The sequence below is a fragment of the Neovison vison genome, chromosome 2, assembly GCF_020171115.1.
Source record: "Neovison vison isolate M4711 chromosome 2, ASM_NN_V1, whole genome shotgun sequence".
In the NCBI taxonomy this organism is placed as follows: domain Eukaryota; kingdom Metazoa; phylum Chordata; class Mammalia; order Carnivora; family Mustelidae; genus Neogale; species Neogale vison.
Window position 1 is genome coordinate 93078364 of NC_058092.1, and position 72089 is coordinate 93150452.

The window sequence follows — 72089 nt, forward strand, 5'->3', positions numbered from 1 at the left end:
AATTGATAAAACTTCAGCTAGACTTATCCAAAGGAAAAGAGAAAATACTTATTAATACTATTTTAGTTGGGGACTTCAACACTGCACTCATATCAAGGGACAGACAAATAGAAAAATCAGCAAGGAAACAATGACTTTGAATGACACATTGGACCAGATGGATTTGAAAGATAAATTCAGAACATTCCATCCTAAAACAGAATACACATTCTTTTCAGGTGCACATGGAAAATTCTCCAGAATAAATCACATATTGGGCCATAAAACATTCTTGACAATTTAAAAAAAAAATCAAATCATGCATCTTTTCTGACCACAACACTATAAAACTAGATACCAACTACAAAAAAAAAAAAAAAAAATCTGGGAAGACTACAAATACATGTAGGTTAAATAACATGCTACTAAACAAAGAATGGTTCAACCAAAAAGTCAAGGAAGACATTTAAAAATTACATGAAGGGGAGACAAGATGGCGGGGAAGTAGGAGGAGGCGCCATTTCAATCTGCACCCTAAAGTGAGCTGATTACCTAACAAAGAACTCTGATCACCCATGAAATCAGCCCGAGATTAGAATTATACACTTCTGGATCTCTACAGGGGCAGAAGACGCCAGTGGGGAGGTGAAGCAGAGTGGGAACATTGGACTAATATTGGAAGATAAATGGGGAAGGGAGTCACCAGAATCAACCCATTGGAAAGTAATACCCCAATACGAGAGTGCCCTGCAACTGGGGACCAGCATTAACTTCGAGTCTCGTGGAAAGCACTCAAAAAGAGCAAAGGATTGTGGCAGGAAATTGTGGGAATCGGGGCAGTTAGGGACAGGGGCTTAAGTCCCCAGACCCAGGACAGCTGCTCCTGGCAATGAGCCAGAGAGTGCAGCGAAGAAACCAGGTCTTGGTCCCAAAGCCGCCAGGCCGCCTGAGAGCAACTGGGTGGCAGCTTCCGTGAGGGGCAGGGAGCCTCATCATCTGGCAGAACCGCAGCCTTTTGCACTCTCTGCACGTGTGCCATGCTACCAGAGTCTGAGTTGTGCTCCTCACCCCTTTCTGAGAGAGGTGCAGGCAGGGTCCAGCTGGTGATCTCTCAGACCTGGAGAGTCTGAGCACTCCTAGCCCGGGCCAGTGGGAAAATCTCAGTGCGCTATAGCGGCTTGGAACCTCTCTGGTGGTCCGGAGCTGCCCAGACAGTGGCGGCTATCATGGTTTTGGGTACAAGCAGGAGTTCCTGTGTCCCCAGAGACCATGACTGGGAACGTGTTCTGCCAGTTGGCCGAGGGGAATTTATGTGCTCTGGAGCGCCCAGAGGAGAACAGACTGAGGGGTTTCTCTGAGAGGGAGGTCTGGGGGCAGTTTGCTTTCCTCTAAACCTCCAAAAACCATCAAAAGCTGCCAAGGCAAGAGAAAACAAATGAACAAACAAAAAAACTTCCAGAGAACAAAAGCCTGAAAAACCAATTTCCTCAGAGCCCACACCCTTGATGGGGGCAGGAAGACTTAACTCAGGAAACACTGCCTGAAAAACCATGAGGCAGGCCCCTCCCCAAGAAAGCCAACCAAAAAAAGAAAAAAAAAAAAAAAAAGAGAACAACCACCACTACTTCATAGATACAACTTCTATTTTTAATTCGTTCCCACTATTCTGGTTCATTTTTTAAAATAGATAATTCTTTAACCTACTTACCATCACAGTGAGATGTCCAGTATATCAAATTCCATAATAACTATTTAACCTGAACTTTTTGATAAATACACCTATGTTTCTCTTTTGCTTTCCTATTTTTTAATTTTTAAAATTTTATTTTAGTTTAGTTTAGTTTAGTTTTTTATTTTTAAATATTCATATAGAGTTAAACTTCAAGGTAATCCCCTTTCCCCAATCAATGCTACCCCTATAGGTAAACCAGTTTTTAAACCCCATTTCTCTTAGGAAAGTTGAATCTTTTAACAAAGATATCAAGATACATTCAGGAAGAATCAAAATAAACTTCCTCACCCACACTGAGAATTTATAACCACTCTCCCATCTTTTTCTCCCAACAGTGTTTCTGTGTATTTGTTTTTGTCCTGGAAGTATATAAATCTTATACTTGGGGTTCTTTTTGATGAGGTTCTTTTTTGTTTTGTTTTATTTTTATATACTTATGTTTTTTCTCCTGTCATCTACTTTTATCAGTGTTTTTGTTTGTATACTTCATAAATCTTACCTTGGGGTAAGATTTGGGCGGGCCTTCTCTTATTTTATCTTTCTTTTTTTCCCCCTCTCTCTCTTTCATTCTTTTTTCTTTCATTTGGGTGGGGACTCTTGATTGCTCAGAAGAGTTCCAGGGTGCACCTTGCCTGCACCATTGTAGATACATTCAGCTACATCCATTCAGCCATCTCTTACCAAAATGACTTGGAGGAGGAATTCCTGACAGAAGAAAAATTCAGAGACTGGGCCTCCTTTTGCATCAGAGCTAATGGCTATGGACATAGATAATATGTCAGAAAGGGAATTCAGGCTAACAATTATCCAGGCAATAGTTAGGTTGGAGAAAGCCAAGGATGACAAAATGGAATTGATTAGGACAAAACTGAAAGCCACCAGGGATGATGTTCACAATGTTCTAAATGAGTTCCAATCTAATCTAAATTCTCTCAAAGGTAGGGTAACTGAGACAGAAGATAGAATTAGTGATCTGGAGGACAAACAGATAGAAAGGATCAGAAGGAAGCCCAGAACAAACAGCTTAGAAGTCACGAAAACAGAATTAGGGAAATAAACAATGCCATAAAACATTCCAACATCAGAATTATTCGAATCCCTGGAGGGGAGGAGAAAGAAAGAAGACTAGAAAATATAGTTGAACACATTCTCCATGAAAATATTCCCAATCTCGTGAATGGAACCAGCATTCATGTACTAGAGGCTGAACGGTCTCCCCACAAGTTTATAAAATCTAGAAAGACCTCAAGACACCTGTTAGTGAGAATGATCAATCATAATTGTAGACAGGACCTCTTGAAAGCAGCTATGTACAGAGGAAAGCCCATCAGAATAACCTGTCCACAGAAACCTGGCAAGCCAGAAAGGGATAACAAGATGGATTCAGGACACTAAATGAGAAGAACATGCAGCCAAGAATACTTTATCCAGCAAGACTGATATTCAAAATGGATAGAGAGATAAAGAGTTTCCAAAACTGGCAAGCTTTAAAAGAATATGTGACCACCAAGCCAACACTGCAGGAAATATTAAGTATGGTTCTATAAAAGAGGAAAAATCCTTAAAATATCATTGAACAAAAATATATGGAGACAATCTACAGAAAGGAACACAATGTCAATAAAAACGTCTCTCTCAATAATCACTCTCAATGTGAATGGTCTAAATGCACCCATAAAATGACACAGGGTTGCAGATTGGATAAAACAACAGGATCCATCCATATGTTGTCTACAAGAGACCCATTTCCAACGTAAAACTACACCCAGACTAAAAGTGAAGGGATGGAGAAGCATCGTTCATGACAATGGGCCTCAAAAGAAGACCCGGGTAGCGATTCTCATATCAGATAAACTAGATTTTAAACTAAAGATTATAGTCAGAGATACAGAAGGACACTACATAATTCTTAACGGGACTATCCACCAAGAAGATTTAACAATTGTAAATATTTATGCCCCCAGTATGGGAGCAGCCAATTACATAAGAAAACTGTTAATCAAGATAAAGAGTCATATTGATATGAATACATTAATAGTAGGAGATCTTAACACGCCACTCTCAGGAATAGACAGATCTTCCAAGCAGAAAATCAATAAAGAAACAAGAGTATTGAATGACATTACACATTGGACCAGATGGACCTCATAGATACATACAGATCGTTCCACCTTAAAACAACAGAATACTCATTTCTTCTCAAGTGTACATGGAACCTTCTCCAGAACAGACCGTATACTGGGTCACAAATCAAGGCTCAACCGATACCAAAAGATTGAGATTATTCCCGGCATATTCTCAGATCACAATGCTTTGGAGGTCAATCACAAGGAAAGGTTTGGAAGGAACCCAAACACCTGGAAGCTAAAGACCACCTTGCTTAAGAATTCTTGGATCAACCAATAAATCAAAGAAGAACTTAAACAATTCATGGAAATCAATGAGAATGAAGACACTTCGGCCCAAAACCTATGCGATATGGCAAAGGCGGTCCAGAGGGGGAAGTACATAGCCATCTAAACCTCCCTGAAAAAAACTGAAAAATCTAGAATACACCAGCTGTATCTACATCTTAAGGAACTGGAGAATCAACAACAAATTAAGCCAACTCCACACACAATAAGGGAAATAATCAAGATTAGAGCTGAGATCAATGAGATAGAAACGAAAGATACAGTAGAATGCATCAATGAGACTAGAAACTGGTTTTTTTTAAAGAATCAATAAGATCATTCTAACTGGTGTAAGGTGATATCTCAATGTGGTTTTAATTTGAATCTCCCTGAGGGCTAATGATGATGAGCATTTTTTCATGTGTCTGATAGCCATTTGTATGTCTTGATTGGAGAAGTGTCTGTTCATATCTTCTGCCCATTTTTTGATGTGTTTGTCTGTTTCGTGTGGGTTGAGTTTGAGGAGTTCATTATAGATCCTGGATATCAACCTTTTGTCTGTACTGTCATTTGCAAATATCTTCTCCCATTCCGTGGGTTGCCTCATCATCATTAGCCCTCAGGGAGATTCAAATTAAAACCACATTGAGATATCACCTTACACCAGTTAGAATGGCCAAAATTAACAAAACAGGAAACAACATGTGTTGGAGAGGATGTGGAGAAAGGGGAACCCTCTTCCACTGTTGGTGGGAATGCAAGTTGGTGCAGCCTCTTTGGAGAACAGTGTGGAGATTCCTCAAGAAATTAAAAATAGAGCTTCCCTATGACCCTGCAATTGCACTCCTGGGTATTTACCCCAAAGATACAGATGTCATGAAAAGAAGGGCCATCTGCACCCCAATGTTTATAGCAGCAATGGCCACGGTCGCCAAACTATGGAAAGAACCAAGATGCCCTTCAACGGATGACTGGATAAGGAAGATGTGGTCCATATACACTATGGAGTATTATGCCTCCATCAGAAAGGATGAATATCCAACTTTTGTAGCAACATGGACGGGACTGGAAGAGATGATGCTGAGTGAAATAAGTCAAGCAGAGAGAGTCAATTATCATATGGTTTCACTTATTTGTGGAGCATAACCAATAGCATGGAGGACAAGGGGCGTTAGAGAGGAGTAGGGAATTTGGGTAAATTGGAAGGGGAGGTGAACCATGAGAGACTATGGACTCTGAAAAACAGTCTGAGGGGTTTGAAGTGGCGGGGGGGTGGGAGGTTGGGGTACCAGGTGGTGGGTATTATAGAGGGCACAGCTTGCATGGAGCACTGGGTGTGGTGAAAAAATAATGAATACTGTTTTTCTGAAAATAAATAAATTGGAAAAAAAAAAGAATCAATAAGATCAATTGGCCTCACTAATCCAAAAGAAATGAGAAGGTCCAAATTAATAAAATTATGAATGAAAGAGGAGAGGTCACAACTAACACCAAGGAAATAGAAACAATCATCAGAAGTTATTATCAACAGTTATATGCCAATAAGTTAAGCACTCTAGATGAAATAGATGCATTCCTAGAAAACTATAAATTTCTAAAATTGAACCAGGAAGGAATTGACAACCTGAATAGACTGATACCTAGTAGCACGATTGAAGCAGTGATCAAAAACCTCCCAAAAAACAAGAGCCCAGGACCTGACAGATTTCCCGGGGAATTCTACCAAAGATTCAAAAAAGAAATAACACCTATTTTCCTGTTTCAAAAAATTGAAGCAGAAGGAAAACTTCCAGACTCTTTCTATGAAGCCAGCATTACCCTGATCCCCAACCAGGCAAAGACTCCACCAAAAAGGAGAATTTCAGACCAATATCCCAGATGAATATGAATGCTAAGATTCTCAACAAGATCCTAGCAAACAGGATCCAACAGCACATTAAAAAGATTATCCACCATGACCAGGCGGGATTCATCCCTGGGTTGCAAGGATGGGTCAACATTCACAAATCAATCAATGTGATAGAACAAATAAATATGAGAAGAGAGAAGAACCACATGGTGCTCTTAATTGATGTAGAAAAAGCATTTGACAAAATCCAGCATCCGTTCTGATTAAAACGCTTCAAAGTATAGGGATAGAGGGAACATTCCTGAACTTCATCAAATCTATCTATGAAAAACCCACAGCAAATATCATCCTCAATGGGAAAACGCTTACAGCCATTCTGCTGAGATCAGGAACACAACAAGGGTGCCCACTCTCACCACTCTTGTTCAACATAGTATTAGAAGTCCCAGCAAAAGCAATCAGACAACAAAGAGAAATAAAAGGTATCCAAATTGGCAATGAAGAAGTCAAACTCTCTCTATTCGCAGATGACATGTTTCTTTATATGGAAAACCCAAAAGACTCCACCCCCAAACTACTAGAACTCATTCAGCAATTCAGTAATGTGGCAGGATACAAAGTCAATGTACAGAAACCAGTGGCTTTCTTATACACTAACAATGAAAATAGAGAACGGGAAATTAGAGAATTGATTCCACACTCATGAAAGAAATTGAAGAAGACACAAAAAGATGGAAGACCATTCCATGCTCTTGGATCGGAAGAATAAACATAGTTGAAATGTCTATACTGCCTAGAGCAATCTATACTTTTAATGCCATTCCAATCAAAATTCCACCAGTATTTTTGAAAGAGCTGGAGCAAATAATCCTAAAATTTGTATGGAATCAGAAGAGACCCCGAATTGCTAAGGAAATGTTGAAAAAGAAAAACAAAACTGGCGGCATCACATTACCTGATTTCAAGCTTTACTACAAAGCTGTGATCACCCAGACATCATGGTACTAGCATAAAAACAGACACACAGACAAGTGGAACAGAGTAGAGTGCCCAGATATGGACCCTCAACTCTATGGTCAATTAATCTTCGACAAAGCAGGAAAAAATATACAGTGGAAAAAAGACAGTCTCTTCAATAAATGGTGCTAGGAAAACTGGACAGCTATATGTAGAAGAATGAAACTCGACCATTCTCTTACACCATACACAAAGATAAACTCAAAATGGATAAAAGACCTCAATGTGAGACAGGAATCCATCAGAATCCTAGAGGAGAACATAGGCAGTAACCTCTTTGACATCAGCCACAGCAACTTTTTTCAAGATATCTCCAAAGGCAAAGGAAGCAAAAGCAAAAATGAACTTTTGGGACTTCATCAAGATCAAAAGCTTCTGCACAGCAAAGGAAACAGTCAATGAAACAAAGAGGCAACTCACGGAATGGGAGAAGATATTTGCAAATGACAGTACAGACAAAAGGTTGATATCCAGGATCTATAAAGAACTCCTCAAACTCAACACACACAAAACAGATAATCTTGTCAAAAAATGGGCAGAAGAACATGAACAGACACTTCTCCAATGAAGACATACAAATGGCTATCAGACACATGAAAAAATGTTAATCATCTCTAGCTGTCAGGGAGATTCAAATGAAAACTATATTGAGATATCACCTTACACCAGTTAGAATGGCCAAAATGAGCAAGACAGGAAACAACGTGTGTTGGAGAGGATGTGGAGAAAGGGGAACCCTCTTACACTGTTGGTGGGAATGCAAGTTGGTGCAGCCTCTTTGGAGAACAGTGTGGAGATTCCTCAAGAAATTAAAAATTAAATATAGAGCTTCCCTACGACCCTGCAATTGCACTCCTGGGTATTTACCCCAAAGATACAGATGTCGTGAAAAGAAGGGCCATCTGTACCCCAATGTTTATAGCAGCAATGGCCACAGTCGCCAAACTATGGAAAGAACCATGATGCCCTTCAACGGATGAATGGATAAGGAAGATGTGGTCCATATACACTATGGAGTATTATGCCTCCATCAGAAAGGATGAATACCCAACTTTTGTAGCAACATGGACGGGACTGGAAGAGATTATGCTGAGTGAAATAAGTCAAGCAGAGATGGGTTGATCCAGATGACAGGAACAAGATAAGGATGTTCACTCCTCCATTTTTATTCAAAATAGCACTGCAAGTCCTAGCCACAGTAATGAGACAACAAAAAGAAATAAAAACCATCCAAATTGGTAAGGAAGAAATAAAATTTTCATTATTTGCAGATGACATGATACTATATATAATAAACCCAAAAGGCTCCATCAACAAAACCTACTAGAACTGATAAAATGAATTCAGTAAAGTCACAGGGTACAAAATCAATGTACAGGAATTCATTGCATTTGTCTACACTAATAATGAAGAAGCAGCAGGAGAAATTTAGACAACAATCCCATTTATAATTGCATCAAAAGTAATAAAATACCTAGGGAAAAAAAACTTAACAAAAGAGATGAAAGAACTATAATCTGAAAACTATAAAATACTCATGAAAGAAATTAAACATGAAACAAAGAAATGGAAAGACATATCATGTTCATGGATTGGAAGAACAAATATTGTTTTAAATGTCTATACAAACCCAAAGCAATCTAAAGGTGTAATGGAATCCCCATTAAAATACCAACAGCATTTTGCACATGATAATAATCCTAAAATTTGGAACTACGAAAGATGTTGAATAGTCAAAGCAATCTTGAAAATAACAAAAACAAAAACAAAAACAAAGCTGGAGGTATCACAATTCCAAACTTCAAGTTTTATCACAAGGCTGTAGTAATCAAAACAATGTGGTAGTACTGGCATGAAAACTAGGTATTTACCAAAGGATACAAAAACAATGATTTGAAGGGATACATGCAACCTGATATTTACAGAAGCATTATCAACAAATTATGGAAAGAGCCCAAATGTCCATTGACTAATGAATGATGAAGATGTGGTATAGTCACACATACATACATACAATACAATGGAATATTACTCAGCCTTCAAAAGACTGAAGTCTTGTCATCTCCAGCAACATGGATGGAGCTAGAGAGTATTATACCAAATGAAGTAAGTCAGAGAAAGACGAACACCATATGATCATTTGTATGTGGAATTTAATAAACAAAACTGATGAATATAGGGAAGGGGTGGGTGTAGAGAGGGAAAAAAACCATAAGACACTCTTCACTGAGAGAACAAACTGAGGGTTGATGGATGGGAGATGGGTGGGGGATGGGATAAATGGGTGATGGTTATTAAAGAAGGCACTTGTGATAAGCACTGGGTGATGTCTATAGGTGATGGATCAATTAATTCTATTTCTAAAGCCAGTATTAGACTATATGTTAACTAATTCGAATTTAAATAAAATTTTGAAAGAAAATTAAAAAAATATGGAAGCAACCCAAGTGTTTATCAATTGATGAATGGATAAAGAAGATGGGTGTGGAATATTATTAAGCCATAAAAAAGAATGACATCTTGCCATTTGCAATGACATGGATTGAGCTGGAAAGTATAATGCTAAGAGAAGTTAATCCATGAAAGACAAACACCATATGATTTCACTCATATGTGGAACTTAAGAAACAAAGCAAACAAGCAAAGGGAAGAAATAAGAGACACAGAGAGTGAGAGAGAGAAAAAGTAAGACATTGATTCTTCGTCATAGTGAACAATCTGATGGTTACCAGGGGGGAAGGGGGTTTGGAATTTTGTTAAAGAGATGATGGGGATTAAGGAGTACCCTTGCCCTAATGAGCACAGGGTAGTATTTTGAACTGTTTGAACTGTTTTATACCTGAAGTTAATATAATACTGTATATTAACCAACTGGAATTAAAATAAAATCTTTAAAAAAAAGAACTTACACCACTCAACACCAAAAGACAAATAATCCAATTAAAAAATCAACAGAAGACATGAACAGATGTTTCTCCAAAGACATACAGATGATCAACAGACACATTAGAAGATGCTCAACATCACTCATCATCAGGGAAATGCAAATAGAAACTACAGTGATATATCAATTCATACTTACCGGAATGGCTAAGATCAAAAACTCAAGAACAGGTGCTGGAAAGGATACAGGTAAAAAACAAACCCTCCTACACTGTTGGAGGGAATGAAAAGTAGTGCAGCCACTGTGAAAAACAATATGGAGGTTCCTCAAAAAGTTAAAAGTAAAACTATCCTATGATCCAGTAAGCATGCTGCTAGCTGTTTACCCAAAGAATATGAAAAAACACAAATTTGAAAGGATATATACACCCCAAAGTTTACTGCATTACAATAGCCAAACAAGGGAAGCAGCCCAAATGCCCACTGATAGAGGAGTGGATAAAGAAGGTGTGATACCCATACACAATGAAGTATTAGCTATAAAAAGAATGAAATCCTCCCATTTGTAACAGCATGGATGGATCTAGAGAGTCTAATGCTAAGAAAAATAAGCCAGTCAGACAAATATCATATAATTTCATTCACATGTGGAATTTAAGAAACAAAACAAATGAGCAAAGGGGAAAAAAGAGAGAGAGATAAGAGAGGGAAACAAACCAAGAAACAGACTCTTCACTGTAGAGAACAAACCGAGGGCAGGAGGGTGGAAGGACAGGTGAAATCGGTGACGGGGATTAAGAGTAGATTATTGTGATGAGCGCCAAGTAATGCACAGACATGGTGAGTCACTATATTGCACACCTGAAATTAATATAACACTGTGTGTTAACTACACTGGAATTTTTAAAAATGAGGCAAAAACAGTGAAAGAGATTAAGAAATCTCAGACAAGCAAAATGTGAGGAAATACTTTTCAAGCAGTCCTTCCCTGCAGAAAAAAAAGCTTAAAGCACTTCTTTTTTTTTGGGGGGGGGTTGGCTAAAGGAAAATTATATAGTTCAGAAACTTGGCTCTCTCTAAAGAAGGCTACAAATAACAGGCTAACACTAATCAAAAGAAAATGGAGTAGCTATTTTAACTTCAGATGAAGCCAACTTCAGGGCAAGGAAAAGAAATATCAAGAATAAAGTTAAAAGAGTAAGGTGGGGGACTATATAATGATGTGTACATCTCACAAAATTGTGGATTTTTTTTTCTTTAGCAAAATCTCATTATCAGATCTAAAAATGTGTCAATTCTTTTGTATCTAATACCATTTCATGTGATAGGTTATAATTTGTCTCAAAATATGTATTTTAAAGTAGTCTGTTCAAATTACATACATTGAATTTGTTGATGTTTCTGAGGTTTTTGTTAACCTAGAATTTCTTCTATTCAAGTCCTTTTTCTTGTTTCACAATGCTGTCACATTGCAAAAGCCATGTAAATTGTCCAATGGTACGAACTACATTCTTGATTGATCCGTCTCCTTTCTTTGATGTTATTTAAATTGTTGGAGGAGTTATTTTTCCTTAAAAATTGGAACTATTATCTAAAAGTCTGCATAAATTCAGGTTCAACTTTAAGAATAATGCTTCTAAGAGGTATAAAATATCTGGCTGTCTCACTTTCAATAATTGTAAGATTGATCATTGATGTTCTGGTGGTAACAGCTCAATTCCTCCTCTATAAAGTTCCCCATCAATTTTTTTATATTTTGTTGTTTACTCCTTTGCCTAAAACAATTATTTTATTAAAAAGTGTAAAATGGGAATGGTCTAGTTCTGATTTCTTCTTCCTCACTTACTAAAGTCTTCTCTAAAAAAAAAAAAATACCAGAGAGGAGTCAAGATGGCAGAGAAGTAGCAGGCTAAGACTACTTCAGCTAGCAGGAGATCAGCTAGATAGCTTATCTAAAGATTGCAAACACCTGCAAGTCCATCGGCAGATCGAAGAGAAGAACAGCAATTCTAGAAACAGAAAAACAGCCACTTTCTGAAAGGTAGGACTGGCGGAGAAGTGAATCCAAAGCGACGGGAAGATAGACCCCGGGGGGAGGGGCTGGCTCCCGGCAAGTGGCGGAGCAACGGAGCACAAAATCAGGACTTTTAAAAGTCTGTTCCGCTGAGGGACATCGCTCCAGAGGCTAAACCGGGGCGAAGCCTACGCGGGGTCGGCGTGGCCTCAGATCTCACAGGGTCACAGAAGGATCGGGGGTGTCTGAGTGTTGCAGAGCTTGCAGATATTGGAACGGGAAAGCCAGCTACAGAGACAGAGCCGACAGTAAGCTTACAGCTCAGTGTTGCCTTGAACTGGTCGCAGGCTCGGTGAGCTCGGAGCGCGGCCGGAGGTTAGGCAGACGGGAGTTACTAGGAGCTGTTCGCTGAGGGCGCACTGGGGAACGGGGCCCCGGGCTCTCGGCTCCTCTGGGCCAGAGACCAGGAGGCTGCCATTTGTATTCCCGTCCTCTGGAACTCTACGGAAAGCGCTCAGGGAACAAAAGCTCCTGAAAGCAAAGCCGAGCGGATCGCTCAGCTGGGCCACTGGTAAGGGCGGTGCAATTCCGCCTGGGGCAAAGACACTTGAGAATCACTACAACAGGCCCCTCCCCCAGAAGATCAACAAGAAATCCAGGCAAGACCAAGTTCACCTACCAAGGAGTGCAGTTTCAATACCAAGGAGAGCAACAGAATTCCAGAGGAGGAGAAAAAAACCACGGAACTCATGGCTTTCTCCCTGTGATTTTTTAGTCTTGCAGTTAATTTAACTGTTTTCTTTTTCATTTTTTTCTCTTCTTCTGCTAAAATTTTTTTTAACTTTTACCCTTTTCTTTTTTAACTAGCTTATCTAATATATATATTTTTTGTTTTTTATACTTTTCTTTATTCGTTTTCTTTTTTTTAATTCTTTTTTTTCTGTCTTTATTTTTGAACCTCTTTTTATCCCCAAATCAGAAGAGATCCCAATCTCTTCAGTCTCTTTTTTAAATTATTTTTTAAATTCTTGATTGAATTTTTAATTGAAACTCTTTTTTTAATTCTTTTTTTTTCTTTCTTTCTTTTTGAACCTCTTTTTATCCCTAAATCAGATGAGATCCCAATCAGAAGAGATTGGGAGATCCCAATCAGAAGAGATCCCAATCAGAGGAGATCCCTCACCCAATCGTGAGATGGGAGAAATCCCTCCTCACGATTTCGGATCTCTTCTGATTAGGTTAAAGCATATTTTCCTGGGATTATTGCCACCCTTTTAGTATTTTACTTGCTCCTTCATATACTCTTAGCTGGACAAAATGACAAGGCGGAAAAATTCACAACAAAAAAAAAGAACAAGAGGCAGTACCGAATGCTAGGGACCTAATCAATACAGACATTGGTAATATGTCAGCTCTAGAGTTCAAAATGACAATTCTCAAGGTTCTAGCCGGGCTTGAAAAAGGCATGGAAGATATTAGAGAAATCCTCTCCAGAGATATAAAATACCTTTCTGGAGAAATAAAAGAACTAAAATCTAACTAAGTTGAAATCAAAAAAGCTATTAATGAGGTTCAATAAAAAATGGAGGCTCTCACTGCTAGGAAAAATGAGGCAGAAGAAAGAATTAGCGATATAGAAGACCAAATGACAGATAATAAAGAAGCTGAGCAAAAGAGGGACAAACAGCTACTGGACCATGAGGGGAGAATTCGAGAGATAAGTGACACCATAAGACGAAACAACATTAGAATAATTGGGATTCCAGAAGAAGAAGAAAGAGAGAGGGGAGCAGAAGGTATACTGGAGAGAATTATTGGGGAGAATTTCCCCAATATGGCAAAGGGAACGAGCATCAAAATTCAGGAGGTTCAGAGAAAGCCCCTAAAAACCAATAAGATTAGGCCCACACCCCGTCACTTAATAGTAAAATTTACAAGCCTTAGTGACAAAGAGAAAATCCTGAAAGCAGCCCAGGAAAAGAAGTTTGTAACATACAATGGTAAAAGTATTAGATTGGCAGCTGACTTATCCACAGAGACCTGGCAGGCCAGAAAGAGCTGGCACGATATTTTCAGAGCACTAAACGAGAAAAACATGCAGCCAAGAATACTATATCCAGCTAGGCTATCATTGAAAATAGAAGGAGAGATTAAAAGCTTCCAGGACAAACAAAAACTGAAAGAATTTGCAAACACCAAACCAGCTCTACAGGAAATACTGAAAGGGGTCCTCTAAGCAAAGAGAGAGCCTACAAGTGGTAGATCAGAAAGGAACAGACAATATACAGTAACAGTTACCTTCCAGGCAATACAATGGCACTAAAATCATATCTCTCAATAGTTACCCTGAATGTTAATGGGCTAAATGCCCCAATCAAAAGACACAGGGTATCAGAATGGATAAAAAAACAAAACCCATCTATCTGTTGCCTCCAAGAAACTCATTTTAAACCCGAAGACACCTCCAGATTTAAAGTGAGGAGGTGGAAAAGAATTTACCATGCTAATGGACATCAGAAAAAAGCAGGAGTGGCAATCCTTATATCAGATCAATTAGATTTTAAGCCAAATACTATAATAAGAGATGAGGAAGGACACTATATCACACTCAAAGGGTCTGTCCAACAAGAAGATCTAACAATTTTAAATATCTATGCCCCCAACGTGGGCGCAGCCAACTATATAAACCAATTAATAACAAAATCAAAGAAACACATCAACAATAATACAATAATAGTACGGGACTTTAACACTCCCCTCACTGAAATGGACAGATCATCCAAGCAAAAGATCAACAGGGAAATAAAGGCCTTAAATGATACACTGGATGAGATGGACATCACAGATATATTCAGAACATTTCATCCCAAAGCAACAGAATACACATTCTTCTCTAGTGCACATGGAACATTCTCCAGAATAGATCACATCCTCGGTCCTAAATCAGGACTCAACCGGTATCAAAAGATTGGGATCATTCCCTGCATATTTTCAGACCACAATGCTCTGAAGCTAGAACTCAACCACAAGAGGAAGTTTGGAAAGAACACAAATACATGGAGACTAAACAGCATCCTTCTAAAGAATGAATGGGTCAACCGGGAAATTAAAGAAGAATTGAAAAAAATCATGGAAACAAATGATAATGAAAATACAATGGTTCAAAATCTGTGGGACACAACAAAGGCAGTCCTGAGAGGAAAATATATAGCGGTACAAGCTTTTCCCAAGAAACAAGAAAGGTCTCAGGTACACAACCTAACCTTACACCTAAAGGAGCTGGAGAAAGAACAAGAAAGAAACCCTAAGCCCAGCAGGAGAAGAGAAATCATAAAGATCAGAGCAGAAATCAATGAAATAGAAACCAAAAAAACAATAGAACAAATCAACGAAACTAGGAGCTGGTTCTTTGAAAGAATTAATAAAATTGATAAACCCCTGGCCAGACTTATCAAAAAGAAAAGAGAAAGGACCCAAATAAATAAAATCATGAATGAAAGAGGAGAGATCACAACTAACACCAAAGAAATACAAACTATTATAAGAACATACTATGAGCAACTCTACGCCAACAAATTTGACAATCTGGAAGAAATGGATGCATTCCTAGAGACATATAAACTACCAAAATTGAACCAGGAAGAAATAGAAAGCCTGAACATACCTATAACCAGTAAGGAGATTGAAACAGTCATTAAAAATCTCCAAACAAACAAAAGCCCAGGGCCAGACGGCTTCCTGGGCGAATTCTACCAAACATTTAAAGAAGAACTAATTCCTATTCTCCTGAAACTGTTCCAAAATATAGAAATGGAAGGAAAACTTCCAAACTCATTTTATGAGGCCAGCATCACCTTGATCCCAAAACCAGACAAGGATGCCATCAAAAAAGAGAGCTATAGACCAATATCCTTGATGAACACAGATGCGAAAATTCTCACCAAAATACTAGCCAATAGGATTCAACAGTACAGTAAAAGGATTATTCACCACGAGCAAGTGGGATTTATCCCAGGGCTGCAACGTTGGTTCAACATCCACAAATCAGTCAATGTGATACAACACATCAATAAAAGAAAGAACAAGAACCATATGATACTCTCAATAGATGCTGAAATAGCATTTGACAAAGTATAGCATCCCTTCCTGATCAAAACTCTTCAAAGTGTAGGGATAGAGGGCACATACCTCAATATCATCAAAGCCATCTATGAAAAACCCACTGCAAATATCATTCTCAATGGAGAAAAACTGAAAGCTTTTCCACTAAGGTCAGGAACACGGCAGGGATGTCCATTATCACCACTGCTATTCAACATAGTACTAGAAGTCCTAGCCTCAGCAATCAGACAACAAAAGGAAATTAAAGGCATCCAAATTGGCAAAGAAGAAGTCAAATTATCACTCTTTGCAGATGATATGATACTCTATGTGGAAAACCCAAAAGACTCCACTCCAAAGCTGCTAGAACTTGTACAGGAGTTCAGTAAAGTGTCAGGATATAAAATCAATGCACAAAAATCAGTTTTATTTCTATATACAAACAACAAGACAGAAGAAAGAGAAATTAAGTAGTCAATCCCATTTACAATTACACCTAAAAGAGTAAGATACCTTGGAATAAATCTAACCAAAAAGGCAAATAATCTGTACTCAGAAAACTATAAAGTACTCATGAAAGAAATTGAGGAAGACAAAAAGAAGTGGAAAAATGTTTCATGCTCATGGATTGGAAAAACAAATATTGGCAAAATGTCTATGCTACCTCAAGCAATCTACACATTTAATGCAAACCCTATCAAAATCCCATCCATTGTTTTTCAAAGAAATGGAACAAATAATCCTAAAATTTATAAGGAACCAGAAAAGACCTCGAATAACCAGAGGAATATTGAAAAAGAAAGCCAAAGTTGGTGGCATCACAATTCCAGACTTCAAGCTCTATTACAAAGCTGTCATCATCAAGACGGTATGGTACTGGTACAAAAACAGACACATAGATCAATGGAACAGACTAGAGATCCCAGAAATAGACCCTCAACTCTATGGTCAACTAATCTTTGACAAAGCAGGAAAGAATGTCCAATGGAAAAAAGACAGCCTCTTCAACAAATGGTGTTGGGAAAAATGGACAGCCACGTGCAGAAAAATGAAATTGGACCATTTCCTTACACCACACACAAAAATAGACTCAAAATGGATGAAGGACCTCAATGTGAGAAAGGAATCCATCAAAATCCTTGAGGAGAACACAGGCAGCAACCTCTTCGACCTCAGCCGCAGCAACATCTTCCTAGGAACATCGCCAAAGGCAAGGGAAGCAAAGGCAGAAATGAACTATTGGGATTTCATCAAGATCATAAGCTTTTGCACAGCAAAGGGAACAGTTAACAAAATCAAAAGACAACTGACAGAATGGGAGAAGATATTTTCAAACGACATATCAGATAAAGGACTAGTGTCCAAAATCTATAAAGAACTTAACAAACTCAACACCCAAAGAACAAATAATCCAATCAAGAAATGGGCAGAGGACATGAACAGACGTTTCTGCAAAGAAGACATCCAGATGGCCAACAGACACATGAAAAAGTGCTCCATATCCCTCGGCATCAGGGAAATACAAATCAAAACCACAATGAGATATCACCTCACACCAGTCAGAATGGCTAAAATCAACAAGTCAGGAAATGACAGATGCTGGCGAGGATGCAGAGAAAGGGGAACCCTCCTACACTGTTGGTGGGAATGCAAGCTGGTGCAACCACTCTGGAAAACAGCATGGAGGTTCCTCAAAATGTTGAAAATAGAACTGCCCTATGACCCAGAAATTGCACTACTGGGTATTTACCCTAAAGATACAAACGTAGTGATCCGAAGGGGCACGTCCACCCGAATGTTTATATCAGCAATGTCCACAATAGCCAAACTATGGAAAGAACCTAGATGTCCATCAACAGATGAATGGATCAAGAAGATGTGGTATATATACACAATGGAATACTATGCAGCCATCAAAAGAAATGAAATCTTGCCATTTGCGACAACATGGATGGAACTAGAGCGTATCATGCTTAGCGAAATAAGTCAAGCGGAGAAAGACAGCTATCATATGATCTCCTTGATATGAGGAAGTGGTGATGCAACATGGGGGCTTAAGTGGGTAGGAGAAGAATCCATGAAACAAGATGGGATAGGGAGGGAGACAAACCATAAGTGACTCTTAATCTCACGAAACAAACTGTGGGTTGCTGGGGGGAGGGTGGTTGGAAGAAGGGCGGTAGGGTTATGGACATTGGGGAGGGTATGTGCTTTTGGGTAAATTGGAAGGGGAGGTGAACCGTGAGAGACTGTGGACTCTGAAAAACAATCTGAGGGGTTTGAAGTGGCGGGGGGGTGGGAGTTTGGGGTACCAGGTGGTGGGTATTATAGAGGGCACGGCTTGCATGGAGCATTGGGTGTGGTGAAAAAATAATCAATACTGTTTTTCTGAAAATAAATAAATTGGAAAAACAAACAAACAAACCCTTTTCATCATTAGCTAAGAGTATTTGATTACACTAAAATACAGTTATAGGAGATCTAGAAGGAAGATATTAAATTTTCCTTTAATTGCCAATTCTAGAGTAAGAAAGTAGTGTTCTAAATAACCAGGTGGTAATCAATAGTTTCAGTTTGTGTTCTATCTTGTTGTTGATGTTTGACTAAATCTTCTCTTTAAGTATCCTTATTAACTCACTTTAAAAAAAATTTTTTTTAAATTTCTTTTCAGTGTAACAGTATTCATTGTTTTTTGCACCACACCCAGTGCTCCATGCAATCTGTGCCCTCTCCAATACACACCACCTGGTTCCCCCAGCCTCCCGCCCCCCGCCCCTTCAAAACTCTCAGAATGTTCTTCAGAGTCCATAGTCTCTCATGGTTCACCTCCCCTTCCAATTTCCCTCAACTCCCTTAACTCACTTTTAAAATATATATTCCATTCATATTAATGAATAGAATCTGATCTTATTTTTGTTGCATGAGTTTCCCCATCTTGTTCACTGGGAGTTCCTTTGTTTTTATTTCAAAGTCCTTTGGATTTAAAACTATCAAGATTTTATTATTTCTTTGCTTTTTTATACAAATATCACAGACTCGCCCTGAACATTTCTTATACCAGTCCTGGAATCAGTCAGGTACAATTTCAAATGTACCAGTTGTTGTAGCATTTCAGAATTCACAGTTTTAGGAACAGGTACTGGACTGTCCTTATTTATTTATTTATTTATTTTTGAAAAGAATTAGGATGGCTAGAAGGATGGAGAGGCAGACAGATACCTGATAAATATAAGTGTAATATTTTTTCAGATATAGAAAGACTCATCAACAGGTTATGGTTTTTATAGCTTAAAGAATTAATATAACTAGAAAGTAACTATTGTTAAAGCTATAAAAAGTACACTGTAGCCTTAATAGAAAAGACAGGGAAACGAAACACCACTAGAGAAGACAACTTTGGAGGTGATCTTAAGTTTGGTGTTCACAGGAAAGGAAGTCTTCGCTAATGGATTTTGAATTTGCCAGTGTTGATGACAAATGTAAATCCCATGTGGAGATGGCTGTAGGCAATTTTAGGCAAGAGACTGGGAAGATTCCATAACTTGCAGCAAAATTATACCATAATCTATTGCCATGGACATTTGATTTACAGAAGTCCTTTTGTTGTGAGTCAGGTTTTTAGTGACCTTCTGGTGCCTATGCATGCAGATTATAGGACAGACTCCAGCTTCTGGCACTTACTTTATTTCTGTGAATACAATTTTTCACTTTAAAAATATATTACCTTTTTTTCACTTTAAATTTTTTAAATTTTTAAATAAACATATAACATATTATTAGCCCCAGGAGAACAGGTCTGTGAATCACCAGGTTTACACACCTCACAACATTCACCATAGCACATACCCTCCCCACTGTCCATAACCCCACCACCCTCTCGCTACCCCCTCCCCCTGGCCACCCTCAGTTTGTTTTGTGAGATTAAGAGTCTCTTATGGTTTGTCTCCCTCCTGATCCCATCTTGTTTCACTTATTCTTTTCCGACCCCACAAACCCCCACATTGCATCTCCACTTCCTCATATCAGGGAGATCATATGATAGTTGTCTTTCTCTGATTGACTTAATTTGCTAAGCATAATACCCTCTAGTTCCATCCACATCATTGCAAATGGCAAGATTTCATTTCTCTTGATGGCTGCATAGTATTGCATTGTATATATGTATATACCATATCTTCTTTATCCATTCATCATGGACATTGCTGCTATAAACATTCAGGTGCACGTGCTCCTTTGGATCACTGTGTTTGTATCTTTAGGGTAAATACCCAGTAGTGCAATTGCTGGGTCACAAGGTAGTTCTATTTTCAACTTTTTGAGGAACCTCCATGCTGTTTTCCAGAGTGGTTGCACCAGCTTGCATTCCCACCAACAGTATAGGAGGGTTCCCCTTTCTCTGCATCCTTGTCAGCATCTGTCATTTCCTGACTTTTAATTTTAGCCATGCTGACTGATGTGAGGTGGTATCTCATTGTGTCTTTTTTTTTTTGGCATTTATATCAAGACTTTATTGGTGTATGACCCCTCCCCCCACAGCTGTTCAAGACAGTATTTCCAGGATTGCCCCTGTATTTTTTTTAAATAAACATATAATGTATTATTAGCCCCAGAGGAACAGGTCTGTGAATCGTCAGGCTTACACACTTCACAGCATTCACCATAGCACATACCCTCCCCACTGTCCATAACCCCACCACCCTCTCGCTACCCCCTCCCCCTGGCCACCCTCAGTTTGTTTTGTGAGATTAAGAGTCTCTTATGGTTTGTCTACCTCCCTTCCTGCTCCCCAAAACCCCCACGTTGCATCTCCACTTTCTCATATCAGGGAGATCATATGATAGTTGTCTTTCTCCAATTGACTTATTTCACTAAGCATACCCTCTAGTTCCATCCATGTCATTGCAAATGGAAAGATTTCATTTCTTTTGATGGCTGCATAGTATTCCATTGTGTATATATACCACATCTTCTTGATCCATTCATCTGTTGATGGACATCTAGGTTCTTTCCATAGTTTGGCTATTGTGGATATTGCTTCTATAAACATTCGGGTGCACGTGCCCCTTCGGATCACTACGTTTGTATCTTTAGGGTGAATATGCAGTAGTGCAATAGAACTACCCTATATATAGTTATAGGGTAGTTCTATTCTCAACTTTTTGAGGAACCTCCATGCTGTTTTCCAGAGTGGTTGCACCAGCTTGCATTCCCACTGACAGTGTAGGAGGGTTCCTCTTTCTCTCTAACATTTCCTGACTTGTTAATTTTAGCCATTCTTACTGGTGTGAGATGGTATGTCATTGTGGTTTTGATTTGTATTTCCCTGATGCCGAGAGATGTGGAGCACTTTTACATGTGTCTGTTGGCCATCTGGATGTCTTCTTTGCAGAAAAGTCTGCTCATGTCCTCTGCCCACTTCTTAATGGGATTATTTGTTCTTTGGCTGTTGAGTTTGCTAAACTCTTTATAGATTTTGGATACTAGCCCTTTATCTGAAATGCTGTTTGCAAATATCTATTCCCATTCTGTCAGCTGTCATTTGGTTTTGTTAACTGTTTCCTTTGCTGCACAAAAGCTTCTGATCTTGATGAAGTCCCAATAGTTCATTTTTGCCCTTGCTTCCCTTGCCTTTGGCGACATTCCTAGGAAGACATTGCTGCGGCAGAGGTCGAAGAGGTTGCTGCCTGTTTTGGATTTTGATGGATTTTGATGGATTCCTTTTTCACATTGAGGTCCTTTATCCATTTTGAGTCTATTTTCGTGTGTGGTGTAAGGAAATGGTCCAATTTCATTTTTATGCATGTGACTGTCCAATTTTCCCAACACCATTTGTTGAAGAGGCTGTCTTTTTTCCATTGGACATTCTTTCCTGCTTTGTCAAAGATTAGTTGACCATAGAGTTGAGGGTCTATTTCTGGGATCTCTAGTCTGTTCCATTGATCTATGTGTCTGTTTTTGTACCAGTACCATACCGTCTTGATGATGACAGCTTTGTAATAGAGCTTGAAGTCTGGAATTGTGATGCCACCAACTTTGGCTTTCTTTTTCAATATTCCTCTGGTTATTCGAGGTCTTTTCTGGTTCCTTATAAATTTTAGGATTATTTGTTCCATTTCTTTGAAAAACAATGGATGGGATTTTGATAGGGTTTGCATTAAATGTGTAGATTGCTTGAGGTAGCATAGACATTTTGCCAATATTTGTTTTTCCAATCCATGAGCATGAAACATTTTTCCACTTCTTTTTGTCTTCCTCAATTTCTTTCATGAGTACTTTATAGTTTTCTGAGTACAGATTATTTGCCTTTTTGGTTAGATTTATTCCAAGGCATCTTACTCTTTTAGGTGTAATTGTAAATGGGATTGACTACTTAATTTCTCTTTCTTCTGTCTTGTTGTTGGTATATAGAAATAAAACTGATTTTTGTGCATTGATTTTATATCCTGACACTTTACTGAATTCCTGTACAAGTTCTAGCAGCTTTGGAGTGGAGTCTTTTGGGTTTTCCACATAGAGTATCATATCATCTGCAAAAAGTGATAGTTTGACTTCTTTGCCTATTTGGATGCCTTTAATTTCTTGTTGTTGTCTGATTGCTGAGGCTAGGACTTCTAGTACTATGTTGAAGAGTAGTGGTTATAATGGACATCCCTGCCATGTTCCTGACCTTAGTGGAAAAGCTTTCAGTTTTTCTCCATTGAGAAAGATAATTGCAGTGGGTTTTTCATAGATGGCTTTGATGATATTGAGGTATGTGCCCTCTGTCCCTACACTTTGAAGAGTTTTGATCAGGAAGGGATGCTATACTTTGTCAAATGCTTTTTCAGCATCTATTGAGAGTATCATATGGTTCTTGTTCTTTCTTTTATTAATATATTATATCACATTGTTTGATTTGCGGATGTTGAACCAACCTTGCAGCTCTGGAATAAATCCCACTTGATTGTGGTGAATAATCCTTTTAATGTACTGTTGAATCCTATTGGCTAGTATTTTGGTGAGAATTTTCGCATCTGTGTTCATCAAGGATATTGGTCTCTGTAATTCTCTTTTTTGATGGGATCCTTGTCTGGTTTTGGGATCAAGGTGATGCTGGTATCATAAAATGAGTTTGGAAGTCTTCCTTCCATTTCTATTTTTTGGAACAGTTTCATGAGAATAGGAATTAATTCTTCTTTAAATGTTTAGTAGGATTTCCCTGGGAATCCATGGGCTTTTGTTTGTTTGGAGATTTTTGATGACTGTTTCAAACTCCTTACTGGTTATGGGTCTGTTCAGGTTTTCTATTTCTTCCTGGTTCAGTTGTGGTAGTTTATATGTCTCTTCCTGGTTCGGGTGTGGTAGTTTATATGTCTCTAGGAATGCATCCATTTCTTCCAGATTGTCAATTATTGGCATAAATTTGCTCATAATCTGTTCTTATAATTGTTCGTATATCTTTGGTGTTGGTTGTGATCTCTCCTCTTTCATTCATGATTTTATTTATTTGGATCCTTTCTCTTTTCTTTTTGATAAGTCTGGCCAGGGGTTTATCAATCTTATTAATTCTTTCAAAGAACCAGCTCTGAGTTTCATTGATTTGTTCTATTTTTTTTTTGTTTCAATTTCATTGATTTCTGCTCTAATCTTTATTATTTCTCTTCTCCTGATGGGTTTAGTCTTTTTTTGTTGTTGTCTCTCAAGCTCCTTTAGATGTAGGGTTAGGTTTGTATTTGAGACCTTTCTTGTTTCTTGAGAAAGGCTTGTATCACTATATATTTTCCTCTCAGGACTGCCTTTGCTGTGTCCCACAGATTTTGAACTGTTGTGTTTTCATTATCATTTGTTCCCATGAATTTTTTCAATTCTTCTTTATTTTCCTGGTTGACCCATTCATTCTTTAGAAGGATGCTATTTAGTTTCCATGTATTTGGGTTCTTTCCAAATTTCCTCTTGTGATTGAGTTCTAGCTTCAGAGCATTGTGTTCTGAGAATATGCAGGGAATGACCTCAGTCTTTTGATACCTGATTTATGACCCAGGCTGTGATCTATTCTGAATGTTCTATGTGCACTTGAGAAGAATGTGTACTCTGTTGCTTTGGGATGAAATGTTCTGAATATATCTGTGATGTCCATCTGGTCCAGTGTATCATTTAAGGCCTTTTTTCCTTGTTGACCTTTTGCTTGGATGATCTGTCCATTTCAATGAGGGGAGTGTTAAAGTCTCCTACTATTATTGTATTATTGTCAATGTCTTTCTTTGATTTTGTTATTAACTGGTTTATATAGTTGGCTACTCCCATGTTAGGGGCATAGTTGTTTAAAATTGTTAGATCTTCTTTTGGACTTACCCTTTGAGTATGATATAGTGTCCTTTTTCATCTCTTATTATAGTCAATCGCTTAAAATCTAATTGATCTGATATAAGAATTGCCACCCCAGCCTTCTTCAGATGTCCATTAGCATGGTAAATTGTTTTCCACCCCCTCACTTTAAATCTGGAGGTGTCTTCAGGTCTAAGATGAGTTTCTTGTAGGCAACATATTGATTTTTTTTTTTATCCATTCTGATACCCTGTGTCCTTGATTGGGCATTTAGCCCATTAACATTCAGGGTAACTATCGAGAGGTATGAATTTAGTGCCATTGTTATTGTCTGTAAGGTGACTGTTACTGTATATTGTCTCTGTTTCTTTCTGATCTACTACTCTTAGGGTCTCTCTTTGCTTAGAGGACCCCTTTCAATATTTCCTGTAGAGCTGGTTTGGTGTTTGCAAATTCTTTCGGTTTTTGTTTGTCCTGGAAGCTTTTTATCTCTCCTCTATTTTCAATGATAGCCTAGCTGGATATAGTATTCTTGGCTGCACGTTTTTCTCAGTTAGTGCTCTGAATATATCACGCCAGTTCTTTCTGGCCTGCTAGGTCTCTGTGGATAAGTCCACTGCCAATCTAACATTTTTACCATTGTATGTTACAGACTTCCTGTCCTGGGTTGCTTTCAGGATTTTCTCTTTGTCACTAAGACTTGTAAATTTAATTATTAGATGACGGAGTGTAGACATATTCATGGTGATATTGAGGGGGGTTCTCTGCACCTCCTGGGTTTTGATGCTTGTTCCCTTTGCCATATTAGGGATATTCTCTACAATAATTCCCTCCAATATACTTTCTTCTCCCCTCTCTCTTTCTTCTTCTTCTGGAATCCCAATTATTCTAATGTTGTTTCATCTTATGGTGTCACTTATCTCTTGAATTCTTCCCTTGTGGTTCAGTATTGGTTTGTCTCTCTTTTGCTCAGCTTCTTTATTCTCTGTCATTTGTTCTTCTATATCACTAATTCTTTCTTCTGCCTCATTTATCCTAGCAGTAGAGCCTCATTTTTTTATTGCACCTCATTAATAGCTTTTTAAATTTCAACTTGGTTAGATTTTAGTTCTTTCATTTATCCAGAACGGGCTTTTATTTTCCGGACAGGGTTCTCTAATATCTTCCACGCCTTTTTTGAGCCTAGCTAGAACCCTGAGAATCATCATTCTGAACTCTAGATCTGAAATATTACCAATGCCCATATTGATTAGGTCCTTACCCTTTGGTACTGCCTCTTGTTCTTTTTTTTTGTCTTGAGTTCTTCCACCTTGTCATTTTGTCCAGATAAGAATATATGAAGGAGCAAATAAAATACTAAAAGGGTGGCAAAGTCCCCAGGAAACTGTGCTTTTAACCAAATCAGATGAGACCCCAAATTGTGGGTGGGAGAATGGCGGTGAAAAGAAGTGCAGAAAAAAAAATACAAAAAGAAAACAAATAAAGAAAAAATATAAAAAAGATATAAATATTAGACTGGTGACTAGAACAGGGTCACCCACTTAATTTTGGGAGTGTTTTGGTCTCTTAGAAGAAACTACCTCCCCAAATTTTATAGAATGAAAAACATATATAAAGATAAACAACAAAGGGATAGAATATGACTATAAAGATGAAAAAAAATTTTTTTAATTTCTAAAAAAGGAATTGATAAGTTGGTTTGGAGAATAAAGAAAAAGAAATTGGAGAGAATTAGCTCAGGCTGGACACTCGAAAAAGCCGAGTGCTAGATTTAGGGTGTATTTTGATCTATTAGAAGGAGGTATACCCCAAATTTTTTAGAAGAAAAAACCCTATGTGTGTATAAAAAATAAAGTTAGATAGAATGAAAGATAAATATGACTATAATAATAAAGATTCAAAAAGGATTTTTTTACATGAAAGGTATTGTTAAGATAAACTAGTTAAAAATGTTAAAAAGGAAAGAGTAAAAGTTAAAAAAAATTTAGCAGCAGAGTTTGAAGTGGCGGGGGGGTGGGAGGTTGGGGTACCAGGTGGTGGGTATTATAGAGGGCACAGCTTGCATGGAGCACTGGGTGTGGTGAAAAAATAATGAATACTGTTTTTCTTAAAATCAATAAATTGGAAAAAAAAATTAGCAGCAGAAAAAAAATAACATTTAAAAAAATTAATTAACTTTGCAAGACTAAAAAATCATGGGGAGAAGACCACGAATACCAGGCTTTATATTCTCCTCCTCTGGAATTCAGTTGTTCTCCTTGGTAAGTGAACTTGGTCTTCGCTGGATTTCTTGTTGATCTTCTGGGGGAGGGGCCTGTTGTAGTGATTCTCAAGTGTCTTTGCCCGAGACAGAATTGCACCACCCTTACCAGGGGCCAGGCTAAGTAGTCCGCTTGCTTTTGGGAGCTTTTTGTTCCCTGAAAGCTTTCCGTAGAGTTCTGGAGGATGGGAATGATAATGGCGGCCTCCCAGTCTCTGCCCAGAGGGGCCGAGAGCTCAGGGCCCCACTCCTCAGTGCACCCTCAGAGAAAAGTGCTCAATCACTCCCATTTCCCTGGTCTCTGGCCAAGCTTGGAGAAAAGCGCTCAATCACTCCCATCTCCCTGGCCTCTGGCTGTGCTCCAAGCTCACCCAGCCTGTGACCAAGTGTCTCTGTCTTTGCACACAGCTCTGCCTGGAGTTTCTGAACCCCACAGATCCCTGAGCTCTTCCAGGGGGGTCTCCCCATATCTTGTGGGGACCCCACTCACAGAGAAGTGGCCTGTGCCACAGATTATGGGTTTTTTTTGTTTTTTTGTTTTTTTGGTTTTTTTTTTTTTTTTCAGAAAACTAGATAGGAAGATAGGCATGAAGCACTTACACAGCATCTGGCATTTACTGAGCACTCAATAAATAATAGCATTATTATATAAAAGCACATCAAATAAATGTGAATTTCTGTTACAGAACAAGAGATTTTCCAGAAATGTTTGATGTGAAGCTGGTCCTTTCAGACTGTGTTTCTGTCTGCTCTGCCTGTATTCAGATCTCCTTGAAAGGTGACCCCGAGCTGAGAACTCACTCCTCAGCTCTGTCTCTATAGCTGGTTTCCCGGCTCTAATACCTGCAAGCTCTGTGACACTCAAACACCCCAGATCCTTCTGTAACCCCGCGGGACCTGAGACCACGCTGTCCCTGTGTGGGCCTCACCCTGGTTTAGCCTCTGGAGTCCCTCAGTGGCGCAGACTTTTAAAAGTCCTGATTTTGTGCTCCATTGCTCTGCCACTTGCCAGGAGCCATCCCCTCACCCTGAGATCTATCTTCCTCTCGCTTTGGATTCACCTATCCGCTGTCCTACCTTTCAGCAAGTGGTTGATTTTCTGTTTCTAGAATTGTTGCTCTTCTTCTCTTCGATCTGCTGTTGGATTTGTAGGTGTCTGGAATGGTTTAATAAGCTATCTGGCTGATCTCCTGCTACCTGATGTCATCTCAGCCTGCTACTTCTCTGCCATCTTGACTCCTCCCCCAAAATGTTACCTTTTAATATATGTGGGTTCTGTATAGCTCAACTAAGAGAAAGAATATGCTGATCATGCCAATATGGTATTGAAAATCCCTTCCACTTTTTTTTTTAGTTAAAAATTAGTGATTTAGCATTCTGGCACCTCAGTCTAAAGTATATTTTAGTTAGCATTAGGCATTTTTTCAGCTACAGTCAGTCTTGGGTCTTTACAATAGCATGTCTTCCAAGAAAGTCTTTAAAGAAAGTTTGCTAGATAATAGTAAACACTAATAACAGCAAGATTACAAAGAAAGGGCTAGTTAATAGCAATGCCTTAATGAAAAAAAAAGCATTCTTTCCTCAGATCAGAGCTTCCTAAACCTTTCAAGGAAGTCTGAATACAGGCAGAGAGGACAGAAACACAGTCTGAAAGGACCAGCTTCAAATAAAACATTTCTGGAAAATCTCTTGTTTTGTAACAGAAATTCACATTTATTTGACGTGCTGTTTTATAATAATGCTATTATTTATTGAGTGCTCAGTAAATGCCAGATGCTGTGTAAATGCTTCATGCCTATCTTCCTATGTAGTTTTCTTTCTTTTTTTTTTATTTAAGATTTTATTTATTTATGTGATAGACGAGATTATAAGCAGGCAGAGAGGCAGGCAGAGAGAGGGGAGGAAGCTGGCTCCCCACTGAGCAGAGAGCCCGATGCAGGGCTCGATCCCAGGACTCTGAGATCATGACCTGAGCCGAAGGCAGTGGCTTAACCCACTGAGCCACCCAGGCGCCTGCCTATGTAGTTTTCTGAATTCAGCAAAGATACTCCAAGAGATTAAGTAACACTCTCCATGACAGGTCAGGACTTAAACCCAGTCTATTGGAGGCCATATGTTCTTAAGCATCCCTCTTCAGAATAATGTGCCAACTTTATACTAGAGTTTTCCAGACTCTTGAGGTCTCTGCCATAAAAGACATATATAATTATCTCATTTTTAGAAGCTTGCCATAATCTCGAAATTATCGATCCCTCTGCCCCATCCAGAGGAATCTGGAATAGTTGATCCAGTGTGGTCTCAAAGAATAAATATTTTCAGCAAAGAAATGTTGTGATTATAATGCATGGAGTTAGGAGCTCACTTTAAGAACCATATGCTTGGACGTCCAGTGAAGTCCAAGATGGCGCTAGGCTGAGTCCGGCGCGGGTGACGGAAGTGCCGCCTACGCCCTCCTGACGTCCCTCGGGAGACCCTGCGGCGCTCCTCGCAGCCGCGGCCATGTCCCGACCCGGCAACAAGCGCGCCGCCGGCGACGGTGGCTCGGGGCCCCCGGAGAAGAAGCTGAGCCGCGAGGAGAAGACCACCACCACGCTGATAGAGCCCATTCGTCTTGGGGGCATCTCTTCCACGGAGGAGATGGACCTCAAGGTTCTTCAGTTCAAGAACAAGAAACTAGCAGAGCGGCTGGAACAGCGGCAAGCTTGTGAAGACGAGCTCCGAGAATGAATTGAGAAGCTGGAGAAGCGGCAGGCCACAGACGATGCCACGCTCCTCATTGTCAATCGCTACTGGGCCCAGCTGGATGAAACTGTGGAAGCCCTTCTCCGACACCATGAGAGCCAGGGGGAGCTGTCTGGAGGGACAGAGGCACCTGGGACCCAGGAGGGGCCGACGCGTGATGAGACCCCTCTCACAGAGCCAGGGACATCGGACCTGAGGGAGCCCCTGCCCGTGCAGCTGCGGCCCCCGCTCAGTGAGCCAGCCTTGGCTTTTGTGGTGGCCCTGGGCGCCAGCAGTAGTGAGGAGGTGGAGCTGCAGCTGCAGGGCCGGATGGAGTTCTCCAAGGCCGCCGTGTCCCGAGTCGTAGAGTCCTCAGACCGCCTGCAGCGCCGGGTGGAGGAACTCTGTCAGCGAGTATACAGCCGAGGGGACAGTGAGCCCCCCGGTGAGGTGGCTCGGGCACGCACCCGGGAGCTGGGTCGTGAGAACCAGTGGCTGCAGGACTTGGCCACCCAGCTACAAGAGAAGCACCACCGCATCTCGTTGGAGTACTCTGAGCTCCAGGATAAAGTGACATCAGCAGAGACCAAGGTGCTGGAGATGGAGACCACAGTGGAGGACCTGCAGTGGGACATTGAGAAGCTGCGCAAGCGTGAGCAGAAGCTCAATAAGCACCTGGCGGAAGCCTTAGAGCAGCTCAACTCTGGCTACTATGTGTCTGGGAGCTCCTCCTGCTTCCAGGGGGGCCAGATCACACTCAGCATGCAGAAGTTTGAGATGCTGAATGCAGAGTTGGAGGAGAACCAGGAATTGGCCAATAGCCGGATGGCAGAGCTGGAGAAGCTGCAGGCCGAACTTCAGGGAGCTGTGCGGACCAACGAGCACCTCAAGGTGGCCCTGCGGAGCCTTCCTGAGGAGGTGGTGCAGGAAACGGGCGAGTACCGAATGCTACAGGCCCAGTTCTCGCTGCTCTACAACGAGTCTCTGCAAGTGTAGACGCAGCTTGATGAGGCCCGGGGGCTGCTGCTGGCTACCAAGAATTCCCACCTGAGACATACTGAGCACATGGAGAGCGATGAGCTGGGGCTGCAGAAGAAGCTGCGCATGGAGGTCATCCAGCTGGAGGACACGCTGGCCCAGGTACGCAAGGAGTACGAGATGCTGTGCATCGAGTTCGAACAGAACCTGGCGGCCAACGAGCAGGCGGGACCCATCAACCGGGAGATGCGCCACCTGATCAGCAGCCTCCAGAACCACAACCACCAGCTGAAGGGGGATGCCCAGCGGTACCAGCGGAAGCTGCGGGAAGTGCAGGCTGAGATTGGCAAGCTCCGGGCCCAGGCCAGCGGCTCAACCCACTCCATCCCCAGCCTGGGCCACCCAGAGGACTCCAGCCTCGGTGCCCCAGCCCCAGGGAAAGAAGAGGGTGGGCCAGGCCCTGTCACTGCCCCTGACGGCAGAAAGGAGATGGCTTCAGTGCCTGGTGCCACCACCACTGCCTCCTCGGTGAAGAAGGAGGAGCTGGTCCCCTCGGAGGAGGATGCCCAGGCCCTAACTCCTGGCTCCCAGGGCTCCTCCTCTCAGGGCCGAGAACCTGAGCCCAGGCCCAAGCGGGAGCTTCGGGAGCGGGAAGGGCCTGGCCCGGGACCCCCATCTGTAGCCTCAGCTCTCTCAAGGGCTGATCGGGAGAAGGCCAAGGTGGAGGAGGCCAAGAGGAAGGAGTCAGAGCTCCTCAAAGGTCTCCGAGCAGAGCTCAAGAAGGCCCAAGAAAGCCAGAAGGAGATGAAGCTGCTGCTGGACATGTACAAGTCAGCACCCAGGAACAGCAGGATAAGGTGCAGCTCATGGCAGCTGAACGCAAGGCCAAGGCTGAGGTTGATGAACTGCGGCACCGTATTCGGGAACTGGAGGAGAGGGACAGGCAGGAGAGCAAAAGAATCGCGGGCGAGGACGCCCTGCGGCGCATTCGGCAGGCGGAGGAGCAGATCAAGCACCTGCAGCGCAAGCTGGGTGCTACCAAGCAGGAAGAAGAGGCTCTGCTGTCCGAGATGGATGTGACTGGCCAGGCTTTTGAAGACATGCAGGAGGAGAATGGGCGCCTGCTGCAGCAGCTTCGGGAGAAGGATGACGCCAACTTCAAGCTGATGTCGGAGCAGATCAAGGCCAACCAGATTCACAAGCTGCTGCGGGAGGAGAAGGATGAGCTGGGCGAGCAAGTTCTGGGGCTGAAGTCCCAGGTGGATGCCCAGCTGCTGACCGTGCAGAAGCTGGAGGAGAAAGAGCGGGCCTTGCAGGGCAGCCTTGGGGGTGTGGAGAAGGAGCTGACGCTGTGCAGCCAGGCCCTGGAGCTCAACAAGAGGAAGGCTGTGGAGGCGGCCCAGCTGGCCAAGGACTTGAAGGTGCAGCTGGAGCACGTGCAGACGCGGCTGCGAGAGATCCAGCCTTGCCTGGCGGAGAGCCGGGCTGCTCGTGAGAAGGAGAGCTTCAATCTCAAGAGGGCTCAGGAGGACATCTCACGGCTGCGGCGCAAGCTGGAGAAGCAGCGGAAGGTGGAGGTGTATGCGGACGCCGATGAAATCCTCCAGGAGGAGATCAAGGAGTACAAGGCGCGGCTGACCTGCCCCTGCTGTAACACCCGCAAGAAGGACGCGGTCCTTACCAAGTGCTTCCACGTCTTCTGCTTCGAGTATGTGCGGGGCCGCTAGGAGGCCCGCCAGAGGAAGTGCCCCAAGTGCAACGCGGCCTTCGGTGCCCATGACTTCCACCGCGTCTATACCAGCTGAACCCGCAACTCGGGACTTCGGAAACACCCACGGACCCGGGGGCTGTGCCTCCAGTCCCTCCCTACCCCACGTTCAGTGGCCCCTACGCTCCATTCCAGACCCTGTGGGCCCAGCCCCTCTCCACCTCATTGGTTTGGGGGTCCCGGTGCATGCTGGTGGGAGTAAGATCTGTCACGTTCCATTCTGTCTTCTCCCCACAGTCAGAGATGTAGCCTGGGGCGCAGCTGCCCTGCAGGAGGGGTCTGCTCTGAGCAGCTCACGGAGCCTGGAGCACTCATCTGAGCTTACCCGAAGCTGGCCCTAGCCCTTCTCCACAGGCTGACTCCCAGTCCGCTGTCTCCATGGGCCCATCCTAGTCCAAAGGGTGCGATCCCCCAGGCTGTGACCTCCTACCCAAGAGAATGTTCATTTGCTTACCCACAAGTGAGGACCAAGGGTGGGCCACTTTCCCCAGCCCCTAACTCTAGGGCCCAGGGAGACTTTCTACACTTGGGTGGGGCTTCCCTCCTGTGGAGTCCCCTGGGCTCTTTGGTCTGGCTCTTACACTAAGGGCCTAAGGAGGTACCCCCTGGGTGGGGGGCACTGTCCTTTTTGGCGGGGAATTTCGGCTGCTGCGGTCACCTTGCCCTCATCTCAGGAGTGCTGAGCCCAGATCCTCAGTTTCTATTCTAATCAGCCTCCCCCACACCATCTCTGTTTCTTTTCCAAACCCACTTACCTGCCCCGTCCCGTGCTTCCCAAGACTCCACTGGGTCCCCAGCCTGACCCTGCTTTCATCTTGATGGCCTTAACTGCAGTGGAGGCGGAATTTCCCAGGAGGGGAAGGGACAGACTAGTGGCTGGGCCAACTTCCAATCATTCCAGGTGGAGGAGCTTCATCGAACACTCTGTGACTGAGCCTGTCCCCATGATGCTCCCTGTGCTGCCTGCCCAAGCAAACGCCCATGCGGTGTGAAGGCGGCAGACGGTGGCCTGGAAGGTGGAACTGCTGACAGGTGCACGGGTCCATTCAGACCCGCAGGCCCTGCTCTAGAGAGGTCTTGTACAGGCTTTACTGTTATGAATAAACGTCCCCCCTCAGCCTAAAAAAAAAAAAGAAAAGAAACCATATGCTTGAAGATTTTCTTCAGTTTATTTCTGTATCAGCTCAGTTCCCTATCTTGACTTTTCCTTGTTGAGGAAAAACTCAAGCTGCTCTATCCTGAGACAAGTCCTATCTGACCCCAGAGGTGGCTGAAGTGGTAAGAAAGGAACAGAACTAATGGCACTGAGACACAGCTCCGTGGGTCTTTCTTGCATCTCAGGCTGGTGGCAAATTTATTTTAAAACTTTGCCTGTTGTGTCAGGCACAATGCCTTATGCTTACCATGAACACAGAAGTGTTCCCATGTAACAAATAAGTATTTGCTCTCTGTGTTAGGAAAGTAGTATTGGTGTCTAGCAAAAAGCAGGGAAATTGAAGATACATGACATATTGCAGTAAATGAATTTTTCTCCATTTTTTTGGCTAAGTAGTACAAATAAATTTTTTAAATGGATTTAAAAAGTACCTTTGTTTTTGTATACATGTGTAGGGAACTGGCATCTAAACTGATCCTAAAAAACTCCCTAGTTTGCACGTCTTAACCAGATAATTTTAACCATAGAATTATGTTAAAATGACTTATCTTTCAGTAGATAGGCTGGAAGTCATGAAGTTGTGCTTATTTTGGTAGGATTTAAGCATTCAAAAAAAAAGTCAGCCTCTATTTGGGAAATTTGATATCTTTATAAATCTGGTTTCAAACCTCTAACTCAAATAGTGTTGACAATTAAGCTGCAGCAGCTTTGGTTGAAATAGGTTCCTCTGAGAGCTGAGAATTGGAATCTAGTTGTTACAGTGAAATTTACTTGAAAAATTCTCACCTGAAACATTTATAGGATATTAGATTTGGAAAAATGCAGGAAGAAAGCCTAATTTATATATTGGGTTGATCAACCGAAAAGGGTTGCCAGACTTTATGTTTTCTTCTCTTTCCTCCTGAATGAATTAAAGGGATTAAGGGAATTCTGGTCCATAAGGTGGAAGGTTGCACTGGGGATTGTTCTGTTTTCCAAGTGTAAAATGATATTTGGATACTGAAGTTTGAGGTCCCAAGCCTGGAGAACCTGGAGAACCCATGGCTCATTTGAACGGTCTTGTGCAAGCACTGAATTCTGTGTATGAACACAGAGCCACAACAGTTGGCCACGTAAGAGCAGAAAACATCATCAACCCCATGGCTAAGGACTGTTCTTCATAGGACATAGGGTGACAGCAAGAAGAAAATGCTGTGCAGTTTAGTAAGACAACTTCTCTAGATGTGAAGCTTGGTTTCTCTCTTTCAGCAAATTACTTGGAAATGTGATAGATAACTGGATATCAGTCTTATAGGGCAAATGGGTCTTTTAATTTACCAAGTAATAATAGTGCGTTTGGAATTCAAGTATATGAAACAGTTCACATTCTTTGCAAATGTAGCCCAAGGAAGGTGACTATGAAGAGATCAACAGAAAAAGGAAAGTTCGGTTCTTACTAGAGTAACCTGTTAATCCTGCCCTAAAAAGCAAGAGACATGAAACTATTGAAAAGATTACCTGTAAGACATCTCTGGTGCCACACAACACTGGCTCTCAGCACCTGTCTGCTTCACATTCAGGATATTTAACATTGTTGTGAACTAATTTCTTTATCTATAAAACAAGAATAATTAAATTATCTCACAGAGTTTTTTTTTAAGATTTTATTTTTTATTTATTTGACAGACAGAGATCACAAGTAGGCAGAGAAGCAGGCAGAGAGAGAGAGAGGAGGAAGCGGGCTCTCCGCCGAGCAGAGAGTCCGACGCGGGGCTCGATCCCAGGACCCTGGGATCATGACCTGAGCCGAAGGCAGAGGCTTTAACCCACTGAGCCACCCAGGCACCCCTCTCACAGAGTTTTTATAAGACTACATGAGTTACTGCATAGAAAAGAGTTATGTATAATTCTTGACACTAGAAAAATGTCATTATCGATATGTATTGTTTGATTTATTGGTTCATTATCATTTTGCTTATGAGTGTGCCTTTAGGACATGCATATTACTACATTTGGAAAGATTAATTTAGCAGAGGGGTTAAAAAGCCCTTGAGTAAAGCTGCCAGATTTAGCAAATAAATTATAGAATATCCATTGAAATTATAATTTCACATAAATAATGGTTTTTTTAAGTATAAACACATCTCCAGAACTTCCCAAACAGACTTATGCAATAGACTAACAGCTTTCAAACCCTTTAGTAAGTACTGATTTTCTTCTTCTATAGTTCCAGTAAGATGGAGTCATGGAACGAGGTTACCCTCCAAACCAGGTCAAAATGCAACAACCAACCTTTGCTGAAACTACTAACAACAGAAGCCGTTTTTCCTAGGTGCTTGAAAGCTGTTAGAATATAACCTAGCTGCTGCCAAAATAGATACTATGCAATAAAAAATAAACAAAAACAATAAAGAAGGAAGGAGAGCAAAGAGATGAGAAATATTTGATGATCAAAATTGCTCTCAGTCCCTTGAGCCAGCTGACCAGATGTGATAAATCACTGGCCTTTTCATTTATAGGAACCATTACCTTTTCTATTTAGCTAACATCAACTTGTATTAGATCCTCACACTTTTAGGTGAAAAATTTCTAGCTAATTTTTCGACTCTAGACAAGTCGAGGTCATCTACAAGACTTGTGAATCAGAGACTATTCTGAGTCAGGGGCTTCAGAATCTTACAGTTCATCTTAGTATGCATCCATGATAGCATTCCATAAATAATGGTCACTGTTGATAGCATAGTTCTTGTTCAGTAAATGTCTGAAGAATGAAACAACTAATTTAAGATGCCAGACTGAGTTGCAAAAGATAAAGATTTTCTATAAAATGGCATTTAAACCAACTTATGTCATTTTAGTTCTTATAGTCAACACATTTTCATTTTCTCAAAGAATCATAAATATTCTACAATAGCACAGAGCCGTTAGAAACATTTTGATGAGTTGAATTAGACAAGTGGAGATTTTAGTTCCCTAGAAATACATACACTTTACATGACTATGGGTAAAAATTGTTGGGGCAATTTGAGTTCAGGTTTTGTCAAAATTTTCCTGCTTGCAAAATTGTTCAAGGCATCAGATGACCTAGAATACAGATCTTTTCCCCCGCCACTTGCTTGATGCCACAAGAATATCAGAATATTGTTGCAGCATCATTCCACAATCCTCTCTTGAGTCTAATTTCTTTTAGTGTCTTAGAACGGTGGTCTTTGTGGTTGATATCATTTTGGTCAAAATAACAATTGCAGTGATGCTATGCAATTAAAAAATAATTAGTGTTTGCCTAGATCTTTGTGATGTATAAAGTAATTTCTGCAATTCTGAAGCCAGATGAACACAGGCTTGAAAGTCAACTCTGCTAATGATCTCAGCCAAGTTATTTTCTCTTTCTAGAACTCAGTTTTCTTATCTGAAAACTGGACGTGTTCATATGGTTGTTCCAAGGATTAAGTAAGTGAACATGTGTAGAGCACTCCTAAGAGTCTGGGGCACATGGGAGCAATATGTTAGGTATTAGCTGTTATGATTATTAAACCATTGGTCCTAATATGCATATTTTCAAGGAGTTAGCACATCTTATTATTTGTTAACATGACTTACTCCCATAACTGGGTAAAATCAGGTTCAGAGAAATCAAGTAACCAGTCAAGATCACATAGCCTGAGTGTCAAATCTGTGTCCCAGCCTCAGATATAAATGGTGTGAAGAAATAGGGAATGTCTTTTTTGGAGATGTTATTTATATATTTATTTATTTTTTTGGTGTGCTAGGAATCCATGGCCAGTGTTACCAGAGTTGTAGTAAGACACGAAGGGCTTGGATTTAAATTCAAGACATCCATTTGACTGTATCATTTTTCTTTCATTGAAAGTATAATTAGCCAAACCACTTATTTTTATAATGGGCCATTTCTTGGTGCCCCCAAGTTAGGGAAGTTTTCTAAGAAAAAAAAAATTCTTCTCTGAGCTTGAATTTTGAGATGTAAGGTGTCTTTGTTTTGTTTTTTTTTTTAATTTCTTTTCTGTTTTTGTTTTCTGTTGGTTATTTTTGCATTGCAGTTTTATCTTCTACTAAAAATAATTCATACTGACCTAGATAAAAGTTGTCTCTGTAGGTAGGCAGATTGGCAGACAATAATTAGAGACCTGACTGTATTAAGAGCTACTTATATCAAAACATGATTTACTGTGCTTTTCAGATAAGGATTGCTCTTTGGTCTCTGGTGAGGTAGCAAATACCATATCATCACTAAACTTCAACAGCATACATGGAATTTGCAAATATGATGATACGGCAAGCACAAACTTGATGCCTATGTTTAGACTCTTTTTGGTCAGGATGCAAATTCTAAGGCAGCAGTTAGTCAGTGGAAAGTAAATGTGTAACACATGACAATGCACTAAGAAACTGCTGAGGTGATTTTGACCCTTAAGCTTTATTTGATCAATAAGGAAAGCAATTATCTTTGGTTCCATGAAACAAACTCTAATTAAAGAAAGATACTGAAACTGAGGGAAGGGCAAGATGGCAGAGAAGTAGGAGACCCTGTTTCAACTGTTCCCCTAAAGTGAACTGAATATCTACCAGAACACTCTGAACACCCATGAAATCAGACTGAGATGTAAGATTATACACTTCTGGATCTTTATGGGGGTAAAAGACATCAGTGGAGAGGTAACACACAGTGGGATCCCTCAGACTGATATCTGAGGATAAACAGAAGGGGAGGGGGCAACCAGAAGTGACCCATTTGAAAGTAATATATCAATATGAAAGTGCCCTGTGACTGGGGACCAGCATTATATTGGAGACTGGTTAAAAAACATTCAGAAAGAGCAAAAGATCTTAAGGGGCAACTGGTAGAATCAGGTGGGCATGGGTGTAAGACCAAGGCCTCAGGACAGTTACCACTGGCGACCGTCTGTGGCAGAGAGAACCTAGTGGGGCTCCAGGCCATGATCCCTGAGCCCTAGACTTTCCTCTGCTTGCACCACCACTGGGGCTGGGCATACTTCCACCCACACCTGGGAGAGCTTAGGGTGGGCACCTGCTGGGGGTCTCTAGGACCACAGCCTTGCACCACCTGCACCGCTGCCAGGTGTGAGCCCACCTAACCTGGCGCCTGAGAGAACCTGGCTCAGGCGTGGGTAGGGGTTCCTTGGCCTGTAGCCTTCCACCACCTGTGCCACCACCACCGGATGTGAGCGCACAGGCATGGGCGTGGACCACAGACAGCAGTTCTGGCAGCCGTAGTCACCTAGGTTCAGGCTTGCCTGGGCCAATTATCGCTCATGGTTTTAGTGGCATGGGGGGTGCAGAGATAGTGGGAACCTCAGGTGACCACTGTGATGGTGGCTGTGGGTGCGCACCACCTGTGGGAGGCTGCGGTGTTCACTGGAGTTTGCAGAGGGAGTCTGTGTGTTCTGGACCATCCAGAGGAGAGCAGTCTGAGGCTTCTCTCTGAAGTAGAGGTCTGGGTACAGACAGTTTGCTTTCCACTAAACCTCCAAAAAGCCACAAAAAGAAAGATATTAATGTATATGATCTGACTATCTTTTATACTACTAGAGATTCATAATGTACCAAATATGTAGGGTGCCTGGGTGGCTCAGTGGGTTAAGCCTCTGCCTTCAGCTCAGGTCATGATCCCAGTGTCCTGGGATCAAGCCCCACATCAGGCTCTCTGCTGAGCAGGGAACCTACTTCCCCCTTCCCTTCTGCCTGCTTCTCTGCCTACTTGTGATCTCTCTCTCTCTCTGTCAAATAAATAAATAAAATCTTTTAAAAAGTACCAAATATGTGCCTCTGAAACTATTAATAAGTGTTAAATAAATGTTATTTGCTATTAGTTCTATTTTCTTTCCAGTATATAAATATGTTGCTGGAACATGTAATAGACACAATAAATTCCTCTTGACCGATTAACAAAGCTTTAAAAAAATCACTGAAACCATATGAAATAAAGCAGTTGAGAACATAATTCCAATAAGAAAAAAATGCTCATATATTTTAAATAATAAAAAATGGATCTAGCATTGCTCATACATATCTAAAAATTAGTATATTCTTCTGCAGGGTATGGATTCATACCAAGTACAAATTACTCTTGTACCATCAGAAATTTTCACTTGCCACAGAGGCAGTAAAAAGTGCTGTTTATAAGATTATTGGTTTACATATATAACAAAGTATTTTATTTTTTCAAAGTTCCGAATGTGACAAATACACATGTGCGCACACACACACACACACATAGTAGAAAAGACACCACAATGCAAACAGTGACAAAGCTTTATCATGTAAGAGTTGCCCAAAAGTCCTTAATTTCCTTCTGTCCAGCTTAGACTCCAACATCTGTCATCAGATTCACTCTGGAAAAATACGCTTAACTACCTCACCCATTCCTGTTTTTGTGAGCACCTTGAGGAAAACCTCAGTCATAGTAAATTCTCACAACTGAATGACTGACGACAGGAGGTAACAACTAAGAAGAACTACTGCTCTGAAAATTCACAGTCGCTCGTTTCAGGTGAGAACTTAATGTTCTCCTACAATTCTACAAGGTAACTCACTTTTTCAACTCTTACTCTCAAAAATATAGATAATAGAGATACATTTGCCTGTGATCTACCCAAAGCCTAAGCCAACATCTGTGCATTAGATCCCATTCCTTCTCTCCCCCTTAAAGATAAAGTCCCAGCAATTGTGCTCTCTCTCCTGAATCTAAGTTTCTAGACCTTCTACTGAATCATTCCCGTGAGTATATAAGGCTATATAATTTTTTCTAGCTTAAAAAAGTGACCTGATCCTTAATTCTTCATTTCACACTCATTTTCCCTGCATAGCAAAATTCCTGAAATTTCTTATGTTTACTTAGTTTTTTCCAGTATTCATCCTCAGTTTTTCTCAAACTAGTTTGAGCAGGGCTTTCCCTCTAGAACCACTAGACATCTTCACTTGTCATTGAGGTGCTGAAAGAGTCTCTCCATCCAAGAAGCCCCTGGAAAGCTGGTGTGCTGCTAGAACTCAGACTCCATTGTCCATTCTCATCTTACTTTATATTTTCAGGTTTTTTATTTTGAAGTTACTTTAGACTCACTTAGCAGGTACAAAACTAGTACAGGTACAAAACTATTAGCAGGTACAAAATTAACTTCCCAATAATGTTGTCTATATGGAGTATGATTCACAAAACCAGGGTTTTTCACATGACAGCAATCCTATTAACAAAACTACTGGTCTTATTGGGGTTTCATCAGTTTTAAATGCACTCAACCAAAACATTCTTTGTTTTGAATGTCACATAATGCTGTGACATTTTATCCTATATAAAGAGTCATATTGGGGCACCTGGGTGGCTCAGTGGGTTAAGCCTCTGCCTTCAGCTCAGGTTATGATCTTGGGGTCCTGGGATCAAGCTCTGCATCGGCTCTCTGCTCAGCGGGGAGCCTGCTTCCCTCTCTCTCTCTGCCTCTCTGCCTACTTGTGATCTCTCTCTCTCTGTCTGTCAAATAAATAAGTAAATAAAAATATGGGAGATCTTTCTTAAAAAAAAAAAAGAGTAATATCACCACTGTAACAGGGATGTGGAACTCTTACATCACCCCAGAGAAACTATATTATCTCTTTTTAGCCAGAATCATTCACTGACTTGCATACTTGATCAATTAACCATGTCTTGGGGGTCCAACAGAAGACTCAAATCCATATACACAAAATAAAAAATTTTATCTTTCTCTTCAAACTCACTCTATCCTTCCATTAACATTACAGGTAATAACAACTGTCTTTTTTTTTTAACTTATTTTTCAATTTATTTATTTTCAGAAAAAACAGTATTCATTATTTTTTCACCACACCCAGTGCTCCATGCAAGCCATGCCCTCTATAATACCCACCACCTGGTACCCCAACCTCCCACCCCCCTGCCACTTCAAACCCCTCAGACTGTTTTTCAGAAACCATAGACTCTCATGGTTCACCTCCCCTTCCAATTTACCCCAACTCCCTTCTCCTCTCTAATACCCCTTGTCCTCCATGCTATTTGTTATGCTCCACAAATAAGTGAAACCATATGATAATTGGCTCTCTCTGCTTGACTTATTTCACTCAGCATCATCTCTTCCAGTCCCGTCCATGTTGCTACAAAAGTTGGGTATTCATCCTTTCTGATGGAGGCATAATACTCCATAGTGTATATGGAACACATCTTCCTTATCCATTCGTCCATTGAAGGGCATCTTGGTTCTTTCCATAGTTTGGCGACCGTGGCCATTGCTGCTATAAACATTGGGGTACAGATGGCCCTTCTTTTCACGACATCTGTGTCTTTGGGGTAAATACCCAGGAGTGCAATTGCAGGGTCATAGGGAAGCTCTATTTTTAATTTCTTGAGGAATCTCCACACTGTTCTCCAAAGAGGCTGCACCAACTTGCATTCCCACCAACAGTGGAAGAGGGTTCCCCTTTCTCCACATCCTCTCCAACACATGTTGTTTCCTGTTTTGTTAATTTTGGCCATTCTAACTGGTGTAAGGTGATATCTCAATGTGGTTTTAATTTGAATCTCCCTGAGGGCTAATGATGATGAGCATTTTTTCATGTGTCTGATAGCCATTTGTATGTCTTCATTGGAGAAGTGTCTCCAATGTGCAGAAAGTCAATGTGCAGAAATCAGTGGCTTTCTTACACACTAACAATGAAAATACAGAAAGGGAAATTAGAGAATCGATTCCATTTACTATAGCACCAAGAACCATAAGATACCTGGGAATAAACCTAACTAAAGAGGTAAAGGATCCGTACTTGAGGAACTACAGAATACTCATGAAAGAAATTGAAGAAGACACAAATAGATGGAAGACAATTCCATACTCTTGGATTGGAAGAATAAACATTGTTAAAATGTCTATACTGCCTAGAGCAATCTATACTTTTAATGCCATTTCGATCAAAATTTCACCGGCATTCTTCAAAGAGCTGGAGCAAATAATCCTAAAATTTATATGGAATCAGAAGAGACCCCGAATTGCTAAGGAAACGTTGAAAAACAAAAATAAAGCTGGCGACATCACCTTACCTGATTTCAAGCTTTATTACAAAGCTGTGATCACCAAGACAGCATGGTACTGGCATAAAAACAGACACATAGACCAGTGGAACAGAGTAGAGAGCCCAGATATGGACCCTCAACTCTATGGTCAATTAATCTTTGACAAAACAGGAAAAAATATACAGTGGAAAAAAGACAGTCTCTTCAATAAATGGTGCTGGGAAAACTGGACAGCTATATGTAGAAGAATGAAACTCGACCATTCTCTTACATCATACACAAAGATAAACTCAAAATGGATAAAAGACCTCAACGTGAGAGAGGAATCCATCAGAATCCTAGATGAGAACATAGGCAGTAATCTCTTTGATATCAGCCACAGCAACTTCTTTCAAGATACGTCTCCAAAGGCAAAGGAAACAAAAGCGAAAATAAACTTCTGGGACTTCATCAAAATCAAAAGCTTCTGCACAGCAAAGGAAACAGTCAAAAAAACAAAGAGGCAACCCACGGAATGGGAGAAGATATTTGCAAATGACAGTACAGACAAAAGGTTGATACCCAGGATCTATAATGAACTCCTCAAACTCAACACACACGAAACAGGCAAACACATCAAAAAATGGGCAGAAGATATGAACAGACACTTCTTCAATGAAGACATACAAATGGCTATCAGACACATGAAAAAATGTTCATAATCACTAGCCCTCAGGGAGATTCAAATTAAAACCACATTGAGATATCACCTTACACCAGTTAGAATGGCCAAAATTAACAAAACAGGAAACAACATGTGTTGGAGAGGATGTGGAGAAAGGGGAAACCTCTTCCACTGTTGGTGGGAATGCAAGTTGGTGCAGCCTCTTTGGAGAACAGTGTGGAGATTCCTCAAGAAATTAAAAATAGAGCTTCCCTATGACCCTGCAATTGCACTCCTGGGTATTTACCCCAAAGATACAGATGTCGTGAAAAGAAGGGCCATCTGTACCCCAATGTTTATAGCAGCAATGGCCACGGTCGCCAAACTATGGAAAGAACCAAGATGCCCTTCAATGGACGAATGGATAAGGAAGATGTGTTCCATATACACTATGGAGTATTATGCCTCCATCAGAAAGGATGAATACCCAACTTTTGTAGCAACATGGAAAGGACTAGGAGAGATTATGCTGAGTGAAATAAGTCAAGCAGAGAGAGCCAATTATCATATGGTTTCACTTATTTGTGGAGCATAACAAATAGCATGGAGGACAGGGGGCGATAGAGAGGAGTAGGGAATTTGGGTAAATTGGAAGGGGAGGTGAACCATGAGAGACTATGGATTCTGAAAAACAATCTGAGGGGATGAAGTGGCAGGGGGGTGGGAGGTTGGGGTACCAGGTGGTGGATATTATAGAGGGCATGGCTTGCATGGAGTACTGGGTGTGGTGAAAAAATAATGAATAATGTTTTTCTGAAAATAAATAAATTGGAAAAAAAATCATATCTCTCAATAGTTACCCTGAATGTTAATGGGCTAAATGCCCCAATCAAAAGACACAGGGTACGATAATGGATAAAAAAAACAAAACCCATCTATATGTTGCCTCCAAGAAACTCATTTTAAACCCGAAGTCACCTCCAGATTTAAAGTGAGGAGGTGGAAAAGAATTTACCATGCTAATGGACATCAGAAAAAAGCAGGAGTGGCAATTCTTATATCAGATCAATTAGATTTTAAGCCAAAGACTATAATAAGAGATGAGGAAGAACACTATATCATACTCAAATGGTCTGTCCAACAAGAAGATCTAACAATTTTAAATATCTATGCCCCCAACGTGGGCGCAGCAAACTATATAAACCAATTAATAACAAAATCAAAGAAACACATCAACAATAATACAATAATAGTAGGGGACTTTAACACTCCCCTCACTGAAATGGACAGATCATCCAAGCAAAAGATCAACAGGGAAATAAAGGCCTTAAATGATACACTGGATGAGATGGACATCACAGATATATTCAGAACATTTCATCCCAAAGCAACAGAATACACATTCTTCTCTAGTGCACATGGAACATTCTCCAGAATAGATCACATCCTCGGTCCTAAATCAAGACTCAACCGGTATCAAAAGATTGGGATCATTCCCTGCATATTTTCACACCACAATGCTCTGAAGCTAGAACTCAACCACAAGAGGAAGTTTGGAAAGAACACAAATACATGGAGACTAAACAGCATCCTTCTAAAGAATGAATGGGTCAACCGGGAAATTAAAGAAGAATTGAAAAAAATCATGGAAACAAATGATAATGAAAATACAATGGTTCAAAATCTGTGGGACACAACAAAGGCAGTCCTGACAGGAAAATATATAGCTGTACAAGCTTTTCTCAAGAAACAAGAAAGGTCTCAGGTACACAACCTAACCCTACACCTAAAGGAGCTGGAGAAAGAATAAGAAAGAAACCCTAAGCCCAGCAGGAGAAGAGAAATCATAAAGATCAGAGCAGAAATCAATGAAATAGAAACCAAAAAAACAATAGAACAAATCAACCAAACTAGGAGCTGGTTCTTTGAAAGAATTAATAAAATTGATAAACCCCTGGCCAGACTTATCAAAAAGAAAAGAGAAAGGACCCAAATAAATAAAATCATGAATGAAAGAGGAGAGATCACAGCTAACACCAAAGAAATACAAACTATTATAATAACATACTATGAGCAACTCTACGCCAACAAATTTGACAATCTGGAAGAAATGGATGCATTCCTAGAGACATATAAACTACCACAACTGAACCAGGAAGAAATAGAAAGCCTGAACAGACCCATAACCAGTAAGGAGATTGAAACAGTCATCAAAAATCTCCAAACAAACAAAAGCCCAGGACCAGACGGCTTCCTGGGGGAATTCTACCAAACATTTAAAGAAGAACTAATTCCTATTCTCCTGAAACTGTTCCAAAATATAGAAATGGAAGGAAAACTTCCAAACTCATTTTATGAGGCCAGCATCACCTTGATCCCAAAACCAGACAAGGATCCCATCAAAAAAGAGAGCTATAGACCAATATCCTTGATGAACACAGATGCGAAAATTCTCAGCAAAATACTAGCCAATAGGATTCAACAGTACATTAAAAGGATTATTCACCACGACCAAGTGGGATTTATCACAGGGCTGCAAGGTTGGTTCAACATCCGCAAATCAGTCAATGTGATACAACACATCAATAAAAGAAAGAACAAGAACCATATGATACTCTCAGTAATGCTGAAAAAGCATTTGACAAAGTATAGCATCCCTTCCTGATCAAAACTCTTCGAAGTGTAGGGATAGAGGGCACATACCTCAATATCATCAAAGCCATCTATGAAAAACCCACCGCAAATATCATTCTCAATGGAGAAAAACTGAAAGCTTTTCCCCTAAGGTCAGGAACATGGCAGGGATGTCCATTATCACCACTGCTATTCAACATAGTACTAGAAGTCCTAGCCTCAGCAATCAGACAACAAAAGGAAATTAAAGGCATCCAAATCGGCAAAGAAGAAGTCAAATTATCACTCTTCGCAGATGATATGATACTCTATGTGGAAAACCCAAAAGACTCCACTCCAAAACTGCTAGAACTTGTACAGGAATTCAGTAAAGTGTCAGGATATAAGATCAATGCACAGAAATCAGTTGCATTTCTCTACACCAACAACAAGACAGAAGAAAGAGAAATTAAGGAGTCAATCCCATTTACAATTGCACCCCAAACCAATAAGATACCTTGGAATAAACCTAACCAAAGAGGCTAAGAATCTATACTCAGAAAACTATAAAGTACTCATGAAAGAAATTGAGGAAGACACAAAGAAATGGAAAAATGTTCCATGCTCCTGGATTGGAAGAATAAATATTGTGAAAATGTCTATTACCTAAAGCAATCTACACATTTAATGCAATTCCTATCAAAGTACCATCCATCTTTTTCAAAGAAATGGAACAAATAATTTTAAAATTTATATGGAACCAGAAAAGACCTCGAATAGCCAAAGGGATATTGAAAAAGAAAGCCAAAGTTGGTGGCATCACAATTCCAGACTTCAAGCTCTATTACAAAGCTGTCATCATCAAGACAGCATGGTACTGGCACAAAAACAGACACATAGATCAATGGAACAGACTAGAGATCCCAGAAATAGACCCTCAACTCTATGGTCAACTAATCTTTGACAAAGCAGGAAAGAATGTCCAATGGAAAAAAGACAGCCTCTTTAATAAATGGTGTTGGGAAAATTGGACAGCCACGTGCAGAAAAATGAAATTGGACCATTTCCTTACACCACACACGAAAATAGATTCAAAATGGATTAAGGACCTCAATGTGAGAAAGGAATCCATCAAAATCCTTGAGAAGAACACAGGCAGCAACCTCTTCGACCTCAGCCGCAACAACATCTTCCTAGGAACATCGCCAAAGGCAAGGGAAGCAAAGGCAGAAATGAACTATTGGGATTTCATCAAGATCAAAAGCTTTTGCACAGCAAAGGGAACAGTTAACAAAATCAAAAGACAACTGACAGAATGGGAGAAGATATTTGCAAACGACATATCAGATAAAGGACTAGTGTCCAAAATCTATAAAGAACTTAACAAACTCAACACCCAAAGAACAAATAATCCAATCAAGAAATGGGCAGAGGACATGAACAGACGTTTCTGCAAAGAAGACATCCAGATGGCCAACAGACACATGAAAAAGTGCTCCATATCCCTCGGCATCAGGGAAATACAAATCAAAACCACAATGAGATATCACCTCACACCAGTCAGAATGGCTAAAATCAACAAGTCAGGAAATGACAGATGCCGGCGAGGATGCGGAGAAAGGGGAACCCTCCTACACTGTTGGTGGGAATGCAAGCTGGAGCAACCACTCTGGAAAACAGCATGGAGGTTCCTCAAAATGTTGAAAATAGAACTGCCCTATGACCCAGCAATTGCACTACTGGGTATTTACCCTAAAGATACAAACGTAGTGATCCTAAGGGGCACGTCCACCCGAATGTTTATAGCAGCAATGTCCACAATAGCCAAACTATGGAAAGAACCTAGATGTCCATCAACAGATGAATGGATCAAGAAGATGTGGTATATATACACAATGGAATACTATGCAGCCATCAAAAGAAATGAAATCTTGCCATTTGCGACAACATGGATGGAACTAGAGCGTATCATGCTTAGCGAAGTAAGTCAAGTGGAGAAAGACAACTATCATATGATCTCCCTGATATGAGGAAGTGGTGATGCAACATGGGGGCTTAAGTGGGTAGGAGAAGAATCCATGAAACAAGATGGGATAGGGAGGGAGACAAACCATAACTGACTCTTAATCCTACGAAACAAACTGTGGGTTGCTGGGGGGAGGGGGGTTGGGAGAAGGGCGGTAGGGTTATGGACATTGGGGAGGGTATGTGCTTTGGGTAAATTGGAAGGGGCGTGAACCATGAGAGACTATGGACTCTGAAAAACAATCTGAGGGGTTTGAAGTGGGGGGGGGAGATTGGGGTACCAGGTGGTGGGTATTACAGAGGGCACGGCTTGCATGGAGCACTGGGTGTGGTGAAAAAATAATGAATACTGTTTTTCTGAAAATAAATAAATTGGAGGAACAAAAAAATGACTGTGCCCAGGAGAAAGAACACCTCTATGGCTCAGAAAATCGGAAAGGTGATAAAGTGGTTGTGAGCATCAGGATGTTCCATGTACCACACCAGTTAACACCTCCAAATGAACCTCGACTATAGGGATGCTAGGATTTGATTGAGGCAAAATCCTTGAGAAGAACACAGGCAGCAATGTGTTTGGCTAATTTTTGTGGTCTTATTCTTGAATATGACTGTGTTTGTTATCTGGACCTAGAAAATTAAGTTCTTTTGGACAAACTTTAATCACTGATGTGATAACTATTTTCCATTCAACAAAGCAATTTCATAAAGAATATAGAGTCTCATGAAATGCATTTTGAAAGTACTCTGAGAAAATGTGGATGGACTTACAGGGAGTGTACTGAACTCTTCATAAAAAGATCATAAGGTAAAGTGGAGTTCTGAATGTGGCTCATTGGCCCAAGAAAAAATTCTGATAACTTTACTCAGTAACTGATATATAAAGTATTATATTTGTGATGAACTCAAGGCTCCTCTTTTGATCAGTCCTTTTTTGTTGTTGCTGTACATTTAAGAGTGAATGTCTATGTGCAGTTTTTGTATATAAATTATTCCTCAATAAGCTATTAAATAATTAGTAATAGATAAAGTAATAAAGTAATGGTTCATGCCAAAAGAAGAGTGAATCTCTAGTTTTCAGAATATATGCTCTGGAAGGCACCGGAGGGCTCAGATGGTTCAGGGTCTGCCTTCAGATCAACCCCCACATAGAGCCCCAATTCAGGCTCCCTGCCCAGCAGGGGGAAGGGAATCTGCTTCTACCTCTCCTTCTTTCCCTCCCCTGCCAGCTCATGCTCTCTCTCTCTCTCTCTCAAATAAATAAAATCTTTTTTAAAGAAAGAATATATGCTATGGAAAAAATTAGAGGAGCCTCCTCTTGTAAGCTCTGCCTTCTAAATTTATTTGGCTACCACTTTGTTATTTTTTTTTAAGATTTTATTTATTTATTATTTTATTTATTTATTATAGACAGAGATGACAAGTAGGCGGAGAGGCAGGCAGAGAGACAGGAGGAAGCAGGCTCTCCACAGAGCAGAGAGCCTGATGCGGGGCTCTATCCCAGGACCCTGGGATCATGACCTGAGCCGAAGACAGAGGCTTTAACCCACTGAGCCACCCAGGCACCCCTTGGCTACCACTTTAAAGTGATAAAGAAAATTCTATGGATTCATAATCTGTTGTAGTTATTTGTGCATTTTTAGGAAGCTCTACTATGTGATGGGGCAAGGGAAAACAGCAGTGAATAAGACAGATGACATTCCAGCTCTCAGAACTTTCAATCTTGAGGAATATAGAAAATACATATATAATTACCTCATACAGTTTTAAGTCTGTGTGAAAAGCCATAGAGGCAACAGCAGCAGGAACGGGAGCTGTTCCCTGGGTTAAGCTGACCAGGGGAAGGGTAACAGAAAGGGAGGTTTCCACAAAGTCATTTATAGATGGCGACGGAGAGCAGGACACCAAATGGGCAAATCTCTTGGATAAAGATAATGGCATGTAAGGCCGTCAAGAGGTAAGTGAAGAATTTAAAGCATTTACATTTAAATTTAAATTGAAGCAAGTTTGAGAGTGTTCACTTTGTTGTTTCTTTTGTTAGTTTTTTGTCACAGATAGTGAGAGCTAAAATACAGCAGAGATGTGATTTTATTAATATGATGCTTCTCCAAAGTGCTCTGCAGTTTTCAAAGATTTGTCAAATAAGTCCTGTCCTTTGACCCCTTGAACAGTGTCAAAGTAAGTGGTGCTGTTCCAGTTACACTCTTTTGCTGTTGAGGAAACGGAGACTTATATGGTATCTCACGGTTATTAAGGATCCAAGCACCAGAATAGAAATTAGCTTATTTGTGGGGCATAACAAATAGCATGGAGGACATGGGAAGTTAGAGAGGAGAAGGGAGTTGGGGGAAATTGGAAGGGGAGGTGAACCATGAAAGACTATGGACTCTGAAAAACAATCTGAGGGTTTTGAAGGGGCGGGGGGTGGGAGGTCGGGGGTACCAGGTGGTGGGTATTATAGAGGGCATGGATTGCATGGAGCACTGGGTGTGGTGCAAAAATAATGAATACTGTTATGCTGAAAATAAGTAAAAAATAAATTTAAAAATTAATTAAAAAAAGAATAATGGCAAAGAAAAAAAAATTAACGTCTTTATCTCTTGGCTCTTAGATCACTGTGCTCTGTTGCCTTCTTTCCACTTGTCTTCTAGAGAAAGATAAGCAATGGTTCTCTTTTTGTCAATGAAGTACATAAAATCCATTACAATTTAATGGAAATTTCAAAAACAGAGGAAATATAGTGATGTCTATCTTAAGGAACAATTTTATATTCTGCTTTAGTGTGGTTTAAGTGTGGTAAGTGATGCTGCTTTATTGCATTGTTAATAGTAAGGGAAAGCAGATTTGTGACAAGTCCTTGAGTTGGGAAAAATCTTCAGTTTCTGAGCAGAACCTATAATTTCATTTGATCTTGTAATTCTAGTATGAAGTAATTATAGCATGTTACATACAATTAAGGCTGAGGAATAATTTCATTTGACATGCTAACGATGTTCACATAGGAAAAAATGTCAATGAAAGCCATACTGAGAAAGTCAATGAAAAGTTGGCCTAAAAAAAAAGAAGTATTTTACATCTGAGGTAGAGAGTGATTTCACTTTGAAGATGATACTAGATTTTGTATGTGGAAGAGATCAAAGAGAGAAGTAAAAAGTTTATAAGTAATATAATAACTTAAATTAGAAAGCTTATTTTCTTATTTTGGCTCCATTAGTTTATATGAACCAACAGTGTAAACTCATCATGCAATACTTTGTTTTCATCTGTAAAATGGGAGGAAAATGACATTCTTATTTCTAGTGAAATTGTGGAACTCAAGAAGGTATCTCTTAGAGCATTTCTAAACAGAAAATATTATATAAGGAATAAAGTTGAAAGATATGAGAACAACTTGAATGAAAAAAGGGGCAGAGGAGAAATCCCCACCTGGACTAAATGAAAGAAATGGAAAATAAGAGTTGTCTGTAACTCTTAGAAACCATCTTCTAGGTTACTGGGGTTTCCATTTAGAACTTTTGGAAACCCAAATTTCACCTTGGTGCCTCAGAGTCTAGAAAATAATTTAAGCAATGGATCTTGCCAGATTTCCTCTTGTGTATATCATGTACTTTGTATTTTGCATGCTTCAGAGTATTGTGTATTTCTTTTACCAATTTTTCAGTTTTTGCAGGTTTTAGAGGTCACCCTGTTGTTCCATTTATATATAGTAATCCTGAATTTACTTTTAACTTGTTGAATAAAGATTTTCATGGTTTAATCAGTGGACAGTAATTAAAGTATTTATTGAATATTGGCATAAATTCTGTGTCTGAAAAAATAAAATGTATCATTTAAGAAAAATTGATAGTGCTGCCTCCATTTAATTCATTAGCCCTTCATTTACAAAAGCAAATTAATGAATGAGGCAGCACTAATCACAACATAGATGCTTCTGATTATTCCTAAAACAAGGCTTCATATATGACAGATCTCATGACTTAGAATTTGTGATACCTTATTGCAAGTCTTAGCAATCTGGCCACACAGAAACTGGAACCTTTACAGTCTGAGTTTGTTCACCCCTCCAAGACTCTAATGAACACAGTTCCTGTTTATTGTTCACTTTCTTTTCCATGCTATTATTAATTCCATGCCACTATGAATTTGTAGCTGTATATTTGCTTTCTTTATCTCATTTACCATAGGAAAACTCCACCTCCCTGACACCACATTAGGTTTTGTACCATTATTTCATTAAATTGCCCACCTCAGTATGCCCATCTTCGTAGTTATCCCTGGGCTTTTCCAAAGAACCTACGGTAAAAGTATGCTATTAAAATACCTTTTCTTGGGGTGCCTGAGTGGCTCAGTGGGTTAAGCCTCTGCCTTTGGCTCAGATCATGATCTCAGGGTCCTGGGATTGAGCCCTAGATCGGGGTCTCTGCTCAGTGGGAAGCCTACTTCCCCCCACATCTGTCTGCCTCCTTACTTACTTGTGATCTTTCTCTCTGTCAAATAAATAAATAAAATCTTTTAAAAAATATCTTTTCTTACACCATTGATTATTTTTATAAACAATAGTTTAATTCTTTGCTTTAATTGAAATTTTACTTTCTCCTCCAGCTCTCTTCACTGAAGAATATTGTTTTCTAACTTTCCCAAGTCATTAGAAGACTATTATGAACATCTTTATTCCATTAGTTCGTTGAGGTACAGATACCATCCCAATTTCTCTCTCATTCTTAAGGCTTTCAGACAACTAATCTCATACCAAATGAACAATCCAATGTAGAGGTCAAACACTGTGTGAAGTTATCACAGAGGAAAGAGCAAAGTAACACTTTACATACAATTAAAATCTGACTTAGTTTCACACTCATAAACAGATAAAAGTAATTATTTATTATTTTAAAGTGAAAACTCAGAAATGAGGTGAGAATAAGTGGGAAAGAGTTAATAAATGAAAAACACATTTCAGGAATGAAAAATAAGTGGTAAGAAATCCCAAGATGACTAAATCCACTTATGATTCCTAAAAGTAAGAAGTTTAAATATTTTGTCTTAATTTTAAAAGTCACATGTGGCATTGAGGACTGGGTGTTATAGGTAACTAATGAATCATTGAACACTATCAAAATCTAATGATGTCCTATATGTTGGCTAATTGAACATAATAAAAATAAATAAATAAAAATAAAAGGCTGAGTATTTTTTTAAATTAAATAAAAAACAAAGGTATAATATGAAATTTAAACAAAACCTTAATTTTTAAATACTACAATGTACTAATTAAATAAGCTCCTTAATCATTTGTTCAAGAAAAATAAATGATACAAAGGAAAAATAACAAACTGTAACTATCAAGATTAAATAGGGACTATGATGACAGGTCTGAAGAGGAGATCATATGAAGAAATCAATACCTTTATTTGCTAATTGATTTATTAGCAAACTCCTTCAAAGTAACACTGGCTAAAGCAGAGAGAAGAAACATGCACTCGCACTGTCTCTGTAGTTCCTAAACTGTGCACCCAGGGACGTTAAGACAACCTAGTGAACTTCAAGGTTAACACCATGTATTTTAAATATATGTTGTGCATGGATGAAATGCAACTTTCAGAGACAAAAATTGCACTTCGATGACACTAGAAAATATCAAATTTTCTGTATTGGATGCAAAATGTGTTAACCATTAAGGGATTATAGTAGAAGTAAGAACTTTTGTTTATCTACTATTAAGAGAGTAAAAAGTCAATGGGTAAAGTGAAGAAGTATATTCCCAGTATTTCTGAGGAAACACATATAAAGAGAATGTATATGTGCTGCCGAAGCGAGCACCATGTAAAGAGAATGTACAAGAGACTATGTATAAACACACAAACAAAAACCGCTGAGTTTTTTTTTGATCATTTGATAAATGTCAGTTAAAACCATGATGATGTACTAACCACAAATCCACCAGATTTGTGAAGATCAATAATGACAAAAATACTATGTTTTAGAGAAAATACAGAAAATGGTAACTCTCTTGTATTGCTGAAGACAGTGTGAGCTGGTACTTCTTTGGAAATATGTTTTCAGAAAAAAGAAAATATGTTTTTGCCATCACCTCTAAAACCCAAAATGCATTTCTTATGCTCTTGGATTTCTACTTCTATAGTTATGCCTAAAAGAAATGCACACAAAATTCCATCCAAAAACATGTACTAGAATGTTCACTGTAATAGCAATATTTGTTTTTGTTTTTTTTAAAGGTTTATTTATTTGAGAGAGAGAGCAAGAGTGCACAAGCGGGGGGTGGTGGCAGAGGGAGAGAGAGGAGAGATGGACAATCTCAAGCAGATGCCCCGTGAGTGGGGAGTCAGCCGAACCACAAGATCATGACCTAAGCTGAAATCAAGAGTTGGTCACCTAACCAACTGAGCCATCCAGGCCCCCTAGCAATAGCACTATTTAAAGTAGTCAAGACTGTAGAAACTAATCAAAACCTTCCAGCAAAAAAAGGGTTAAATAAATGGTGCTATAGTCACACCGATTACATGGCAATATGATGAGATATCTAACTCATGTAACATCATAGCCAAAACCCATAAATGTAATGAAACTGAATGAAAAAGGACCCAAACAAAAAGTACACTGTTTATTTCATTCATATATAGTGGAAAAAAAAAGAGGTATCTTAGAAGTCAGGACTATGGTTATCTTTTCATGTGTCAGTGACTGGAAGGGAACACGAGAGGTAATTAGGAGATATGGACAGTATTCTACTACTCTCTTCATTTTGGTGCTATTTATACAGATATAATCAGTTTATAAAAATTCATCTTAATTTCTCTGCCTTACCTCTTCATACTCACCACTGCCATCAAAGCAAACCATTTATAACTCAACCAGATCAAGTCAATAACCTGCTTAAAACATATGTGTCGCTCATGATGTTTCTTTTGTCTGGATGACCTCACCTACACCTTATTCTAAGTCTTACACCTTCCTAAAACTCAGTTCAATTGTCAGCACCTCTGTGAATACCGAAGTGACCATCCAGGTCTAGAGATGACCCTGTGCTTACCTCTGCTGTATCACATCGAATGTAAAAGTTTCAAGTCCCAGGTAAAAAAAGAATGGGTTCTCTCTAAGTGTAGTAACATCCGTATCTTTAAAAAGCAAAAATAGGTTTTATTAACACTTCTCATTATTCAAGAGCTGCATTTGAATATGATAGCAATTGTTAATTTAGAAATATTTTGACTATTGTTTTCTCTCTTCTTCTACCAGAAAGGAGGATTCCCTATTCTGCAGTCTTGCTTCCTTTTGCTGGTCACCTGCCTTCTTTAAACCCAGTCTGTCTGCTGGTTTATCTATCAGAACTGGAATGTTTCTGAGTTGTTGGTGATTCACTGGGAATGATAGGCCCCAGCATTGCGATTACTGATTTCTTTCAAAGTTTAGCCAAGGGCTCACTGATGTTTCTCTGAGTTCACTTCTATGATAAAAACAATTTGTATCAACATAAAGAAACTTCAGCTGGTTTACACCCGAATTTCTCAGGGAGGAGGAAGCATTAATATATCTGAATTGGAGAACAAGTTTCATTCGTGAGTGCAAATTTGGGAGATAATGACATTCCTGCAATGGGAGGGCAGTTTTTCCTGATAAAGTGAACCTTGTTTATGACTTTTTTCCATCTCTGTTTTTAAATGATTCAACAAATGTCTAGCAATTGGCCAATCCGGATATAGGCAATGGTAATTTCTGAGAATTCAATCTTATGCAAATAATGACGGTTTTGTGTAAAAAAAAATTAAGTTTTAATGGAGATGGCAGTTTAATCATTTAATAAACAAAAGAAACCAAATGGGCCGATTATTAAAAGGCAAAATAAATAAAATAAATGAGGCTATTTAATGAGGTCATGACCTCATTAAATATTTCAATGTTTTACCTTATGAAATCAGTGCTGACTAGAAGGTAGCCAGTTTCCTTCCCCAATCTCTGCCAATCACTTTCTTCTCGTGCTTGGTTTAAGAATGGATTTCTCTAAGAAGACTTATTTGAGTATTTCTCTTTCACTTTGAATGTTCCTTTACCCTGAATGAAGTACTCAGGTACTTGTACTTTGATAGGATGTAGTTGCTTACAAAGAACTTTTTAATGGTGGTTTAGCATATACATTTTATGACTTCTATCAGATTACCAACTTTCTGGAATATTCTGTTCATTTTACTTCTCTTAATACCTTGTGAGCTCCCATTCACACAAAAGACTTTCCTAAGTGCTCATTTATAGTGCTTAATGAATCTGCACTGAGTCAGGGAAATTAAAGTAGAAGAAGGGAGGAATGCTTTACATGTGAAATGTCTTTAATTCTAGAAAGAGAGCAGTAAATTATTAGGGAGCTCATCCCTGGGAATTGTCACATGCACACAGTCATTCTATTTTACTCATTCAGTTCCAAATTTACTCTGTGTGTTCCTGGCTAGGAGAGAGGTCTCAGAGCTAGGCCAAGCTTTCTGAACCAGCATAAGAAATTTTAGGACATCTAAGTTAATTCAGATTTTATGCTCCTAAGGAACACAATCTGCAGATGTTAAATTAGCCAACAAGAAGTTTATTTGCTGGCCTATAAATGTCAGAGAGGCATACTGAAACAGATAAAAGGGAAGTAAGAAGCACTTATGTAGGTGATGTGAAGCTTAAATATCATCCCGCAGATGAGAATGGTTTCCATCTATGGAGGAATTTTTAAAAAAGGTGTTTTACTTTCTTCAAGCTTTTTGAAGAGCAAAATAATAAATGAAAAAGGCTGCTTCCATGTAATTCTCATATTAAAAAGAAGAGTGATGCATGCATTTAACTGCATTTTTAAAGGCCATACATTAGCACCCATAGACCTTAATATCTCCATCTCTTGCATGATCATCGGCTGGGTGAATGGCTGGTGTTCTTGCTCAGGCTCGTTCTGGCTCCTCTGCATGTGACGCCTCAGACCCATGGTGTTAGCTGATTTAATTGCAGACTTTTGTTTGCTGATATTTCTGTTGTTTTGTTTTAAGGTTCTTCCCATGAGGAATTCCCATCCATACATGCAGAATGAAATTCTGAAATTTAAGAGTGTGAGCTCAAGGGTAAGTGTTTTAAAATAGCTAATATTGAAATAGAATTATAAGAAAAAGAAAAAAACTATGACTTTGGAATAAATATGTCTTTATATCTTTGTAATATATTTGATATGCCACAGAGTGGGCTTTCCCACATTTGCATGTTAAAAGCAGGAAAAATAAAGCTTTGAAAAATGGCTAATGGTATTAAGTGCTCACAGACACCAAGGGTAGCCCAACTGTTTTCAGCACATCACCAGGTGGAAAAAAGTAAGCTACATGATGATAGGCCTTTCTGAAATTCTTTCTTGAAAGTTTCCTGAAGATTCTTTTTTTTTTTTTCATTTATTTATTTTCAGCATAACAGCATCATTATCTTTTCACCACACCCAGTGCTCCATGCAATCCGTGCCCTCTAGAATACCCACCACCTGGTTGGGCTTTACAATAAATAGAATACGATATTAATAGTCATTAAGCATAAATCTCAAGTAATTGTTGTGGATTCTATAACAATATTATAATGAAGTCAAATATTAACACTTAAAATACTATCAAGTAGTCATCAATTGATTTCATTTGTGTTCAGAGACAGGGACAGATTGGACAGAATTTTCCTTGGTTATACTTAACAAAGATGACACAGTGTGCTTCTTGTACACAGGGGGCTTCTTGGTGGCATTTTAAGTCATATCTCCAGGACTCTTTTGAAAAGAGTTCCTCGGGAAACAAACAACGGAGTGTGGAATTCTCTGGCGTGAAAAAGGCTACTAGCCAGACGAAACTGCAAATACCATGTTTGATGTCGATGATCTGTGTCCTTTTTGTGACTTCAGTTGGTAACAGATAACATTAGTAATCCAGATTTTAGAGTTTTCTGAACACTGGTAAAGATGAACTAGGGTTTAGTTAGGACGTGGAAACCCAAATTTAAAATACCAAAATTAATACACCATATATATTTCAGAGAAGTTTTTCAGAAATACTATCTGATACCCTGAGTACAACATGGAGACTCTCCCCTCTTCCCGCTCTGTCCTCTCTCTCTTTATTGTTTCTGCTCTCTTTTCTTAACTCATTATGAGTTGCACGTAATAAAATGTATGAAGAACACAGAATTCTACATCCTAAGGACATATATCAAAGTAAACGTGTGGTTAACAGAGACACTTAGGTCAAGAGGCTGAATGTAGCCTGTGTACTACAGCCCCTCTCAAACTCTCATGTAATGGTACCTATATTGTGACATTTATTCATTTGAATTTATTTAGAGCTTTAAGTTTTCTAAACACCACTGTTTAGTCTTTCATTTTTTTAAAAAAATATTTTATTTATTTATTTATAGACCAAGATCATAAGCAGGCTCCCTGCTAAGCAGAGATCCTGATGCAGGGCTTGATCCCAGGACCTTGAGACCATGTCCTGAGCCGAAGGCAGAGGCTTTAACCCACTGAGCCACCCAGGTCCTCCAAGTTTTTCATTTTGTTTTATGTAAATGAAGTCATACAAGATGTATACATTTGGGTCTGGCTTCTTGCATTCAAATTTTTATCCATGAGATTAATTTCCATTGTACTGAGCTGTAGTTTGTTGATATTTATTGATGCATTTTATTCCATCCTATTAAATAAAACAGTTTATGTATGCATTCCTGCTGCTAAGGGGAATTTGGGTTGTTTCTACTTTTTGATTAATAAATAATGCAGTTCTAAATGGTTTGGCATATCTCTCTGACACATAGATTCATTTATCAGTTTTTACATGTTTAATGCTTATTTTTGAATGTCCTATTGACTAAATCTTGGCCTATCACCAGACCATAAGATATTCGCCTATATTAACTTCTGGAATTTAATTGTTTTGCATTTTATCTATTGATTTCTGTTGTGATTGAATTTTCTGTGTGATGTAAGGTGAACACCAAGCTTTATTTTCTTCCATAAGGTTATACAGTTGGTCTAGCACTATTTACTTAGAAGGACAGTCCTTTCCCAACGTTTTGTAATACCATTTTTTTTTTTTCCCTTTAAATCAAGTCCTGGCCTTCATCTAAACTCTCTTTTGAGTTCCACTAGTTTATTTCTCTTTTTTAGGACCCCAAATCCTACTTTCTCAAAACTTTGAATATGCAGTAAAACATACCTTTTTTATCTTCTATTTGCCCCATGTTTATCTTTGACCTTCAAAGTTTCACATAAAGTTAAAATCACTTGTCAAATTCTACAATAAGACTGTAATACAATTTGGAATGCTGGGATTACATTGAATATATGGAGTAGCCTGGGGAGTATTTATATCTTTCCAGTATTGAATTGTATTTAGTTTTCAGGTTTGTGTTGACCTGAAAAGTTTGTGTTAAAGTTTTATTCTCTGAAATAGTCTATGAAACATTGGTATTACTTACTCATTTATTTATTCAGAATAGTTGCCTTAATCCAGAGTTTCCTTTGAGGGAGATTTTGAAATTATGGCTGCTTCTTTCATAGTTATAGGAATATTAGATTTCAAATTTTCTTCACGTAGTTTTGATAAGCTGTATTTTCCTAGAAGTTGTTGATACATGGCCCATTTTTTTAATTCTCAGCAGGAAGTTATTTATAATATTTTCTTATTTTTAAAGTATGTGTGATAGGTAGTTTTGTTTTTCTCAATTTTATTAGTCATTTTAAAAAATCACTTTTTAATTGACTTGTGCATTCTTTTTTTTAATATCATTAACTGCCATCTTTCTTTTTAATTTTCTTTAATTTTTCAGTTTGCATTCTTTCTCTATAAAATAGATATCCAACTTAGTTCAGTATTTTTTCTAACATATGAATTTAAAGCTACAAATTTTCTTCCAAGTCTGGATTATTTCACAGTTTTTAAATTAATTATTTAGTGCAAAATTAAAAAAAAAACATATAAACTAGGAAAAAGCAATCAACCACAGTATTTATTTTAAAAAAGTAAAACAGTTAACTCTTTCACAAAGTGCTGATAAAAAATAGGAAACTCAAATGAACAACATTATAAACTAAGAAGTATTTTTTTGAATGAACATATTTAAAAGAAATTTTTTTTAAAGATTTTATTTATTTATTTGACAGATAGAGATCACAAGTAGGCAGAGAGGCAGGCAGACAGAAAAAGAGAGAGAGGAGGAAGCAGGCTCCCCGCTGAGCAGAGAGCCCAATGTGAGCCCAACTCCAGGACCTTGGGATCATGACCTGAGCTGAAGGCAGAGGCTTTAACCCACTGAGCTACCCAGGCGCCCCTTGAATGAACGTATTTTTATATATTAATTTTAGACTAGTAAATTTGAAAGTAGAGATGTAAAAGACAGTTTTAGATAGATATAAATGCCAAAACTGACCGAAGAGTTGGAAAGTTGATAGCTTCAATACTATATAAGGCTGAAATACAGACAATAAAAGGAAATAAAAAATTAAAATAAATTCACTACAACTGTTTGAAGAGCAATTGCAGAGATATGCAGAGTAAATTGTCAGGAAACTCAATGAGACAAAAGCAAAATGGTATTTACATTTTGGAGAATGGAGCCCATCTATAAGAATTCCTGTGAGTAAGTCAATTATCATATGGTTTCACTTATTTGTGGAGCATAACAAATATCATGGAGGACAAGGCATGTTAGAGAGGAGAAGGGAGTTGGAGTAAATTGGAAGGGGAGGTGAATCACGAGAGACTATGGACTCTGAAAAACAATCTGAGGGGTTTGAAGTGGCGGGGGTGTGGGAGGTTGGGGTACTAGGTGGTGGGTATTATAGAGGGCACGGATTGCATGGAGCACTGGGTGTGTTGAAAAAATAATGAATACTGATTTTCTGAAAATAAATAAATTGAAAAAAAAAAAAAGAATTCCTGTGAGTATGCAGTTTTTTAAAACACCCACATTAAATTTGTAGTAACATTTTGCATTTACGGTGTGGTCCAGAACAGCAAGTTCACATGCTTGAAACTGGAACTAGCTCAGTTATCAAGCAGCATTTATTTGACAATTCTTAGGAGACGTCTTCCTGGGAGCCCACATGCACAGAGAAGCATATTGATTTCCTAGGTTTAATAGGCAGTAGAAGAAGTGACAGGAATTTATTTATGTAATTCCTGGAGGGAGGCAGCCTTGCCCTAGACAGGACTCAATGCTGTCAGCCAAAGCAGACAGATAGATTATCACTCTGTGTTCAGCAAATGATCATGCAGACTAAAGGCAAACATGCCCCGAAGGGGAGGGGCAGTGGAGTGAGCCTGACCAGGAAGAATTTACAATGGACTAGGAGTACTTTGCTTCTGTTTCTATAGACATTAAAAACATGGACACTATTTAAAGAATTATTAAGTTCCTTTCTCTTTAAGGGTAATAACCAACTTGAAATAAAAATTAGCTTTAAACTTTAAAAATGATTACTTGGGGGAAGGGAGAAAGAAAAGGAAAGCCTGTGCTTTTCTTAATTTTTTTTTCCCCACAAGAAAAATAATATCTCAAGGGAAAAAACGGCATTTTTTAAAATTCTGAGAAATTGTAATTCTACTGGATCTTATAATCGAGTATCTTTCTGTCATGCAGTTTTTATGATTGAGTTACTGGAACAGAGGTCTTTGGTATACCTCGTTGAGTTGAAATAATTGGATATCCTGGGAATACAATCATAGAAGGGAGAACCAATTCTTCTGGAAAGTCATAATGCAAATTATGCACATCCTATTTGGCTTGACTCTATAATTGCAAAGTCACATTCTTAGATTGTTGCAAGTTTCCAGTACTCATGGACACTGATTCTGTCCCACCAAATATAACAGAAAGAAAACGTGTCTTCTATGAATATGTATAGTAGAAATTAGCAGTAAATGCCCCTAAAGTAAATTGAAAGACATGCTTTCCCCAGGTGATCTGAATATTTTTAAGTGTTTTTACACATCCCATCAACATTTGTTCTCTAGAATATAGAGCGACTGCATTACCATGACCTAATGTATTTTTTCCAGATATTAATGAGATAGGTTTGGTTTAAAAACTAGTCCTGTTGTTAATAGGAAACAATCTGCTCCGATTATAGAAATAATCTGCTCCGAATACTGTCTCCTTACTAGAAGAGCCAAGAACTCAGGTATGGGCAGCTCCAAATCATCAACAAATTAGACCAGTGACCTTCTCATGATTTTTGTTGCTGCTGCTGCAGTTGTCCTTTCATGACCTGGAAAGCTCTTAATTCAAAGAAATCTGTAGTGGGGACCCACCACACAACAAAGAAAGCTGAGCTCCTCTGGATAAAGCAGGTCTGGGTCACCGGGCCTGCTTTAGGCAGCTAAGGTCATGCACTCAACTCACATGATGAAGTCCTTTTCTAAATTAGATGGAGTCCCATAGATAGGTCACAAAATGCTCTTTCTGATCCATCTATCTACCCATCTTATCTATCTTTCTGAAAAGATAACAACTTTTCCATTAACCTTTATGACTAGTACAAATGACAGTTCCTTTGGTTATGACTATAGAGTTGTTAAAACACAAATGTCCTTGCAGGGATAATTAATTCAATCCATTATCAATTATTAACACACTAAAATAAATTACTTTTCACAACCCTTCCTTATGGCAAGAAAATAGATAAAACATATTCTACCCCAAAATATTATAGGAGAAGTTTTGACTATTTAAAACAAACTTCTGCTTCATCAAATTTCTCTAAGATGCAGGTCAATTGTATCTTAATATAATTTTAATTACATTCTATTGTAGGATAACAGGTACAGAATCCTGGATTTGGAAGCTCTACAGAATCAGGGAAGTGGTCAGAGATTAAGATATGATAGCCAGGATGACAAATATCAAGGGTAGTATGCAAGTCTTGGCACTTGGATTGTTGCTGTTCAGTTAAGAAGCTGGTGGGGAAACAATTCTCCACAGGTCTTTTGTGATTCTACACATCTTGTGAAGAGCAGCTGTTCTCAACTTTTGTTCAGAACAGCTTTTGTTCTCAACTCTCTTTTCCAAGTTTTATATCGAAAACAGCCTTAGAAGAAAGAGACAGTGTCTTTTTCCAGGGTAGAGGCAGATACATTTCTCTGCTGGGTTATTCAAGATAATGTCTCCTTTTGAGGAAAAGGTAAAGCAGGTTTGCCAGCTCTCCTATCCAACCCATGTTGTTTCCTGCTAGGCCAGGAGCAATACAGTTCTTTGTCTCTGGCCCAGGAGTCTTGTATGTTCTGCCACCATCTGTAAAATTATGGCAGGCTAAATTGCTAGTGTATAGTGTAAAATCTCACACCCTTCTAATCTTCACAGCAGTGTATTACACAGAAAAGGTCAGGAACAGAAAGTACTGCTCCCAGTAAGTAGTGCAATGGGGTCTCTACTGGTCAAGAATTGACATAAAAATTCTACTAAAGCAGTGTTGAATAGAAGAAAAAAATGAGCGCTCACAAGTTACTGGAAGATAAGAGAATAAACAGACAAGCAACTGTTCACAAAAAGGGATTCCTTGTGTCTTGGACATGATTATTAACCTTGAGACCATCAGGCCTTTGTTGTGCTCCGTAGTCCTGTTTCTGTAGTTTATCACAAAGAAACTCAAATACATAACATTCTTCACTGCCTTTGTTCTAATACCCATAGAGTTCTTCTGTCTCCTCTGTCCCTCCCCTCACAAAGTCCTTATTCTCCTTCCTGATTTGTATTGTTCCCCAGCATTCATGACCATAGGACTATATCAGGCATGTTCTGAAGGACTTTCTTGAGTTCTGCCACTAGAATATAAGCTCCAAAATGGTAGAGACTTTTGTCTGTTCTGTTCCCTTTATTCATCTTTACTTATGGAATAGAGTCTAGCACTGCATAAATAATAAATAAACATTTATCAGGATGAATTAATTATTAGGTGAACAGAGGAACAAGAATGTGGGATTGTGGTTAAACATTTCCATTTTTTTCAAGACTTATTTCCTTTCAGCTTTCCCTCCCAGACCCACTTCTTAAAGCATGGCTTTAACCTGGACCCTTAAATGGCTAATATGACAGATTTTCAAATTTACCTAAATATAAAAATATATCCAGCTTTAAAAGGAAAACATAAATATGGAATTCTTATTTGGGGTGTATGAATTTGAAGATGGTGATCAGACAACATTGGCTGGGTGACAGTGCATAGAAAGAAAAAAATGACTCAGCCATCAGAAAGGATGAATACTCAGCTTCTGCATCAACATGGATGGGAATGGAGGAGATTATGCAGAGTGAAATAAGTCAAGCAGAGAAGGTCAATTATCATATGGTTTCACTTACTTGTGGAACATAAGGAATAACATGGAGGACCTAGGAGAAGGAAAGGAAAAGTCAGTTGGGGGAAATCAGAGGTGGAGACAAACCATGAGAGATTGTGGACTCTGAGAAACAAACTGGGGGTTTCAGAGGGGAGAGTGGTGGGGTGAGGCTTATGCCTGGTGGTGGGTATTAAGGAGGGCACAGATTGCATGGAGCACTGGGTGTTATACATAAATAATGAATCTTGGAACATTGTATCAAAAACTGATTATGTATTTTATGGTGAATGACATAACGCAATTAAAAAAGAAAGAAAAAAATGTGTTTCACAGCTGCCTGAAATGGAAGAAATTTATGAGGGATTAATATTAGTCAATTGTGATTTTCCTCCCTATAAATAAAACTACATCATCATTAGCAGGTGATTGTTTAGTCTTTGTCCACACAGTCCAATTGCATTTAGTAATTGATAAATGTGTGTGTGTATACACACACACACGTACACACATATAAACATATATACAAATGTATAAATATATATTTATAGATATTTATAAATGTGTATTTTTTTAAAGTTTACTTGTTTTAGGGGGAGGGAGAGGGAGTTCAAGGGGGAGGGGCAAAGGGAAAGGGACAGAGAGAATCTGAAGTAAACTCCTTGCTAAGCAAGGAGCCCAATGCTGAGTTTAATTTCATTGCACTGAGATCACAACCTGAGCCAAAACCGAGAGTTAGATGTTTAACCAACTGTGCCACACAGTGCCCCTGTAAGTATGTATTTTTTAAATATGTATACTGTTTATTTTCAGTGATGATAAGAACAAAACAAAAAAATAAAGAGCTTGGGTGTAATTACTCTAGAAGGACCACTATGTGAAATTAGAGGATCAAGAATTTTAGAATTAATTTTTTTAATGTGTAGGAGAAAATAAATGGCCTATTATGTATAAACATTATACTTCTGGTTATTATTAAACTTTAAGATATGTTCCTGAAATTTACTGCTCTAAGAATAAATTTCATTTTTTTCTAAAAAGTTAATATTCACATTATGACATATAACTTAATTTTGACTGTCAGACTGCTCAAGTTGGATTTTTAAACCTTATCAATACATATTTTTATATTGTACTCAATATTAGTTTAATATTTCTTTTTTAAAAAGATATTATTTATTTATTTGACAGAGAGAGCAATAACAAGTAGAGAGGCAGGCAGGGGTGGGGGTAGCAGGCTACCTGCTGATCAGAGAGTCCCATGCGGTGGGGTGGGGGGGCTTGATCCCAGGACCCTGAGAACATAAGGTGAGCAGAAGGCAGAGGCTTCACTCACTGAGCCACCCAGGCATCCCTAGTTTAATATTTCTAAGTAGATAGACACATCAGAGGCTCAGAAAGAATTTATGAGAACATTCTTAATTTACTTTTTTTTTTAAAAGTTTTTGTTTATTTATTTATTTGACATACAGAGATCACAAGTAGGCAGAGAGGTAGGCAGAGACAGAGAAAGGGTGAAGCAGGCTCCCTGCTGAGCAGAGAGCCCAATGCGGGGCTCAAGCCCAGGACCCAGGGACCATGACCTGAGCCAAAGGCGGAGACTTTAACCCATTGAGCCACTCAGGCACCCCACTTCATTTACTTTTTTTCTGTAAGAAACAACTTAAACAAAAAGCACCTGCCAGTGATGACCTACCCAAATCAACCACCTTACACAGAAACTTTGGATAAAAGTCAGAAATAAACACCTGCATTTACTAGTAGATCTATCTTAGCCCAAGTGAAAAAGAAAGAGAGGGAGAGAGAAAGAAAGAGAGGAAAGAAGGAATGAAGGAAGGAAGGAAAGAAGGAAGGAAAAAGAAAGAGAAGCATGGTTTGCATTCAAAAGATGAGGCTTTGGTTGCACAATTTTTTATTTTTGGAGCCACAATTAGTGGTGAAAATCATAGTCCAGATTGGTGGTTTGAACTCTGCATCACAAGTTGAACATCAAGTATGTGGTTTTGCTGATAGGAGGTTAAAATTAGCAGTTTAAATTAGTGAGAGACAAGAATTTTGTTCAATAAATTGACCGTAAGTTCTTTAAATGGCATGGCATGGCTTTAAAATTATCCAAAAATGATTTCTCATCTTGTCTTGTCCAAGTACCTTTCATTTCTCTCCCACCTGCTCTCCCTTTCTTGCCCACATTTAGGTGAAAAGGAGAACCAGAATATTAAAATTATTTAAAATGCAGTGACTTATTTTTATGTTGGAAAGGGAATGTGTCAAGATAAAAGCTTATCAGGGAATTCTTGACTTTCAGAATTCAGAAATATTTGCATGATGTCATTAATATCTTTTGAGCCTTGGATTTTCAAACATTTGAAAAAAGATGTAGACTTTCCCCAGAGAAAAAAATTACACGTGCATGCACGTTATCCCATCCAACACACTCTTACCCATATCCATATCCTCACACACAGACACTATTATACACATTTGCATATATTTGGACTTGCACACATTAAAAACACTCTTGTAAATTCATATGTTCTTATAAAGAAACATATATTCCTGATTTCTGTTCAGAGAATCAGAATAAAAATTTCATTTAACCAGAGGTCAGCAAAATATGACCTATGGGAAAAATGCAGCCCAGTGGCTGATTTTATAAATGAAGGTTTATTGGAATATAGCTTAATCAGTTACCTTGTGTATTATTCATGGCTGCTTTCATGCTATAATTACAGAGTAGATACAGGACTGTATGACTCACAAAGCCTTAAGAACTTGCAATCTAGCCATTTAAAGAAAAAGTTAGCGAAATCTAGAAAAAAAAATCTTTATGTGTGGGGAAACAGAAAATTCAATTTGTAACCTATTCTTAAGAATGCTCTGATGGCATGGTGAAATGAATAAGACTGTTTCCTGCCAAAAGACCCTACAATGAGGGACAATATGGAAGAAAATTATAAAACAAGGTTTTGCCTCTGCACATACCAGGGAACTGCAAGTGAGATTTCTACACAGATTCTCCTGAGGCTGCCCCAAAGGACAGGATACAGAGCTCCAGCCACTGATCAAGAGGGAGGCTAATATGCACTCAGGGTCAAGGTTCTCTAGGAGGGGAAGGAGAATAAAAAATAGTCACTTATGAAAAAAAAATCAAACTTCTGGCCTCTACTAACAAAAAGTCGGAGTCTGAACTTACACTGCCAAACCAAAATATGAAATACAATCAAATCCACCTGTTATACAGAGAGGTATTTCCACAATCGAGCCTTCAGAGAACTATCATAAATTGACCAATCTATACTCAAGATCAGTTTACAACCTGAAATTTAAAAAAAAAAATTCACAATTAGATAGCATAAAAGACAGCCCATAAAGGAGGAAGAGCACCCAGAAACTTAACAGAAAAATGTACACCAAAACAATAACATATCTAGGAATAAACTTAACCAAAGAGGTAAAAGAACTGTACTCTGAAAATTATACAAAACTGATGAAAGAAACTGAAGATAACACAAAGAAATGGAAAAACATGCTCTTCAAATGGAAGAACAAGTTTTTTTTTTTATTTTCTCAAAGATTTTATTTATTTATTTGACAGGGAGAGAAAGAGTATGCACAAGCAGGGGAGTGGCAGAGGGAGAGGGAGAAGCAGGCTCCTGCTGAGCAGGGAGTCCGATGTGAGACTGGACCCCAGGACCCCAGGATCCTGACCTGAGCTGAAGGCAGATGCTTCACAGACTGAGCCACACAGGTGTTCCAGAAGAACAAATATGGTTAAAATGTCTATACCACCAAAAGCAATCTGCAGATTTAATGCAATCCCCATCAAAATACCAACAACATTCCTCACAGAACTAGAACACACAATCCCAACATTTATATGGAAATTTATATGGAAAAAAAAGACCCTAAATAGCAAAAGTAATCTTGTAAAGGAGAAAAAACTGGAGGTCTCACAATTTCAGACTTTATGTTATGTTACAAAACTATAATAATCAAGAATATGGTAGTAGCACAAAAACAGGCACATAGATCAACAGAACAAAACAGAAAGCCCAGAAATAAACCCACAATTATATAGTCAATTAATCTTCTAAAGGAGGAATGAATATCTGACCTGCCGCAAAACAATCTCAACAAATGTGTTGGGAAAACTGGCCAGCATCATGTCCAAGAATGAAACTGGACCACTTTGTTTCAGTGCACACAAAAATAAACTCAAAATGAATTAAGAACTAGGTGTGAGACCTGAGAATATAAAAATCCTGGGAGAGAGTACAGGCAGTGATCTCTGACATTGGCTGTAGCAAACTTTTTCTAGATATGCCTCCTGCAGCAAGGGAAATAAAAGCAAAAATAAACAACTGGGAACACATAAAATAAAAAGCTTCTCCACAGGAAAGGAAACAATCAACAATACTGTGTAATAACCTACTAAAGTGTGCCTGGGTGGCTCAGTGGGTTAAAACCTCTGCCTTTGGCTCAGGTCATGATCTCAGAGTCCGGGGATCAAGCCCCACATCTTGCTCTCTTCTTGGTGGGGAGACTGTTCCCCCCGGCCCCCCGCCTGCCTGTATGCCTACTTGTGATCTCTGTCTGTCAAATAAATAAATAAAATCTTTGAATAAAATAACCTACTGAATGGGAGAAGATATTTGCAAGTGACAGATCTGATAAAGGGTTAGTATTTTATATATATATATATATATATATATATATATATTCTACAACTCAACACCCAAAAACAAATAATCCAGTTAAAAAATGGGCAGAAGACATGAACATTTTTCCAAAGAAGACAGCTAGATAGACAAAAGACACATGAAAATATTCTCAACCTCACTCATGACCAGGAATGTGCATATCAAAACTACAATGAGAAGCCACCTCGCCCCTGTTAGAAGGACTAAAAACAAAAATCAAGGAACAACATGTGTTGCTCACAATATGGAAGAAAAGGAAACTTGGTGCATTGTTGGCAGGAACGCAAAGTGGTGCAGTCACTATGGAAAAGAGTATGAAATTTCCTTACAAAGTTAAAGACGAACTACCTTATGATCTAGTAATCACACTATTGGGTATTTACCCCTAGAACACAAAAACACTAATTCAAAAGAATACATGCACTCCTATGTTTATTGTAGCATTATTTACAATAGCCAAGTTATGGAAGCATCCAGTGTCCACAGATAGATGAATGGATAAAAAAAAGCTGTGTGCGTGTGTGTGTGTGTGTGTGTGTGTGTACATATTACACACAATGGATTATTATTCATCCATTAAAAGAATGAAATCTTGCCATGTGCACAGCATGGATGGAGCTAGAGAATATAATGTTAAGTGAAAAAAGCTGGAGAAAGATCAATACCATATAGCTACCAATGTGTAGAATTTATTATTTTTATTAGTTTTTAAAGATTTTATTTATTTATTTATTTATTTGTCAGGGAGGGAGAGAAAGAGAGAGAGAGAGAGAGAGAGAGAACGTGCACAAGGGTGGGGGGGGGGAGGCAGCAGGCAGAGGGAAAAAAGCAGGCTCCTGCTGAGCAAGGAGCCTGTTGCAGGACTTGATCCCAGAACTGAGGCAACACCAGCCAAGGCGAAGGCACATGCTTAACTGACTGAGCCACCCAGAAGTCCACAGGTAGAATTTTTTTTTAAAGATTTTATTTATTTATTTGACAGATAGAGATCACAAGTAGGCAGAGGGGCAGGCATAGATCGAGGGGGAAGCAGGCTCCCCACCAAACAGAGAGCCCAATGCGGGGCTCGATCCCATGACCTTGAGAGCATGACCTGAGATGAAGGCAGAGGCTCAACCCACTGAGCCACCCAGATGTCCTCCAGGTAGAATTTGAAAAACAAAATGAACAAGGTAAAAAAAGAGAGAAACCAAGAAACAAGCTATGCAGAGTAAACTGATGGTTACCAGAGTGGAGGGAGAAGGAGGGGATAGGCGATGGGATTAAAGAGTGCACTTATCACTATGAACACTGAGTGATGTATAAAATTGTTGAACTGCTCACTGTATTGTACACCTGAAACTAATTTAACACTCTGTGCTAACTATGCTGGAATCAAAATAAAAACTTAAAAAAAAAAAAAAGGCATAAACAATGAAACTTAAGCACTGAAAAAAAATAGGGAACAGAAAACCTGAAAAGATTCTACAGTGACTCAGTTTACAAACCTAAAGAAGAAAATATATTTAAAAATTTGGAAATTAGGGAAATTGGCAAGGAGATGTGTAATATAACCATTAGAATTTCTGTAAGTTAAAATACAGCTCTTGTAAATTACAAATTCAGCAGAATACTTAGAAAAAAGGGACAACTGAAGAATATCTTTATACCCTTTGGAAAGTAAGTAAGTAGCAGTGAACCAAGTGACCTCAGCACAGCCCATAGGGATTCCCTCAGATTCCTTTACATTCATTCAACGTATAACATTGCAGAAGTTTAAGGTGTATATATATTGATTTTATCCACTTACATATTGCAACACAGTTACCATTGTATTATTAACTGGTGGTTCCATCACATCTAATAGGTATCATTTCTAAAAAACTATAAAAAATAAGAAAAAAGGGGTGAGACACCAAAATAGAATCAAAAATTATAGTATAAATTCAACAAAATGAAAAAAAATTTTTGAGAGGCAGTATTAAAAGAAATAAAATTAATAACTTTCTAGAACTTTTGAAAAATATCAATCCTCACAGCAAGGAACGTTAAGTTATTCATCCATAAAAATATAGATAGAGAGATACATGTATCTCTCTCTCTCTCCATACACAAGGACAGACTCCATACACAGTTCACACAGGTGAACTCCTTATATGTGTACATTATAGTAAAAAAAAAAGGAGAAAATTAAAGCAAAGAATATTAAAGCAGAGAGAAAGGGTAGTAATTCTAAACACAACATGATAAAAATTTAGGTCAATATCAGGATTCACGTTTACAATACAGACCAGACCCCACAGAACATTTCCCATGTGCTCAGTGATAACAGTTTAGGTGTTCATATGCCACTAAGGCATCATTCAAAACTAATGAAAAAAAGACCATTTCCAGACAAAAGAATGCACAAGAAAGTTTATTACTGGTAGACTATGGTAGAAAGTACTACATATGGTTTATGTCAAGACAAAACTAAGCCTAGAAGAGACACAAAAGATTTAAGAAGAAATGGTAACAGAACAAGTAATACACTTTTAAAAGAAATTATTTAATTGAAAATTATTGTGCTATTTCTTTTTTTTTAATTTATTTTTTATTTATTTTCAACATAACAGTATTCATTATTTTTGCACCACACCCAGTGCTTTATGCAATCCGTGCCCTCTATAATACCCACCACGTGGTTCCCTGAACCTCCCACCCCCCCGCCACTTCAAACCCCTCAGATTGTTTTTCAGAGTCCATAGTCTCTCATGGTTCACCTCCCGTTCCAATTTCCCCCAACTCCCTTCTCCTCTCTAACTCCCCATGTCCTCCATGCTTTTTGTTATGCTCCACAAATAAGTGAAACCATATGATAATTGACTCTCTCTGCTTGACTTATTTCACTCAGCATAATCTTTTCCAGTCCCATCCATGTTGCTACAAAAGTTGGGTATTTATCCTTTCTGATGGAAGCATAATACTCCATAGTGTATATGGACCACATCTTCCTCATCCATTCATCCGTGGAAGGGCATCTTGGTTCTTTCCACAGTTTGGCGACCATGGCCATTGCTGCTAAAAACATTGGGGTACAGATGGCCCTTTTTTCATTACATCTGTATCTTTGGGGTAAATACCAGGAGTGCAATGGCAGGGTCATAGGGAAGCTCTATTTTTAATTTCTTGAGGAATCTCCACACTGTTCTCCAAAGAGGCTGCACCAACTTGCATTCCCACCAACAGTGGAAGAGGGTTCCCCTTTCTCCACATCCCCTCCAACACATGTTGTTTCCTGTCTTCCTAATTTTGGCCACTCTAAATGGTGTAAGGTGGTATCTCCATGTGGTTTTAATTTGAATCTCCCTGAGGGCTAGTGATGATGAACATTTTTTTATGTGTCTGATAGCCATTTGTATGTCTTCATTGGAGAAGTGTCTGTTCATATCTTCTGCCCATTTTTTGATATGATTATCTGTTTTGTGTGTGTTGAGTTTGAGGAGTTCTTATCGATCCTGGATATCAACCTTTTGTCTCTACTGTCATTTGCAAATATCTTCTCCCATTCTGTGGGTTGTCTCTTTGTTTTCTTGACTGTTTCCTTTTCTGTGCAGAAGCTTTTGATTTTGA

General features: G+C 39.2%; 1 protein-coding gene across 1 annotated transcript; it reads left to right on the forward strand.

Moving 5' to 3' along the window:
* The first annotated feature begins 29031 nt into the window (after positions 1-29031).
* On the forward strand, positions 29032-32036 carry LOC122900270 (E3 ubiquitin-protein ligase BRE1B-like). The gene is given in 2 exon segments (XM_044238805.1): positions 29032-31069; positions 31072-32036. Coding segments are annotated over 2 exon segments (3003 nt in total).
* Positions 32037-72089: the final 40053 nt, after the last annotated feature.